This window comes from Bombina bombina, chromosome 3 (assembly GCF_027579735.1).
Source record: "Bombina bombina isolate aBomBom1 chromosome 3, aBomBom1.pri, whole genome shotgun sequence".
Lineage (NCBI taxonomy): Eukaryota > Metazoa > Chordata > Amphibia > Anura > Bombinatoridae > Bombina > Bombina bombina.
In genome coordinates, this window is record NC_069501.1 from 1,110,534,654 (window position 1) to 1,110,606,742 (window position 72,089).

Here is a 72,089-nt window from a genome sequence, read left to right on the forward strand (position 1 = left end):
AGGGTAGACGAGCTACTCGATCGTATAGCCAGGGGAAATTACCTGACCACTATTGACCTCTGCAAAGGTTACTGACAGATTCCCCTGGCCCCGGAGGCTATCCCCAAGTCGGCATTCGTCACCCCATTCGGCTTATATCAGTTTAGGGTAATGCCGTTTGGGATGAAGAATGCCCCAGCTACATTCCAGCGCTTGGTGGATAGGCTCCTGGATGGCTTCCAGAGTTTTGCTTGCGCCTACCTGGACGACATAGCGATCCACAGTGAGTCCTGGGAGGACCACTTAGCTCATGTGGGAATGGTTCTGGATCAGATCCGGGCTGCTGGCCTGACTCTGAAGCCAGAAAAATGCCACTTTGGGATGGCCGAGGTACAGTACCTGGGTCACCGGGTGGGGTGTGGAAAGCAGCGACCAGAGCCGGCCAAAATAGAAGCTGTCGCCAATTGGCCCACCCCCATCACTAAGACTCAGGTCCTAGCCTTCCTGGGCATGGCAGGGTACTATAGACGGTTCGTACCAGACTACAGCACACTTGCCAAACCCCTGACTGACTTGACCAAGAAGAACTTACCTCGACAGGTCCTGTGGTCTCCCCACTGTGAAACGGCTTTCCAGGCTCTCAAAAATGCTCTAATTAACGCTCCTGTCTTGGCGGCCCCAGCCCTTAACAAACGTTTTATCGTCCATACAGATGCTTCCATGTTCAGGCTGGGAGCTGTCCTCAGCCAAGTAGGCAAAGATGGAGGGGAGCATCCAGTTGCCTACATCAGCCGGAAGCTCCTGCCCCGCGAAGTCAGCTATGCAGCGGTCGAAAAGGAGTGTTTGGCTTTGGTGTGGGCATTAAAGAAATTGACTCCCTATTTATATGGTCAGGAGTTCACTCTGGTCACCGACCATAACCCGTTGGTGTGGCTGAACCGGGTCTCTGGAGATAACGGCAGGCTATTACGTTGGAGCTTATCGTTGCAACCCTTCAATTTCACCATTACTTACAGACCTGGGAAACAGAATGGCAACGCCGACGGGTTGTCCAGACAAACCGACCTCAGCCCCGCATAACCAGCGGTCTGGACAGCCTTAGTCTGCCCCGAAAAGGGGTCAGACCGTGTCTGCCAGAGTGTTCCACAGAAAGGGAGCACTGTTACAGAAGCATTAGTTATTTTGTTGTGAAGAGCTTATTTCCCAGCAGCAATGCCTGAACCAGCAAGCCAGCGCCTAAGAAGGGCTCCAAGAAAACCGTAACAAGTATCATTTCATAAAGAGTTAACTGTTTTTTTTCAGCTTTTAGAAACTATTGCCTAAATACACATTTGCTGGCCTCAGCTCTAAGTTTAGGGATAACCAATCCCATTGTCTAATCACCTCTGGAGCCAGACTGCTAATTGATAAGATGAACTTGTAAACTTGTTATCTTAAGTACTGTAATCCTATTGTGGCCTGTCAAAGGACAGTGCTCTCTATCTAAATGTGTGATGGGGGATTTTGTGCTTCCCCCCCTCTCCCCCTGGGAGTGCCCTGTGTGCATGTAACCTTAATAAAAAGCAGGCTAGGCATCCCAGTCCTGAGTTCTTGTTTGACCCTCAATCGCAGCGTTGACTCGTTTTTGTGGGCAGAAGGGTATCCTAGCTGTACTGCAGCTAAGGGAGATTATTCTATATTTGCGAGACTCATATAGAATACTATGGAAAGCAGCTTCTCCCCTCTTTAGCAATAGGGATCCAGGCTACTAAGCGGTCCATCTCTCAGCGAGACTAAGGGTAACCGTAACACGCACTATCTATTTTTACCTAGATATTATATGTTAATAAGGTAATTATGTATGGTAGGACATGTTAAATGCTATCTTTATGCATACTGTCTATGTTGCTTTGTCAAAGAAATACTTCAATAAAGAATATTTAAACATAACACTGCTTGCTTGCAGAGCTGGGATACTGGTGTTAGAACGTGAGCTTTAAAGTTGCTTGCTTGCAGAGCTGGGATACTGGTGTTAGAATATGAGCTTTAAAGTTGCTTGCTTGCAGAGCTGGGATACTGGTGCTTTTAACCCCTTGAGTGCTTATGACGGCTCTGAGCCGTCGCAAAGATTCCCTCTCGGGTGCTAACGACGGCTCAGAGCCATCTCTATCACTCCCCCACCTTTGTGGAGTTCTGAGGACCTCCATTCACTTCCACCCCGGTATAGTGACAGGCATCATCTGTGCTTCAAGTTTTGCACAGTGACATCACGCACAATTACGTCACTGCATAATTTTATTTAAAATTGACAATTGTCAGTTATAGGGAGATGGGGGTATGATGCTTTGATGCCTGTATCTCAGGCATCTAATCAGCTACAGATCCACCATTGAAAAGGTAATTGTCTACCCTTTCCAATGGTATAAGTTTTGGGGGTGTACAGAAAAAAGTAAAACATAAAAATATTAAAAAAGTGAAAAAAATAGGATTTAGAGGTCTCTAAAGGCACTTAAATAAAGATGAAAATTGCCTAGGGACCCCCAAAATACGTGTTCTAAAACAGGAGGCATGGCATGACAGCACAGTACAGTGTATATATATATATATATATATATACATATATATATATATATATATATATATATATATATATATATACTGTATATATATCCTGTATTAGGCTACAATGTGTGATTTTGTAAAATTTTGGGATGGTAGTGTGCCACAGGATCTTTTAATGTAAAAAAGTGTGCCACGGCAAAAAAAAGGTTGCAAATCACTGGCTTAATCATCACCGTGGTAACAGCAGTGATCACCTAGCTGAGAAATCTTGCATTCCTTTTTACAATACGAACCAATATTATATATTGTAATCCCATAATCACCTGGATAATGTGGTTACAAATTGATAAATGGTAGAGGAATGCTATTTAAAAAATATTAATAATATTTTTATAATCAGTCTTTTAGCGTGCGTGGAAGATGAGTAAAACACTCTCTTTACGCAGCTTTCTCCATATTTCAAAACTTCTGTATTTTTTTGCAAAGAAGCTTATTTTTTGCAATAAAAATAATATATTTTCTATCGACAATTCCTTTAAAAATATCTATTTATTTTGTAACGAGAATTAAAAAAAAAAAAAAAAAAAAAAAATAGTCTTTCAACTTTACCGGGTAATATCTGCAATCAGACAGCTGTAGCCACCTGGGAAATTAGGATACATTAAATAAAGTACACATTTTTGGAATGTACACCCTTTGGCGCATCAAATGGGGGGCTACGTGTATTGCTAGCACAAAAATAGAATAGAAGTTGAATATGGCTCTTTGTTTAGAATTTTTTTTTTTTTTAAGCAATGCAACATATTCCATTAATTACTGCGCACCCCAAATTGATGCTAGAAATACTTGTAGCCCCTCATTTGATGCACCAAGGCATGTACTTTCTGCAAATGTGTGCTTTGTGTACCCCATTTTAATTTATTAAGTGGCTATAACTGTTTAATTGCTGAAAACAGTACAGTAAATTCTAAAATGCAGTTTTTGATAATTTTTCAAATTGACATGCCTGCAATAAAATAGTGGAATAAACAGTGAAATGTTCTTAATTTCTGCCTATTTCAGACAGGTTACGTACTACAAATATTTATCCACAGAGGTTTTGATGATAGGGATTAGAAAAATAAAATTACATACTATTATTTATTGAGTTAGGAGTAAAAAAATACACTTTTTCACATTTTACGTGCTATTTTTTAAACCTCATGATACATACAAATATAATAATGGTACATTTTGAATATGCTGTATCTGCTGAAAATAAACAATATATAGTTTGTATAGTTTATTTGCACAAACTTTACTTCTAAAAGTGTTTAAATGTGAACTGCAACAAAAAGCTCAAAACCAGCTTAGCACACTGGTGGAGAATGGCTTAGCAGCCAAAGGTTAAAGTTGCTTGCTTGCCGAGCTGGGGTACTGGTGTTAGAATGTGAGCTTTTAAAGTTGCTTGCTTGCCGAGCTGGGGTACTGGTGTTAGAATGTGAGCTTTTAAAGTTGCTTGCATGCAGAGCTGGGGTACTGGTGTTAGAATGTGAGCTTTTAAAGTTGCTTGCTTGCCGAGCTTGGGTACTGGTGTTAGAATGTGAGCTTTTAAAGTTGCTTGCATGCAGAGCTGGGGTACTGGTGTTAGAATGTGAGCTTTTAAAGTTGCTTGCATGCCGAGCTGGGGTACTGGTGTTAGAATGTGAGCTGTTAAAGTTGCTTGCTTGCCGAGCTGGGGTACTGGTGTTAGAATGTGAGCTTTTAAAGTTGCTTGCTTGCCGAGCTGGGGTACTGGTGTTAGAATGTGAGCTTTTAAAGTTGCTTGCTTGCCGAGCTGGGGTACTGGTGTTAGAATGTGAGCTTTTAAAGTTGCTTGCATGCAGAGCTGGGGTACTGGTGTTAGAATGTGAGCTATGAGAAAGAGAATGGACGATCATAGAAAAAGTGTTTTCCCCTAAGAGGGGTGGGAACAGGGACCTCCTTTTAGCTAACCAAGAAATGTACTGGATATTTAGATTGCATACCAGATAACCTTCTGGTATGAACTCTGAATATGATTTGATTTATTATTGGAAATAAGTTTATTTGTTTATTTATGCATATTTTATTTCCCTTCTATATATTCAGTGCTATATGTTACACAGCCTGGTCAGGTGTAGAACATTTTGCAATAATGTTATACATTAGCCAGAGCACTAGATGGCAGCACTTTTTCCTGTCATGTACCTATCTAAATATTTCTTCAACAAAGACTAACATGAGAACGAGACAAATGTGATAAGAGAAGTAAATTGTAAATTGTTTTAAAATTGTATTCTCTATCTTAATAATGAAAGAAATATGTGTTTTGTAAAAAAAATAATAATTAACCCTTACACTTTACTTCAGATCTCAAGTTGCACTAATTCTCTTGTACTATTTGGGTTTTTGCTCAACTGCAACCCATAGCTTTCAACTTCGAATATTAATAGTATTAAGAGTAGTCGCAATAGCCATTAAAAGTAATAGGTGCGCTAGAGAGATGTAGGCTGCGCTAAACCTTCTCTGGTAAATCAAATTTACCATGGAATTGTAATATCAAGTTGTGAGCTAATATTAGAGTAGTCCAGAGATACTGCTTATAGCCTCTCGCGCTAGCATTGCGTGTCACTTGTAATCTGGCTCTTTATGTGGCTTTTGATTGGCATTTCAAATTTGAAGCCATTTCAAACTTAAAATATACTTTATTTTTCTCATGAATTTCAAGTGACTTTGCACCATATGAACTTACCAATAGCTTGCGTAGTGATAGTTCAACGGTGGTAATCCAGTCCATAAGAAAACACCATCAAGTACATTTCTGTAGGATATTTGGGCTCCATTTAACAATTGTCAAGCAGACATGATTAGCTGAAGAGAATCATGTCTGCTGGACATCAGTGCGGACGGACAGCATACAATGTCCTCATTTAACATTGCACAAGCATTTAATCAGAAATGTTTGTGCAATGCTGCCCCCTTTGCTCACTGGTGACCAATCTGCACCTAGCAGGGGCTGTCAATCATCCCAATGGTATTGGATCAGGATTTTTTCAATCCACCAACTTTTTAGGTGGGGAAAAGGTTAAGGAACAGCGGTCTTGTGACCTCTGAAGCAGCAAACGCTGCTTGATTAATTGACCCATTGTTTGTTTGTTTTTAAGTTAAACAGACCCAATCTTAGTCCTAGTAATTGACTTTTTTCTTTCTAATTTGGATTAGTTTAGCACATGTGTAATTTTATTTTGCAGAGGGGCAAGATGGCCTGTTGATGATAGCTAGAAAGGGAAAATACTATAGAAATGGTAATATTAAGGGATATGAAAGTCAAAGTTAAAGGGACATTAAACACTAAGGGCTAGATTACAAGTGGAGTGCTAAATATCGCTTGATTGCGTTGGTATTACAAGTAAATCATAATGCAAACGCGAGCTCGCGTTCGCATTGCTAGGAAGAATTGGGCTCACGAAGCATGCTTCCATAGGCTCCTATGGGAGCCTCATTCTGATGCCATCACAGACGGCAGCGAAGGGGGTAAGTAGCGCAGAATTTTTAAATATATATGTATATGACTATATTCATATATATATTTATGTGTTAATATGTGTATATACACATATTAACACATAAATATATATGTGTATAAGCATATAGATTTATATTTACATTGCAGTCTATGGAAACACACAGTTCCAATAGACAGCAATGTAAAGCCCTTTTAAGGGCTATTTGTAATTTAGTATAGGGTAGGGATTTTTTTTATTTTGGAGGGCTTTTTTATTTTATTAAGGGGATTAGATTAGGTGTAATTAGTTTAAAAATTTGTAATTTCTTTTTTATTTTTTGTAATTGTTTTTTTTTCGTAATTTAGTTTATTTAATTTAATTGTAATTAATTGTAGGTAGTTTAGGGAATTAATTTAATTATAGTGTAGTGTTAGGTGTAATTGTAACTTAGGTTAAGGTTTATTTTACAGGTAAATGTGTACTTATTTTAACTAGGTATCTATTAAATAGTTAACTATTTAATAACTATTGTACCTAGTTAAAATAAACACAAACCTGTAAAAAAAAAAAAAATCCTGAGATAGCTACAATGTCGATTAGTTATATTGTAGCTATCTTAGGGTTTATTTTACAGGTTAATATTTAGTTTTAAATAGGAATCATGTATTTAATAATAGTAAATTTATTTAGATTTATTTAAATTATATTTAAGTTAGGGGGGTGTTAGGGTTAGGGTTAGACTTAGGTTTAGGGGTTAATACATTTAATATAGTACCGGCGACATTGTGGGCGGCAGATTAGGGGTTAATAAATGTAGGTAGGTGTCGGCGGTGTTAGGGACGGCAGATTAGGGGTTAATAAAATTTAACTAGTGTTTGCGAGGCGGGAGTGCGGCGGTTTAGAGGTTAATATATTTATTACAGTGGCGGTGATGTCCGGTCGGCAGATTAGGGGTTAAATAATTTTATTATAGTGTTTGTGATGTGGGGGGGGGGGGCTCGGTTTAGGGGTTAATAGGTAGTTTATGGGTGTTAGTGTACTTTTTAGCACTTTAGTTAAGAGCTTTATGTTCCCGCGTTAGCCCATAAAACTCTTGACTACTGACTTTAAAATGCGTTAGGAGTCTTGCCAGGAAAGGGTGTACCGCTCACTTTTTCCAGAGATCGTATTACTGGCATTAGGAAAATCCCATTAAAAAGATAGGATACGCAATTGACGTAAAGGGATTTGCGGTATGCTAAAATCGCGGAAAAAAAGTGAGCGGTACACCTGTACCTGCCTGACTCGTAATACCAGCGGGCGTTAAAAAGCAGAGTTGGGACCTCTCAATGCTGCTTTTTAAGGCTAACGCAAGACTTGTAATCTAGGCGACAGTGTTTAATGTCCTTTAAATTTTCATGGTTCTGATCATTGAATTTTAAAAGGCTTTTGAATTTACTTATATCATCACATTTGCTTTGCTCTATTGATATAACTAGTGATGTCACGAACATAAAATTTTGCATTCGCGAATGGCGTTACGCGAACTTCCGCAAATGTTCGTGAATGGGCAAACAGGGCGACCCGCCATTGACTTCAATAGGCAGGCGAATTTTAAAACCCACAGAGACTCTTTCTGGCCACAATAGTGATGGAAAAGTTGTTTCAAGGGGACTAACACCTGGACTGTGGCATGCCGGAGGGGGATCCATGGCAAAACTCCCACGGAAAATTACATAGTTGATGCAGAGTCTGGTTTTAATCCATAAAGGGCATAAATCACCTAACATTCCTAAATTGTTTGGAATAACGTGCTTTAAAACATCAGGTATGATGTTGTATCGATCAGGTAGTGTAAGGGTTACGCCCGCTTCACAGTGACAGACCAAACTCCCCGTTTAACGCACCGCAAACAACCGCAAACAGTCCATTTGCACAACCGCAAACTCCCCATTTGCACTAGGTTGGATACCAAGCTAGCCATGTCCCGTTCCGTGTCCTCACTGATGTCATTGAAGGTCTCTTCCTCCACCCAGCCATGTACAACACCAAGGGTCCCCGAAAGGTGACAACAAGCCCCTTGGGACGCCTGCAGTGTTTGGTCTTCCATCTCCTCAAAGCCACCTTCCTCCTCTGACTCCTCTTCTTCAGACTCCTCTCTCTGCGTTGCCTCTCTCTGCGTTATTATAAGGTGTGTTAAGTAGTACTATTCCTATCAGTTTAATCTCTGTTACGTCCCCTATAAGGCATGGATTTTAGGAACTGGGAGATGGAAAAAGATGCTTGGTCGATCCTCCTACTTCAAATTTGGGGCTCTGTGCGTGCAATCTACTGTGCCACCAGATATGAGTGGTGTGTTAAATAGTACTATTCTGATCAGTTTAATCCCTGTTACGTCCCCTATCAGGGGACGTGTATATGGCATGGATTTTAGGAACCGGGAGATGGAAAAAGATGCTTGGTTGGTCCTCCTACTTCAAATTTGGAGCACTGCGCATGCAATCTACTGTGCCACCAGATATGAGTGGTGTGTTAAGTAGTACTATTCTTATCAGTTTAATCCCTGTTATGTCCCCTATCAGGGGACGTGTATATGGCATGGATTTTAGGAACCGGGAGAGGGAAAAAGATGCTTGGTCAGTCCTCCTACTTCAAATTTGGGGCACTGCGCGTGCAATCTACTGTGCCACCAAATATGAGTGGTGTGTTAAGTAGTACTATTCTTATCAGTTTAATCCCTGTTACGTCCCCTATCAGGGGACGTGTATATGGCATGGATTTTAGGAACCGGGAGATGGAAAAAGATGCTTGGTCGGTCCTCCTACTTCAAATTTGGGGCAATGCGCATGCAATCTACTGTGCCACCAGATATGAGTGGTGTGTTAAGTAGTACTATTCTGATCAGTTTAATCCCTGTTACATCCCCTATCAGGGGACGTGTATATGGCATGGATTTTAGGAACCGGGAGAGGGAAAAAGATGCTTGGTCGGTCCTCCTACTTCAAATTTGGGGCACTGCGCATGCAATCTACTGTGCCACCAGATATGAGTGTCATGTTAATTAGTACTATTCTGATCAGTTTTATCTCTGTTACGTCCCCTATCAGGGGACGTGTATATGGCATGGATTTTAGGAACCGGGAGATGGAAAAAGATGCTTGGTCGGTCCTCCTACTTCAAATTTGGGGCACTGCGCGTACAATCTACTGTGCCACCAGATAGGAGTGGTGTGTTAAGTAGTACTATTTTGATCAGTTTAATCCCTGTTACGTCCCCTATCAGGGGACGTGTATATGGCATTGATTTTAGGAACCGGGAGATGGAAAAAGATGCTTGGTCGGTCCTCCTACTTCAAATTTGGGGCACTGCACGTGCAATCTACTGTGCCACCAGATAGGAGTGGTGTGTTAAGTAGTACTATTCTGATCAGTTTAATCCCTGTTACGTCCCCTATCAGGGGACGTGTATATGGCATGGATTTTAGGAACCGGGAGATGGAAAAAGATGCTTGGTCGGTCCTCCTACTTCAAATTTGGGGCACTGCGCATGCAATCTACTGTGCCACCAGATATGAGTGTCATGTTAATTAGTACTATTCTGATCAGTTTTATCTCTGTTACGTCCCCAATCAGGGGACGTGTATATGGCATGGATTTTAGGAACCGGGAGATGGAAAAAGATGCTTGGTCGGTCCTCCTACTTCAAATTTGGGGCACTGCGCGTACAATCTACTGTGCCACCAGATAGGAGTGGTGTGTTAAGTAGTACTATTCTGATCAGTTTAATCCCTGTTACGTCCCCTATCAGGGGACATGTATATGGCATTGATTTTAGGAACCGGGAGATGGAAAAAGATGCTTGGTCGGTCCTCCTACTTCAAATTTGGGGCACTGCACGTGCAATCTACTGTGCCACCAGATAGGAGTGGTGTGTTAAGTAGTACTATTCCTATCAGTTTAATACCTGTTATGTGCCTTTTTTATTGGTTTGGTTTTTGAAGCCACAGTGCTGCACCAGAGGCCAGAAAAATTAGGCATGTACACATGCCTGAAAAATTAGGTATTGTTGCAGCCGCTGCTGTAGCAGCGGGCAGAAAAATTGATGTTTGTTTCCCAGGCAGAAAGTGCCCTAAAACATTGCGGCTTGAACCCTAGTTGGTGGCGGATAAGTCACTCAAGTCATCTGGCATTCAGAGATAAAATACAGCAGCGTGTAGACCATTTTTAGCCCAAGGCAGCTCATCTCATCAGGCCTTTTTTAGTCGAATGTATTGCCCAATGTCAGTCCCTTCGGGATCCATCCCTCATTCATCTTAATAAAGGTGAGGTAATCTAGACTTTTTTGAACTAGGAGACTTCTCTTATCAGGGACAATACCTCCTGCTGCACTGAAGGTCCTTTATGACAGGACACTTGAAGCGGGGAAGTCCAGAAGTTCTATCGCAAATTGGGATAGCTCAGGCCACAGGTCAAGCCTGCACACCCAGTAGTCAAGGGGTTCATCGCTCCTCAGAGTGTCAAGATCTGCAGTTAAGGCAAGGTAGTCTGCTACCTGTCGGTCGAGTCATTCTCTGAGGGTGGACCGCGAAGGGCTGTGGCGATGCATAGGACTTAAAAAGCTCTGCATGTCCTCCATCAACAACACATCTGTAAAGCGTCCTGTCCTTGCCGTCGTGGTCATGGGAGGAGGAGGATTACTTTCACGTCTACCCCTATTAGATTCCCATTGTGATGTGACATCACCCTTATACGCTGTGTAAAGCATACATTTTAATTTCTTTTGGAACTGCTGCATCCTTTCCGACTTGCGGTAATTCGGTAACATTTCAGGCACTTTATGCTTATACCGGGGGTCTAGTAGCGTGGACACCCAGTACAGGTCGTTCTCCTTCAGCTTTTTTATACGAGGGTCCCTCAACAGGCACGACAGCATGAAAGACCCCATTTGCACAAGGTTGGATGCCGAGCGACTCATGTCCCGTTCCTCATCCTCAGTGATCTCACTGAAGGTATCTTCTTCCCCCCAGCCATGTACAACACCACGGGTACCAGATAGATGACAACGAGCACCCTGGGATGCCTGTTGTGGTTGGTCTTGCTCCTCCTCCTCAAAGCCACATTCCTCCTCTGACTCCTCTTCCTCACAATCCTCTTCCAGCGTTGCCGCTGGTCCAGCAAGCGATGCTGATAAGGCTGTTTCTGGTGGTGATGGTGACCACAACTCTTCCTCTTCCACTTCACGCTCATCTACGGCCTGATCCAGCACTCTTCGCAGGACACGCTCCAGGAAGAAAACAAATGGTATGATGTCGCTGATGGTGCCTTCGGTGCAACTGACTAAGTTTGTCACCTCCTCAAAAGGACGCATGAGCCTACAGGCATTGCGCATGAGCGTCCAGTAACGTGGCAAAAAAATTCCCAGCTCCGCAGAGGCTGTCCTAGCACCCCGGTCATACAAATAGTCGTTAACGGCTTTTTCTTGTTTTATCAGGCGGTCAAACATTAGGAGAGTTGAATTCCAATGTCTCGGGCTGTCACAAATCAAGCACCTCACTGGCATGTTGTTTCGCCGCTGGATATTTGAAAAGTGCGCCATGGCCGTGTAGGAACACCTGAAATGGCCACACACCTTCCTGGACTGCTTCAGGACATCCTGTAAGCCTGGGTACTTATGCACAAAGCGTTGTACGATCAGATTACACTTGCTCAAATTCAATGCCGCCACCAAATTTCTACCGTTGTCAGACACCACTTTGCCAATCTCCAGTTGGTGCGGAGTCAGCCACTGATCCACCTGTGCGTTCAGGGCGGACAGGAGTGCTGGTCCGGTGTGACTCTCGGCTTTCAGGCAAGTCATCCCCAAGACGGCATGACATTGCCGTATCCGGGATGTGGAATAGTACCTGGGGAGCTGGGGGGGGTGCCGTTGATGTGGAGCAAGATGCAGCAGCAGAAGAGGACTCAGCTGAGGAGGTTATGGAAGAGGATGGAGTAGGAGTAGTAGAGGAGGTGGCAGCAGGCCTACCTACAAGTCGTGGCGGTGTCACCAACTCCTCTGCAGAGCCACGCTTTCCATGCTTGGCAGTCGTCAGGAGGTTTACCCAATGCACAGTGTAGGTGATATACCTGCCCTGACCATGCTTTGCAGACCAGGTATCAGTGGTCAGATGGACCCTTGCCCCAACAATGTGTGCCAGGCATGCCATTACTTCCTTTTGCACAATCGAGTACAGGTTGGGGATTGCCTTTTGTGCAAAGAAATTTCGGCTGGGTACCTTCCACTGCGGTGTCCCAATAGCTACAAATTTTTGGAACGCCTCAGACTCTACCAGCTTGTATGGTAAAAGCTGGTGGGCTAAGAGTTCAGACAAGCCAGCTGTCAGACACCGGGCAAGGTGGTGACTTTGTGTCACTGGCTTCTTATGCTCAAACATGTCCTTGACAGACACCTGACTGTGGGCTGGTGATGAGCAGGAACTGCTCAAGGTGAGAGACGGAATGGCGGATGGTTGAGAGGGAGCAAGGAGGATAGCAGTGGTTGATGTGGCTGAAGATGCTGGACCAGGAGGAGGATGGCGCTTTGAGTTTGTGTGCTGATTGTACTCATGTGTTGATCCCATAGGCATTTGTGATGTGCGATCATGTGCCTTCGCAAACCAGTTGTACCTAGGAGGGTGTTGGACTTCCCATGACTCAGTTTCTTTTGGAACAGGTTGCAAATGGCATCGCTGTTGTCAGAGGCAGACACACAAAAAAAATGCCACACTGCTGAGCTCTGCGATGAAGGCATTCTGGTGGTGGCAACAGCATGCATTGATTGGCATGCTATCTGGCTGACCCCGGGTGCCGATGCATGCTGTCTGACTGTGCCACTAGCTCCTTGTGACGACCTCCCCCTGCTTCTAACTCGTCTCCTCCTCCTCTCTGTCTCCCTATCTGAACTTTTCCCCTGTTCTTCTTCTCTTCTAGCGGGCACCCAATTGACATCCACGGATGCATCGTCATCATCAACTGCTTCACTTGTATCTGACAACTCAACAAAGGAAGCAGCAGCGGGTACAACATCATCATCATCACACTGTATGTCCATGTCTGTAATGCTGCCTGACTGAGACATATCACTGTTATCTACATCCTCTGTCAATGATGGTTGTGCATCACTCATTTCTTCAAACTGATGTGTAAATAACTCCTCTGACAGATCAAGTGAAGCGGCTGTGGTGCTAGTGTTGGTGGTGGTGGCAGGTGGGCGAGTGGTAACTTGAGAGGTGCCCAAAGCTAAGCTGGAGGAGGATGGTGCGTCAAGGTTCCGAGCGGAAGCTGTAGAAGATTGGGTGTCCTGTGTTAGCCAGTCAACTATGTCCTCAGAACTTTTTGAGTTCATGGTATGTGGCCTCTGAACACTGGACATTATTCTAGGGCCAAAGGGAATCACAGCACCACGACCATGACGGCACCTGCGGCGTGGCCTGCCTCTGCCTGTCATTTTTTTTTAAATGTACACTTATACTACTATTAAACAAGATATGAGTGTTGGCACTGGGCAAGTGGGCACAGTATACACTGTGAGCCTTACAAAAAAAGCAGACTGATGTTTCACAGTCAAAAAAGTTTTTTTTTTTTTAAATGTACACTTACACTACTACTAAACAAGATATGAGTGGTGGCACTGGGCAAGTGGGCACAGTATACGCTGTGAGCCTGACACAAAAAAGCAGACTGATGTTTCACAGTCCAAAAAGTTTTTTTTTTTTAAATGTACACTTACACTACTATTAAACAAGATATGAGTGGTGGCACTGGGCAAGTGGGCACAGTATACGCTGTGAGCCTGACACAAAAAAGCAGACTGATGTTTCACAGTCCAAAAAGTTTTTTTTTTTTTAAATGTACACTTACACTACTATTAAACAAGATATGAGTGGTGGCACTGGGCAAGTGGTCACAGTATACGCTGTTAACCTGACACAAAAAAGCAGACTGATGTTTCACAGTCCAAAAAGTTTTTTTGTTTTTTTAAATGTACACTTACACTACTATTAAACAAGATATGAGTGGTGGCACTGGGCAAGTGGGCACAGTATACGCTGTGAGCCTGACACAAAAAAGCAGTCCAGTAACGTGGCAAAAAAATTCCCAGCTCCGCAGAGGCTGTCCTAGCACCCCGGTCATACAAATAGTCGTTAACGGCTTTTTCTTGTTTTATCAGGCGGTCAAACATTAGGAGAGTTGAATTCCAATGTCTCGGGCTGTCACAAATCAAGCACCTCACTGGCATGTTGTTTCGCCGCTGGATATTTGAAAAGTGCGCCATGGCCGTGTAGGAACACCTGAAATGGCCACACACCTTCCTGGACTGCTTCAGGACATCCTGTAATCCTGGGTACTTATGCACAAAGCGTTGTACGATCAGATTACACACATGTGCCATGCACGGCACATGTGTCAACTTGCTCAAATTCAATGCCGCCACCAAATTTCTACCGTTGTCAGACAACACTTTGCCAATCTCCAGTTGGTGCGGAGTCAGCCACTGATCCACCTGTGCGTTCAGGGCGGACAGGAGTGCTGGTCCGGTGTGACTCTCGGCTTTCAGGCAAGTCATCCCCAAGACGGCATGACATTGCCGTATCCGGGATGTGGAATAGTACCTGGGGAGCTGGGGGGGGGGGGCCGTTGATGTGGAGCAAGATGCAGCAGCAGAAGAGGACTCAGCTGAGGAGGTTATGGAAGAGGATGGAGTAGGAGTAGTAGAGGAGGTGGCAGCAGGCCTGCCTGCAAGTCGTGGCGGTGTCACCAACTCCTCTGCAGAGCCACGCTTTCCATGCTTGGCAGTCGTCAGGAGGTTTACCCAATGCACAGTGTAGGTGATATACCTGCCCTGACCATGCTTTGCAGACCAGGTATCAGTGGTCAGATGGACCCTTGCCCCAACAATGTGTGCCAGGCATGCCATTACTTCCTTTTGCACAATCGAGTACAGGTTGGGGATTGTCTTTTGTGCAAAGAAATTTTGGCTGGTTCCTTCCACTGCGGTGTCCCAATAGCTACAAATTTTTGGAACGCCTCAGACTCTACCAGCTTGTATGGTAAAAGCTGGTGGGCTAAGAGTTCAGACAAGCCAGCTGTCAGACACCGGGCAAGGGGGTGACTTTGTGTCACTGGCTTCTTATGCTCAAACATGTCCTTGACAGACACCTGACTGTGGGCTGGTGATGAGCAGGAACTGCTCAAGGCGAGAGACGGAATGGCGGATGGTTGAGAGGGGGCAAGGAGGACAGCAGTGGTTGATGTGGCTGAAGATGCTGGACCAGGAGGAGGATGGCGCTTTGAGTTTGTGTGCTGATTGTACTCATGTGTTGATCCCATAGGCATTTGTGATGTGCGATCATGTGCCTTCGCAAACCAGTTGTACATAGGAGGGTGTTGGACTTCCCATGACTCAGTTTCTTTTGGAACAGGTTGCAAATGGCATCGCTGTTGTCAGAGGCAGACACACAAAAAAAATGCCACACTGCTGAGCTCTGCGATGAAGGCATTCTGGTGGTGGCAACAGCATGCATTGATTGGCGTGCTATCTGGCTGACCCCGGGTGCCGATGCATGCTGTCTGACTGTGCCACTAGCTCCTTGTGACGACCTCCCCCTGCTTCTAACTCGTCTCCTCCTCCTCTCTGTCTCCCTATCTGAACTTTTCCCCTGTTCTTCTTCTCTTCTAGCGGGCACCCAATTGACATCCACGGATGCATCGTCATCATCAACTGCTTCACTTGTATCTGACAACTCAACAAAGGAAGCAGCAGCGGGTACAACATCATCATCATCACACTGTATGTCCATGTCTGTAATGCTGCCTGACTGAGACATATCACTGTTATCTACATCCTCTGTCAATGATGGTTGCGCATCACTCATTTCTTCAAACTGATGTGTAAATAACTCCTCTGACAGATCAAGTGAAGCGGCTGTGGTGCTAGTGTTGGTGGTGGTGGCAGGTGGGCGAGTGGTAACTTGAGAGGTGCCCAAAGCTAAGCTGGAGGAGGATGGTGCGTGAAGGTTCCGAGCGGAAGCTGTAGAAGATTGGGTGTCCTGTGTTAGCCAGTCAACTATGTCCTCAGAACTTTTTGAGTTCATGGTATGTGGCCTCTGAACACTGGACATTATTCTAGGGCCAAAGGGAATCACAGCACCACGACCATGACGGCACCTGCGGCGTGGCCTGCCTCTGCCTGTCATTTTTTTTTAAATGTACACTTATACTACTATTAAACAAGATATGAGTGTTGGCACTGGGCAAGTGGGCACAGTATACACTGTGAGCCTTACAAAAAAAGCAGACTGATGTTTCACAGTCAAAAAAGTTTTTTTTTTTTAAATGTACACTTACACTACTATTAAACAAGATATGAGTGGTGGCACTGGGCAAGTGGGCACAGTATACGCTGTGAGCCTGACACAAAAAAGCAGACTGATGTTTCACAGTCCAAAAAGTTTTTTTTTTTTTTAAATGTACACTTACACTACTATTAAACAAGATATGAGTGGTGGCACTGGGCAAGTGGGCACAGTATACGCTGTGAGCCTGACACAAAAAAGCAGACTGATGTTTCACGGTCAAAAAAGTTTTTTTTTTTTTAAATGTACACTTATACTACTAATAAACAAGATATAAGTGGTGGCACTGGGCAAGTGGGCACAGTATACGCTGTGAGCCTGACACAAAAAAGCAGACTGATGTTTCACGGTCAAAAAAGTTTTTTTTTTTTAAATGTACACTTATACTACTATTAAACAAGATATGAGTGGTGGCACTGGGCAAGTGGGCACAGTATAGGCTGTGAGCCTGACACAAAACAGTAGACTGATGTTTCACAGTCAAAATAGTTTAGATTTTTTTAAATGTACACTTACAGTTCTATTAAACAAGATATGAGTGGTGGCACTGGGCAAGTGGGCACAGTATACGCTGTGAGCCTGACACAAAAAAGCAGACTGATGTTTCACAGTCAAAAAAGTTTTTTTTTTAAATGTACACTTACACTACTATTAAACAAGATATGAGTGGTGGCACTGGGCAAATGGGCACAGTATACACTGTGAGCCTGACACAAAAAGCAGACTGATGTTTCACAGTCCAAAAAGATTTTTTTTTTTTTTAAATGTACACTTACACTACTATTAAACAAGATATGAGTGGGGGCACTGGGCAAGTGGGCACAGTATACGCTGTTAACCTGACACAAAAAAAGCAGACTGATGTTTCACGGTCAAAAAAGTTTTTTTTTTTTAAATGTACACTTATACTACTATTAAACAAGATATAAGTGGTGGCACTGGGCAAGTGGGCACAGTATACGCTGTAAGCCTGACAAAAAAGCAGACTGATGTTTCACAGTCAAAAAAGTTTTTTTTTTTTAAATGTACACTTACACTACTATTAAACAAGATATGAGTGGTGGCACTGGGCAAGTGGGCACAGTATAGGCTGTGAGCCTGACACAAAAAAGTAGACTGATGTTTCACAGTCAAAAAAGTTTTGATTTTTTTAAATGTACACTTACAGTACTATTAAACAAGATATGAGTGGTGGCACTGGGCAAGTGGGCACAGTATACGCTGTGAGCCTGACACAAAAAAGCAGACTGATGTTTCACAGTCAAAAAAGTTTTTTTTTTAAATGTACACTTACACTACTATTAAACAAGATATGAGTGGTGGCACTGGGCAAGTGGGCACAGTATACACTGTGAGCCTGACACAAAAAGCAGACTGATGTTTCACAGTCCAAAAAGATTTTTTTTTTTTTAAATGTACACTTACACTACTATTAAACAAGATATGAGTGGTGGCACTGGGCAAGTGGTCACAGTATACGCTGTTAACCTGACACAAAAAAGCAGACTGATGTTTCACAGTCCAAAAAGTTTTTTTGTTTTTTTAAATGTACACTTACACTACTATTAAACAAGATATGAGTGGTGGCACTGGGCAAGTGGGCACAGTATACGCTGTGAGCCTGACACAAAAAAGCAGACTGATGTTTCACATTCAAAAAAGTTTTTTTTTTAAATGTACACTTACACTACTATTAAACAAGATATGAGTGGTGGCACTGGGCAAGTGGGCACAGTATACGCTGTGACCCTGACACAAAAAAGCAGAGTGATGTTTCACAGTCCAAAAAGTTTTTTTTTTTTTTAAATGTACACTTACACTACTATTAAACAAGATATGAGTGGTGCCACTGGGCAAGTGGGCACAGTATACGCTGTGAGCCTGACACAAAAAAGCAGACTGATGTTTCACAGTCAAAAAAGTTTTTTTTTTAAATGTACACTACTATTAAACAAGATATGAGTGGTGGCACTGGGCAAGTGGGCACAGTATATGCTGTGAGCCTGACACACACGCTGGCAGGCAGGCAGGCAGGCAGGCAGGCAACTGCAATTAGATTACACAAGCAGACTGATGTTTCTTAGTCAAAAAAGTTTTTTTTTGTTTTAAATTTACACTACTGTTACACCAGATATGAGTGGTGGCACTGGGCACAGTATATGCTGTGAGCCTTGCACACACGCTGGCAGGCAGGCAACTGCAATTAGATTACACAAGCAGACTGATGTTTCACAGTCAAAAAAGTTTTTTTTAAAAAATTTACACTACTGTTACACCAGATATGAGTTGTGGCACTTGGCAAGTGGACACAGCATACGCTGTAAGCCTGACACACACGCTGGCAGGCAGGCAACTGCAATTAGATTACACAAGCAGACTGATGTTTCACAGTAAAAAGTTTTTTTTTTTTAAATTTACACTACTGTTACACCAGATATGAGTGGTGGCAGAGGGCAAGTGGGCACAGTATACGCTGTGAGCCTGGCACACACGCTGGCAGGCAGGCAACTGCAATTAGATTACACAGGAAAAAAAGCAGCCCTAAAAAGGGCTTTTTGGGGTGCTGTCCTTACAGCAAAGATCAGGGTGTCGATCCAATAAAAATCGTCGCCCGCAAAAGCTGATGACGCCAATATTTGCGCGGGTTATTTCTGCCGTCGCCCATAGTTTTTTGGGCCATAGGCAGGTATACCAAACCCGCGCAGTTTGGTATCCAATATACAGCGTAAGGACTTACGTGGCGAAAATGGAGAAATCTTACTCCATTTTCACCTCGCCACAAAAAGCAGCCGTAAGAAGCCTTACGCTGAGTATTGGAGCCCCGTAACTCTCTAAACTAGCTGCTAAATAAAACCTAACACCTAACGCATGCGCAATGTCTATCTAACTGTCAACCGCGATCTGCTAAATAAAACCTAACACCTAACGCATGCGCAATGTCTATCTACCTTTCAACCGCGATCCCCCGCCTCAATCCCTAATAAAGTATTTAACCCCTAAACCGCCGCCATCTACATAAACTAAAGCCCTACTGTGAGCCCCTAAAACCGCCACCATCTAACTGATCTATCCCCTACTGTGAGCCCCTAAAACTGCCACCATCTAACTGATTTATCTCCTACTGTGAGCCCCTAAAACCGCCACCATCTAACTGATCTATCTCCTAATCTGACCCCTTACACCGCCGCCAGCTATATTAATATTATTAACCCCTAATCTAATATCCATAAAGTCATAAACTCTATTACCAGCCCTTAAAAGGGCCTTTTGCGGGGCTTTGCCCCAAAGTTAACAGCTCTTTTGCCCTATAACCTGCCCTCCCTACACCGCGGCCACCTATATTAATGGTATTAACCCCTAATGTAAGCCCCTTACACCGCCGCCATCTATATTAAAATTATTAACCCCTAATTTAATCTACCTACCCCGCCGCCAGCTATATTATCTATATTAACCCTAAGTATATTATAGTTAATATTGTTATTACATTATATATATTAACTATATTAACCCTAATTATATTAGGGTTAATATAGTTGATATAGTTACTATAGTATTTATATTAACTATATTAACTCTATCTAACCCTAACACCCCTAACTAAATTCTTATTAAATAAATCTAATTTATATTATAAACTAAAATATTCCTATTTAAATCTAAATACTTACCTATAAAATAAACCCTAAGATAGCTACAATATAATTAATAATTACATTGTAGCTATGTTAGGGTTTATATTTATTTTACAGGTAAATTGTTAATTATTTTAACTAGGTATAATAGCTATTAAATAGTTATGAACTATTTAATAGCTACCTAGTTAAAATAATTACCCAATTACCTGTAAAATAAATCCTAACCGAAGTTACAAATACACCTACACTATCAATAAATTAAATAAACTACAAATATCTATCTAAAAATACAATTAAATAAACTAAACTAAATTAAAAAAAAAAACAAAACACTAAATTACAAAAAATAAAAAAAAGATTACAAGATTTTTAAGCTAATTACACCTATTCTAAGCCCCCTAATAAAATAATAAAGCCCCCCAAAATAAAAAAAATTCCCTACCCTATTCTAAATTAAAAAAAGTTCAAAGCTCTTTTACCTTACCAGCCCTTAAAAGGGCCTTTTGTGGGGGCATGCCCCAAAGAATTCAGCTCTTTTGCCTGTAAAAGAAAAATACAACTCCCCCAACATTAAAACCCACCACCCACATACCCCTAATCTAACCCAAACCCCCCTTAAATAAACCTAACACTACCCCCCTGAAGATCTCCCTACCTTGTCTTCACCACACCGGGCCGAACTCCTCATCTGATCCGGGCGATGTCTTTATCCAAGCGGCAGCAAACTCTTCTTCTATCCGGCAGCATCTTCCATCAAACGGCATCTTCAATCTTCATTCGTCGCTCCTCCGACGCGGAGCATCCATCCCGGCTGACGACTGAACGACGAATGAGGTACCGTTAAATGACGTCATCCAAGATGGCGTCCGTCGAATTCCGATTGGCTGATAGGATTCTATCAGCCAATCGGAATTAAGGTAGAAAAATCTGATTAGCTGATTGAATCAGCCAATCAGATTCAAGTTCAATCTGATTGGCTGAACCAATCAGCCAATCAGATTGAACTTTTCCATACCGCAGATCCCCTTACGTCAATCTTTTCAATGGGATCTCCGGTATTTAGAGTTGTGCCTGAAGTGAGCGTTAGAAATCTAACGACAAAACTCCAGCCGCAGAAAAAAATCAGTAGTTAAGAGCTTTCTGGGCTAACGCCGGTTTATAAAGCTCTTAACTACTGTGCTCTAAAGTACACTAACACCCATAAACTACCTATGCACCCCTAAACCGAGGCCCCCCCACATCGCCGACACTCGATAAAAAATTTTTAACCCCTAATCTGCCGACCGCCACCTACGTTTTCCTTATGTACCCCTAATCTGCTGCCCCTAACACCGTCGACCCCTATATTATATTTATTAACCCCTAACCTGCCCTCCACAACGTCGCCCCCAGCTACCTACAATAATTAACCCCTAATCTGCCAACCGCCACCTACGTTATACTTATGTACCCCTAATCTGCTGCCCCTAACACCGCCGACCCCTATATTATATTTATTAACCCCTAATCTGCCCCCCACAACGTCGCCTCCACCTGCCTACACTTATTAGCCCCTAATCTGCCGAGCGGACCGCACCGCTATTATAATAAAGTTATTAACCCCTAATCCGCCTCACTAACCCTATAATAAATAGTATTAACCCCTTATCTGCCCTCCCTAACATCAGCGACACCTAACTTGAATCATTAACCCCTAATCTGCCGACTGGAGCTCACCGCTATTCTAATAAATTTATTAACCCCTAAAGCTAAGTCTAACCCTAACACTAACACCCCCCTAAGTTAAATATAATTTAAATATTACAAAATACATTAACTCTTATTAAATAAATTATTCCTATTTAAAGCTAAATACTTACCTGTAAAATAAATCCTAATATAGCTACAATATAAATTATATTTATATTATAGCTATTTTAAGATTTATATTTATTTTACAGGTAACTTTTTATTTATTTTCACCAGGTACAATAGCTAAAATAGTTAAAATAATTACAAAATTACCTGTAAAATAAATCCTAACCTAAGGGCCCTGTTCAGGGCTGGTAAGGTAAAAGAGCTTTGAACTTTAGTAATTTAGAATAGGGTAGGACATTTTTTTATTTTGGGGGTATTTGTTATTTTATTAGGGAGCTTAGAGTAGGTGTAATTAGTTTAAAATAAAAATTAAACCTAACACTACACTATCAATAAATTAATTAAATAAAATACCTACAATTACCTACAATTAAACCTAACACTACACTATCAATACATTAATTAAATACAATATCTACACATAAATACAATGAAATAAACTAACTAAAGTACAAAAAATAAAAAAGAACTAAGTTATAAAAAATAAAAAAATATTTACAAACATCAGAAAAATATTACAACAATTTTAAACTAATTACACCTACTCTAAGCCCCCTAATAAAATAACAAAGACCCCCAAAATAAAAAAATGTCCTACCCTATTCTAAATTACTAAAGTTCAAAGCTCTTTTACCTTACCAGCCCTGAACAGGGCCCTTAGGTTAGGATTTATTTTACAGGTAATTTTGTAATTATTTTAACTATTTTAACTATTAAATAGTTCTTAACTATTTAATAGCTATTGTACCTGGTTAAAATAAATACAAAGTTACCTGTAAAATAAATATAAATCCTAAAATAGCTATAATATAATTATAATTTATATTGTAGCTATATTAGGATTTATTTTACAGGTAAGTATTTAGCTTTAAATAGGAATAATTTATTTAATAAGAGTTAATTTATTTCGTTAGATTAAAAGGGGGGTGTTAGTGTTAGGTTTAGACTTAGCTTTAGGGGTTAATACATTTATTAGAATAGCGGTGAGCTCCAGTCGGCAGATTAGGGGTTAATGTTTGAAGTTAGGTGTCGGCGATGTTAGGGAGGGCAGATTAGGGGTTAATACTATTTATTATAGGGTTAGTGAGGCGGATTAGGGGTTAATAACTTTATTATAATAGCGGTGCGGTCCGCTCGGCAGATTAGGGGTTAATAAGTGTAGGCAGGTGGAGGCGACGTTGTGGGGGGCAGATTAGGGGTTAATAAATATAATATAGGGGTCGGCGGTGTTAGGGACAGCAGATTAGGTGTACATAGGGATAATGTAAGTAGCGGCGGTTTACGGAGCGGCAGATTAGGGGTTAATAATAATATGCAGGGGTCAGAAATAGCGGGGGCAGCAGATTAGGGGTTAATAAGTGTAAGGTTAGGGGTGTTTAGACTAGGGGTACATGTTAGAGTGTTAGGTGCAGACATAGGAAGTGTTTCCCCATAGCAAACAATGAAGCTGCGTTAGGAGCTGAACGCGGCTTTTTTGCAGGTGTTAGGTTTTTTTTCAGCTCAAACAGCCCCATTGTTTCCTATGGGGGAATCGTGCACAAGCACGTTTTTGAGGCTGGCCGCGTCCGTAAGCAACTCTGATATCGAGAGTTGAAGTTGCGTTAAATATGCTCTACGCTGCTTTTTTGGAGCCTAACGCAGCCATTCTGTGGACTCTCAATACCAGAGTTATTTTAAAGGTGCGGCCAGAAAAAAGCCAGCGTTAGCTACGCGGGTCGTTACCGACAAAACTCTAAATCTAGCCGTTAGGGTTTATTTTATAGGTAAGTATTTAGATTTAAATAGGAATATTTTAATTAATAATATTAATATTAGATTTATTTTAATAAGAGTTTAGTTAGGATGTTAGAGTTAGATAGGGTTATTATACTTAATATATATATATATATATATATATATATAATATAATAACGATATTAACTATATTAACCCTAATATAATTAGGGTTAATATAGTTAATATATATAATATAATAACTATATTAACCCTAATATAATTAGGGTTAATATAGTTAATATAGCTGGCGGCGGTGTAGGGGGATTAGATTAGGGGTTAATACATTTATTATAGATGGCGGCGGTGTAGGGGGATGTAGATTGTAGGCAAAAGAGCAGTTTACTTTGTGACAAAGCCCTGCCAAAAGCCCTTTTAAGGGCTGGCAAAAGAGCTGAATTCTTTGGGGCATGCCCCGCAAAAAGCCCTTTTAAGGGCTGGCAAAAGAGCTGTTACTTTGGGGCAATGTCACGCAAAAAGCCCTTTTCAGGGCTATTTGTAGGGTTAGACTTAGGTTTAGTGGTAGGGATAGTTTAGTATTTTAGGGGTTAAATAATTTAATATAGATGGCGGCGGGGTAGGGGGATTAGATTAGGGGTTAATAATTTTAAAATAGATAGCGGCGGGGTAGGGGCTCACTTTAGGGGGTAGGTAAGGTAGATGGCGGCGGTGTTAGGGGCTCACTTTAGGGGGTTATAGATTTAATATAGCTGGCGGCGGTTTAGGGGTTAATAACTTTATTAGGTAGCGGATAGAGGGTTAGACGTGTCGGGCTATGTTAGGGAGGCGTGTTAGACAGTGTGGGTGATTTAGACTTTTGGTCAGGTTTTGTAGATTTCTGGACATCGCTGGTTTATCAGACTTACGGCACGTTAGCATCTGACGGCGCCGTATATGGGATAGCTCGAGTTGCGAGCTGAAACTGCGGGCGACGCGGGTTCCCTCGCTTGCGCTGCAAACTACGCCGTTTATCGGATCGCGCCCCAGATGAGTCCTTAAGGCCTGTAGTGGACACTGAATACACTAGCCTAGCTATAGATTTCGCAACTAAATCAGCAGCAGCTACACTGTCCCTCCTCTCACTAACAATGCAGCTTCCGAATGAATCTAAAATGGATGCTGTCCAGGAGGTTGGAGGGTCTGGGAGGGAGGGTCTGCTGCTGATTGGCTGGAATGTGTCTGCTGTCTGTGAGGTACAGGGTCAAAGTATTACTCAATGATGATGAATAGGGGCGGATCGAACATTGCATATGTTCGCCCGCTGCGGCGAACGCGAACATGCTATGTTCGCTGGGAACTATTCGCTGGCAAACAATTTGCAAGATCACTAGATATAACAAATATACATAAGAACATCAATGCACTACTAGGAGTTATCTGATAATTGATGGCTTCACAGACAGGCCTCTTCTTCTTCAATCAGCCAATCAGATTGAGCTTGCACTCTATTGGCTGATCGGAACAGCCAATAGAATGCAAGCTCAATCTGATTGGCTGATTGAATCAGCCAATCGGATTGAACTTAAATCTGATTGGCTGATTCAATCAGCCAATCAGATTTTTCCCACCTTAATTCTGATTGGCTGATAGAATCCTATCAGCCAATCGGAATTTGAGGGACGCCATCTTGGATGATAAAGGAACCTTCATTCGAACTTAGGACGTCGTTAGAAGAGGATGGATCCGCATCGGCTGCTTCAAGATGGTCCCGCTCCGCGCCGGATGGAAGAAGATAGAAGATGCCACCTGGATGAATATGTCTACCGTTCCGGATGCCCTCTTCTTGCCGGATAGGATGAAGACTTCGGACCCTCTTCTGGACCTCTTCTTGCCGGAGAGGATGAAGACTTCGGACTCTCTTCTGGACGGATCGGTGATACCCGGCGTGGTGAAGATAAGGTAGGAAGATCTTCAGGGGCTTAGTGTTAGGTTTTTTAAGGGGGGTTTGGGTTAGATTAGGAGTATGTGGGTGGTGGGTTGTAATGTTGGGGGGGTATTGTATGTTTTTTTTAAAGGCAAAAGAGCAGAATTCTTTGGGGCATGCCCCACAAAAGGCCCTTTTAAGGGCTGGTAAGGTAAAAGAGCTGTAAACTTTTTATTTTAGATTAGGGTAGGGCATTTTTTTATTTTGGGGGGCTTTGTTATTTTTTTAGGGGGCTTAGAGTAGGTGTAATTAGTTTAAAATTCTTGTAATCTTTTTTTATTTTTTGTAATTTAGTGTTTGTTTTTTTTGTAATTTAGTGGGGGTTTTTTGTAATTTAGTTTAGTTGATTTAATTGTAGATAATTGTAGATAGTTTATTTAATTAATTTATTGATAGTGTAGTGTTAGGTTTAATTGTAACTTAGGTTAGGATTTATTTTACAGGTAATTTTGTAATTATTTTAACTAGGTAACTATTAAATAGTTATTAACTATTTAATAGCTATTGTACCTGGTTAAAATAAATACAAAGTTGCCTGTAAAATAAATATTAATCATAAAATAGCTACAATATAATTATTATTTATATTGTAGCTATATTAGGGTTTATTTTACAGGTAAGTATTTAGCTTTAAATAGGAATAATTTATTTAATAAGATTTATTTTATTTTGTTAGATTTAAATTATATTTAACTTAGGGGGGTGTTAGTGTTAGGGTTAGACTTAGCTTTAGGGGTTAATACATTTATTATAGTAGCGGCGAGGTCCGGTCGGCAGATTAGGGGTTAATACTTGAAGTTAGGTGTCGGCGATGTTAGGGAGGGCAGATTAGGGGTTAATACTATTTATTATAGGGTTTTTGAGGCGGGAGTGAGGCGGATTAGGGGTTAATACATTTATTATAGTAGCGGTGAGGTCCGGTCGGCAGATTAGGGGTAATAATTGTAGGTAGGTAGCGGCGACGTTGGGGGGGGGCAGATTAGGGGGTAAGAAATATAATATAGGGGTCGGCAATGTTAGGGGCAGCAGATTAGGGGTACATAGGGATAATGTAGGTTGCGGCGGTGTGCGGTCGGCAGATTAGGGGTTAAAACATTTTAATAGAGTGGCGACGATGTGGGGGGGCCTCGGTTTAGGGGTACATAGGTAGTTTATGGGTGTTAGTGTACTTTAGAGCACAGTAGTTAAGAGCTTTATGAACCAGCGTTAGCCCAGAAAGCTCTTAACTCCTGGCTTTTTTCTGCGGCTGGAGTCTTGTCGTTAGATTTCTAATGCTCTCTTCAGCCAAGACTCTAAATACCGGCGTTAGAAAGATCCCATTGAAAAGATAGGATACGCATTTGATGTAAGGGGATCTGCGGTATTGAAAAGTCGCGGCTGGAAAGTGAGTGTTAGACCCTCTCCTGACTGACTCTAAATACCAGCGGGCGGCCAAAACCAGCGTTAGGACCCCCTAACGCTGGTTTTGACAGCTAACGCAGAACTCTAAATCTATTGCACTATTACTTGCCTTTAACACATTAGAGCATTTTCTTTATGCACCTATGACCCACTAATGTGTTCTTTTTCAGTTTTGAAATTGGTGTTTATTTGCTATTGGCGAAGTAATCATTCATGTAAGAGGGGATTGTAAAAGGAAGTTATGTATATAAAAGAAAAGCAAAATCACAATTTTTATTTGCTCATTAAAAAAAAAATTGGGGGTGGAGCTGGCCGGCAACCGAGATGGCCGCACTCTATCGGCTAGATTTGGAGTTTTGTCGGTAACGACCCGAAAAACTAACGCCGGATTTTTTCTGGCCGCACCATAAAAATAACTCTGGTATTGAGAGTCCACATAAAGGCTGCGTTAGGCTCCAAAAAAGGAGCGTAGAGCATTTTTAACTCAGCTTCAACTCTCAATACCAGAGTTGCTTACGCAAGCGGCCAGCCTCAAAAACGTGCTCGTGCACGATTCCCCCATAGGAAACAATGGGGCTGTTTGAGCTGAAAAAAAACCTAACACCTGCAAAAAAGCCGCGTTCAGCTCTTAACGCAGCCCCATTGTTTGCTATGGGGAAACACTTCCTACGTCTGCACCTAACACTCTAACATGTACCCCGAGTCTAAACACCCCTAACCTTACACTTATTAACCCCTAATCTGCCGCCCCCGCTATCGCTGACACCTGCATTTTATTTTTAACCCCTAATCTGCCGCTCCGTAAACCGCCGCTACTTACATTATCCCTATGTACCCCTAATCTGCTGCCCCTAACACCGCCGACCCCTATATTATATTTATTAACCCCTAATCTGCCCCCCTCAACGTCGCCTCCACCTGCCTACACTTATTAACCCCTAATCTGCCAAGCGGACCGCACCGCTATTATAATAAAGTTATTAACCCCTAATACGCGTCACTAACCCTATAATAAATAGTATTAACCCCTAATCTGCCCTCCCTAACATCGCCGACACCTAACTTCAATTATTAACCCCTAATCTGCCGACCGGAGCTCACCGCTATTCTAATAAATGGATTAACCCCTAAAGCTAAGTCTAACCCTAACACTAACACCCCCCTAAATTAAATATAATTTTAATCTAACGAAATTAATTAACTCTTATTAAAGGACTCTTATTAGGATTAGGGGGTAATAACTTTATTATAGTAGCGCTCAGGTCCGGTCGGCAGATTAGGGGTTAATAAGTGTAGGCAGGTGGAGGCGACGTTGAGGGGGGCAGATTAGGGGTTAATAAATATAATATAGGGGTCGGCTGTGTTAGGGGCAGCAGATTTGGGGTACATAAGGATAACGTAGGTGGCGGGGCTTTGCGGTCGGCAGATTAGGGGTTAATAAGTGTAGGCAGGTGGAGGTGACGTTGAGGGGGGCAGATTAGGGGTTAATAAATATAATACAGGGGTCGGCGGTGTTAGGGGCAGCAGATTAGGGGTACATAAGTATAACGTAGGTGGCGGTCGGCAGATTAGGGGTTAAAAAAATTTAATCGAGTGGCGGCGATGTGGGGGGACCTCTGTTTAGGGCTATATAGGTAGTTTATGGGTGTTAGTGTACTTTAGAGTACAGTAGTTAAGAGCTTTATAAACCGGCGTTAGCCCAGAAAGCTCTTAACTACTGACTTTTTTCTGCGGCTGGAGTTTTGTCGTTAGATGTCTAACGCTCACTTCAGAAACGACTCGAAATACCGGAGTTAGAAAAATCCCATTGAAAAGATAGGATACGCAATTTACGTAAGGGGATCTGCGGTATGGAAAAGTCGCGGCTGAAAAGTGAGCGTTAGACCCTATTTTGAGTGACTCCAAATACCGGAGGTAGCCTAAAACCAGCGTTAGGAGCCTCTAACGCTGGTTTTCACGGCTAACGCCAAACTCCAAATCTAGGTCTAAGTGTGCTCTGTAAGCCCAGTCCTTATTAAAGGCATTCTATCATACACCTGTGCAGTATGTATTCCAATTGATGCTGCATTGACCCTACTAAACATCAGAGGTGCTTTTGATAGAACCTGATCTACACTTTAAGAAGCTGGGAGTGGGGGTACCCACCATGGCGCCCAGCAAAAGAACCGCCATTTCCTGATTAGGCCCTATTGTGGACTACACGCACGATTGCCAGCGCCACTGAATGAGTGATCCGCAGATTAACATGGTTTAGAGGTCGCATTATTTCCACACTAAAACGCTGAGGAGTTCTGTTTCATAAACGCAACGGATGGGACATACATGCGGCAGAGCCTTACTTGAAACAATAACAGCCGATGCCACAAGATACTGGAGGGCCGAGTTTCACTCCTGTGTATTAATTGCAGCGCTGACAACTCAGAAGCCACACAGAACAAGATCGCTCACTAGCACAAGAGGACTATAGACATCATCTCACAACCTAACGCCGTAGCATGTTGGCTCATAGTAAGCACGCTAGTGTCTCACAGACAGTTTGTGGGCCTCATTAATAGTGGTAAGTGTGCTAATACATGCTGCAGACACCCATGAAAGATTACCAAACCTCACATTAATTGGTTGGAATAGTGCTGCCTCATAAATATCCTCGCCTCCAGTATCATATATACCTTGGGACTGAGTTAGGTTTACTCAAACAGTATACTAGAAAATATCTAATATAAATAGAGGCCTATACTCTCCCCAGAAGATCTGTGTATAAATGAAGGATTAAGCAACTCATATTAGCTTTAACAACTACTACTAACTAAAGGATATGCGTAACTAGATGACTTGGAGACCTAACTATCCTTGACAACAAATCCAGGAGACGCTAATACATGAAATATACCATGGCACCTAGCACTAGAGACTTGCTGCTCGCACTGACAGAGCTGCTGGATTATCATGCGGCAGCTCTTACAGCAGAAATTAAGATGGCATTCTCGCCTACTTCTCCAAAGGAGCCCTGCGCAGAATAATCTGTTCCGGACGATACCCAGAAATGTTTAATCCAGGGGTCTACAAAATTTCCAGTGGCAACGGAGCCCAGCTTTCTTCCCTTGCCGCCCCAGAATATGGCTTCCATGTCACGCAACAACAAGTTACATATTAGAGATACTCCTGCAGAGCACCCCACCTCGACCTCTACATTGAGGGAAGGGGACAAAAGCATGGGATACCTTAGCAAACAGCTTAAGCAAAGTTCTTACCTGCAGGACACTCTCTTACGCTATCAGGACTCTCGACAACACAGCGGCTAGGAAATACCTACAAGGTATCTGGCTGTCAAATGGCAAAGCTCATATTACTCAGGGTCGATAAGTGCATTGATGTGGGACCCAGGGGGAGATTTAAATCACTTTAAAAGACTATGGCTAAGGTATTGGCTAAATCTCTGCTGGAGGTGTGATCCCTTATCTACCAGGTTGGATGATGGACGCTGTGATGGTCACCCCTATGAAGTTGAATCTAGCATGGGGCCCACATACTACATTATCTTACTGTTACTATATAGTTAAACTTACCTTTCTTCCTACTCTAGCATGTTTTGGGGTGTGTTTGTTTGGCAAAGTTACGATTTTGTAGGTTTCTACTAATGTAACATGTAGTTAATATGTCCTGCTGTCTATCAATAATATAGTTAATATAGTTTGCTACTTAAATGTGATATGCTCTGACTTAGAGACATTATACCAGAAGCTGAGAGGGTTTTATTCTATTGTCCCTAACCAGGGGCATACTTTCATAGCATTGTGTATTGGGGTAGTTCTCATGATTCTGATTTATTGGAACATAGTTCACATTATTAACAATTTTTACTCTAGCCTTGCCTAATATCTTAATGTGCTGTCAGCGGCCGAGGCACTGCAGTCCATTCTATTTAATGTTGCAGATGGGTGAATTGGTGAGAATAGAGTGGCTTTCAGTTTTTGTAACAAATCAGTGAGTCAAACTACCTAAATGCGTACACTGCTACAAACTACGGCCTAGATTTGGAGTTTGGCGGTAGCCGTGAAAACCAGCGTTAGAGGCTCCTAACGCTGGTTTTAGGCTACCGCCGGTATTTGGAGTCAGTCAGGAAAGGGTCTAACGCTCACTTTTCAGCCGCGACTTTTCCATACCGCAGATCCCCTTACATCAATTGCGTATCCTATCTTTTCAATGGGATCTTCCTAACTCCGGTATTTAGAGTCGTGTCTGAAGTGAGCGTTAGAAATCTAACGACAAAACTCCAGCCGCAGAAAAAAGTCAGTAGTTAAGAGCTTTCTGGGCTAACGCCGGTTCATACAACTCTTAACTACTGTGCTCTAAAGTACACTAACACCCATAAACTACCTATGTACCCCTAAACCGAGCCCCCCCCACATCGCCGACACTTGATTAAATTTTTTTAACCCCTAATCTGCCGACCGCCACCTACGTTATCCTTAAGTACCCCTAATCTGCTGCCCCTAACACCGCCGACCCCTATATTATATTTATTAACCCCTAATCTGCCCCCCACAACGTCGCCGCCAGCTACCTACACTTATTAACTCATAATCTGCCGAGCGGATCTCACCGCTACTATAATAAAGTTATTAACCCCTAATCCGCCTCACTCCCGCCTCAATAACCCTATAATAAATAGTATTAACCCCTAATCTTCCCTCCCTAACATCGCCGACACCTAACTTCAAGTATTAACCCCTAATCTGCCGATCGGAGCTCACTGCTACTCTAATAAATTTTTTAACCCTTAAAGCTAATTTTAACCCTAACCCTAACACCCCCCTAAGTTAAATATAATTTTATTCTAACGAAATAAATTAACTCTTATTAAATAAATTATTCCTATTTAAAGCTAAATACAGGGAGTGCAGAATTATTAGGCAACTTGTATTTTTGAGGATTAATTTTATTATTGAACAACAACCATGTTCTCAATGAACCCAAAAAACTCATTAATATCAAAGGTGAATAGTGTAGTTTTTAGTTTGTTTTTAGTTATAGCTATTTTAGGGGGATATCTGTATGTGCAGGTGACTATTACTGTGCATAATTATTAGGCAACTTAACAAAAAACAAATATATACCCATTTCAATTATTTATTTTTACCAGTGAAACCAATATAACATCTCAACATTCACAAATATACATTTCTGATATTCAAAAACAAAACAAAAACAAATCAGTGACCAATATAGCCACCTTTCTTTGCAAGGACAATCAAAAGCCTGCCATCCATGGATTCTGTCAGTGTTTTGATCTGTTCACCATCAACATTGCGTGCAGCAGCAACCACAGCCTCCCAGACACTGTTCAGAGAGGTGTACTGTTTTCCCTCCTTGTAAATCTCACATTTGATGATGGACCACAGGTTCTCAATGGGGTTCAGATCAGGTGAACAAGGAGGCCATGTCATTAGATTTTCTTCTTTTATACCCTTTCTTGCTAGCCACGCTGTGGAGTACTTGGACGCGTGTGATGGAGCATTGTCCTGCATGAAAATCATGTTTTTCTTGAAGGATGCAGACTTCTTCCTGTACCACTGCTTGAAGAAGTTGTCTTCCAGAAACTGGCAGTAGGACTGGGAGTTGAGCTTGACTCCATCCTCAACCCGAAAAAGCCTCACAAGCTTATCTTTGATGATACCAGCCCAAACCAGTACTCCACCTCCACCTTGCTGGCGTCTGAGTCGGACTGGAGCTCTCTGCCCTTTACCAATCCAGCCACGGGCCCATCCATCTGGCCCATCAAGACTCACTCTCATTTCATCAGTCCATAAAACCTTAGAAAAATCAGTCTTGAGATATTTCTTGGCCCAGTCTTGACGTTTCAGCTTGTGTGTCTTTTTCAGTGGTGGTCGTCTTTCAGCCTTTCTTACCTTGGCCATGTCTCTGAGTATTGCACACCTTGTGCTTTTGGGCACTCCAGTGATGTTGCAGCTCTGAAATATGGCCAAACTGGTGGCAAGTGGCATCTTGGCAGCTGCACGCTTGACTTTTCTCAGTTTATGGGCAGTTATTTTGCGCTTTGGTTTTTCCACACGCTTCTTGCGACCCTGTTGACTATTTTGAATGAAACGCTTGATTGTTCGATGATCACGCTTCAGAAGCTTTGCAATTTTAAGAGTGCTGCATCCCTCTGCAAGATATCTCACTATTTTTTTACTTTTCTGAGCCTGTCAAGTCCTTCTTTTGACCCATTTTGCCAAAGGAAAGGAAGTTGCCTAATAATTATGCACACCTGATATAGGGTGTTGATGTCATTAGACCACACCCCTTCTCATTACAGAGATGCACATCACCTAATATGCTTAATTTGTAGTAGGCTTTCAAGACTATACAGCTTGGAGTAAGACAACATGCATAAAGAGGATGATGTGGTCAAAATACTCATTTGCCTAATAATTCTGCACACAGTGTACTTACCTGTAAAATAAACCCTAATATAGCTACAACATAAATTATAATTATATTATAGCTATTTTAGGATTAATATTTATTTTACAGGCAACTTTGTATTTATTTTAACCAGGTACAATAGCTATTAAATAGTTAAGAACTATTTAATAGATAAAATAGTTAAAATAATTACAAAATTACCTGTAAAATAAATCCTAACCTAAGTTACAATTAAACCTAACACTACACTATCAATAAATTAATTAAATAAATTAACTACAATTATCTACAATTAAACCTAACACTACACTATCAATAAATTAATTAAATAAAATACCTACAATTACCTACAATTAAACCTAACACTACACTATCAATACATTAATTAAATACAATATCTACAAATAAATACAATGAAATAAACTAACTAAAGTACAAAAAATAAAAAAGAACTAAGTTACAAAAAATAAAAAAATATTTACAAACATCAGAAAAATATTACAACAATTTTAAACTAATTACACCTACTCTAAGCCCCCTAATAAAATAACAAAGACCCCCAAAATAAAAAAATGCCCTACCCTATTCTAAATTACTAAAGTTCAAAGCTCTTTTACCTTACCAGCCCTGAACAGGGCCCTTTGCGGGGCATGCCCCAAAGAATTCAGCTCTTTTGCCTGTAAAAAAAACACATACAATACCCCCCCCAACATTACAACCCACCACCCACATACCCCTAATCTAACCCAAACCCCCCTTAAATAAACCTAACACTAAGCCCCTGAAGATCTTCCTACCTTATCTTCACCATACCAGGTTCACCGATCGATCCAGAAGAGCTCCTCCGATGTCCTGATCCAAGCCCAAGCGGGGGTCTGAAGAGGTCCATGATCCGGCTGAAGTCATCATCCAAGCGGGAGCTGAAGAGGTCCATGATCCGGCTGAAGTCTTCATCCAAGCGGGAGCTGAAGAGGTCCATGATCCGGCTGAAGTCTTCTATCAACGGCATCTTCAATCTTCTTTCTTCGGGAGCCATCATCTTCCAGCCGACGCGGAACATCCTCTTCTACCGACGCCTACTCGCCGAATGACGGTTTCTTTAAATGACGTCATCCAAGATGGCGTCCCTCGAATTCCGATTGGCTGATAGAATTCTATCAGCCAATCGGAATTAAGGTAGGAATATTCTAATTGGCTGATGGAATCAGCCAATCAGAATCAAGTTCAATCCGATTGGCTGATCCAATCAGCCAATCAGATTGAGCTCGCATTCTATTGGCTGATCGGAACATTCTATTGGCTGATAAGGTTAGGGGTGTTTAGACTCGGGGTACATGTTAGAGTGTTAGGTGCAGACGTAAGAAGTGTTTCCCCATAGACAACAATGGGGCTGCGTTAGGAGCTGAATGCTGCTTTTTTGCAGGTGTTAGGTTTTTTTTCAGCTCAAACAGCCCCATTGTTTCCTATGGGGGAATCGTGCACGAGCACGTTATTGAGGCTGGCCGCGTCCGTAAGCAACTCTGGTATCGAGAGTTGCAGTGGCGTTAAATATGCCTGTACGCTCCCTTTTTGGAGCCTAACGCAGCCATTCTGTGGACTCTCAATACCAGAGTTATTTTAAAGGTGCGGCCAGAAAAAAGCCATCGTTAGCTATGCGGGTCGTTACCGACAAAACTCTAAATCTAGCCGTACGGAAATAAAGTTATAACACATTAAGAGACAGCTTACTCTAAGGTAGAATAAGCCCCATAAGATGCTTAAATACACAAAACCTTGCATTAAGCTGATGAACTTTTGCAGTCACTGCCTGACTTGATCTCACTTGAGAACAACTCTAACCCCTGTTCTGTAATGGTTCCCTGGCGATTCCCCATTGTCCAAGGTGTACAAAGGTTTTTGCACGTTCAGTTCAACCCCACCCTTCACAACAGATAGACTATCTCAAGTAACATTTCTCACCTACCAAATTAACTATTTGCCTCTGAATATACTTCTAAGTAACCTATATAAATAAGTTGCATTCCTATCATAACTCCACCACAGTTCATTTATCTAGCAGACATCAGAGCTTTTGGTTATCTGTATAATTTACATTTGTCTACACCTGCTATAGTTTCCTCATTAAGCTCACATGTATACTTCTTTAATTCAAGCAGTGTTTTTCAGCTATCAAGCTATATTGGATCTAAAGTTTACATTTAATTTTTATTATTATGATTTTGCTTTATTTCTTTTGTAGTTTTGAAATGTATATACCTACTTAGCATCAAAACAGTCTACGTTGATCCGTCCCCGATGAACACTCTGTGTTTGGGTCATATCCAAGAATTACTTTTGTATATGCACAATGTCAAACACTAGTAGCCTGACTCTCAAGGTTTCAAAAGACAACTACATACCTAGCTAAATTTGTCCTACTCAATAGATGTAGGTAGGATCAATCCACTATTTCCACACCCCAAGCAAACAATGCTCAGCTCACAACCTATCCTCCACATTAGTTGTTACCTGGAAAAAATAACAATCCCCACATACTAAGCAAACCTTGCTCAGCTTAGCACATACATAGAATATCTCTCCCTAATGAGCTGCACTCCTATTATAAAATCAGCACAGTAAATATATCTAACAGACTTTTAATTTTCTCCACACTCCACAAACTACTAACCCTGTTACAGCTCTCTATTTAAATGTTAAGGTTCATACTGTTTCAAAGTTTTTGTAAACTATATAACGCCGCCACCGCCCTCCCCCCAAATACATATATTAAGCAGTGTCTATCTGCTGAGAATTTAATTAGCACCCAACATAAGTTTCTATTTTACCATTATGACTATGATCTTGCTTTATTTTGACATGTATCTTGATATTTTTTTACGTTTAGGCAATGTCATTAAAGGGACAGTCAATCATAGAATTGTTATTGTTTTAAAAGATAGATAATCCCTTTATTACTCATTCCCCAGTTTTGCATAACCAACACAGTTATTTTAATGTACTTTTTACCTTTGTGATTACCTTGTGTCTAGGAACCTTCTGCCAGCCCCCTGATCACATGACTGTGACTGTTTATTATCTATTGTCTTGCAGTTAGCATTGTGTTGTGCTAGATCTTAAATAACCCCCTGTGCCTGAACACAGTGTTATCTATATAGCCCACGTGTACTTTCTGTCTCTTTGTGTTGAAAAGAGATTTAAAAAGAATGTGATAAGAGGCAGCCCTCAAAGGCTTAGAAATTAGCATATGAGCCTACCTATGTTTAGTTTAAACTAAGAATACCAAGAGAAAAAAGCAAATTTGATGATAAAAGTAAATTGGAAAGTCGATTAAAATTAAAAGTCCTATCTGAATAATGAAAGTTTAATTTATACTTGACTGTCCCTTTAAGCCTCCATTGGGTCCTTAAAGGAACATTAAACCCAAAAAATGTATTTTATGATTCAGATAGAGAATACAATTTTAAACAACATTCCAATTTACTTCTATTACCTAATTTGCGGCAATCTTTAGATATCCTTTGTTAAAGAAATACCAATGTACATTGGTGAGCCAATCACATGAGTCATCTATGTGCAGCCACCTATCTGAAGCTACTGAGCCTATCTAGATATGCTTTTCAGGAAAGATTATCAAGAGGATGAAGCAAATTAGATAACATATGAATTAGAAAGTTGTTTAAAATGGTATTCTCTAACTGAATCATGAAATAAAAAAATTGGGTTTAATGTCCCTTTAACGTAGCTATCCTACTCCATACCTTTCCTTAATCACATGAAAAAGTTAGTCAAGTGAACAGCCTTAGCTGGGGCCCATATGAGGCAGGGGGATAGGAAAAGAAGGGGGGCCCAGATGAGGCCGGGGTGGGTAGCACTATCATTTATAATGGCGGGGCTGAGTAGGGAGGCCCATATAAGGCCTGCAGTTGGAGATGGAAAGGGTAAGGGGGGCCTATACGAAGCAGGGGCACAGTAGACAGGGCTTAGGTAGGTGCAGCAGGGTTCCCCCAGATAGGCCCCGGAGGGGTGGGGGTGGGTTACCACCAGGTGGCCTCAGGGAGCTTAGCTGGGTGGGAAGTCATATTTTTCCAGTGTGGGCCAAGTGTCGGTGGGGTGGCCCCATCCTTTTGTGGCATAGTACAAATTCCGGTTTCTTGCCCCCCTTTTTTACCTCCATCATCCCCTCCCCCTGTGTTTGGAGTCTCTTTAACTGCCCCCCTTTCTTCTGTGCTAGTGCTGCTGGCTTCCACCCCAGAGGGTTGTCGGAGGGAAGAGCTTGGTGGGACTCGGGAGAGGGACGGGGATTCCCTCGTCATAGAGTGAAGGCTTCAGGAGTGTCAGGGTTTTTCCCTGTTGTTATGAAAGAAATAATTCCCTTTGTTAAGGGGAATTAGTAGTGGGAACAGATCTTGGGATTTCAAAGAGAGTTTCCCTACAGGATAAGCCTGTGTATCTTAGTAGGGCAGTGCCTGATACTGGTATATATATGATAATATTAAATTAGGAAAAAAGAGGTATCATATGGCACACTTATTTTGAGAGCCTAAATTGCTATATCATAGGTTAGCATGAAGGGTAATAAGTGATTAAAATATAACTTTTATTATTAACAGAACTAAAAGATAAAAACAAAGGAATTGTCCTTAAAATTAGAGCATAAATGTAGCTAGAAAAATATGAGGATGACCATTGATAATAAGTGTATTTTCCCTATACAATCATAACATAGTATTAAAGTTTAGAAACACCTTGTGTCTTAATACATTTATAACAAATCTTTATTAGGGTAATTGCACTTTGACACCTTGTTAAGGTGACACCATTGAGCCTTTAAGGTTAGGAGCTACATTTAATACAGAATAAATGCGATGTATACAGAGTGATATATCCAGTTAAAAACGAGGGTTAGTTTCAGAGGGAACTACCCTGTAGTGGAAATTATTTTTTTTTTTTCATATATTTATTTTATATCCAACATAGTGTACAATCAAATAGATCCAGCCTTTTATGCCACACAGGGCAAGGTAAAGCATGTTATAAAGCAAAAACATAACAAATTAGAGCAACATATATACTTTCTCACAGTTGATTAATCATCTCCTTGTGTGCAATATTTGTGCACTGAGCTGGGTTTTTTCTGTTTTAAGTACACCAAAAAACAATAAAACACTCACATCGGCAAAAAACAAATAACAAGAGAATAGAAAAAAAGAGGAAAAGAAAAAAGAAGGGAGAGAGAGAGAAAATAAAAAAATAAAAAAAATAAAGGAAGGGAATCCCCTCACTCAGCCCCCTTATCCTAACTAAAATTGATATTAAATTTCTGTACCATTAGATATCCATGAATGTGGGAAAAGATCTAATATGACCATTTCAGCAAAGCTTACTGAGGATGTGAAGGGCGCTAAAATCTGTTTTTGTATAGGCACACAATAAGAGTTAATAATGGGATACCAGCCAAATAGGAACTTTTTAATTCTAGGTTCTGAGGCATCCTGTAAATGGTATGATTCAAAGATAATTTGATCTTGGATAGCATACAAGATCTCATATAATGCAGGCCCTTTTTTTGCTTTCCATTTTTTAAGAATAGTCTGTCTTACGGCTAATATTGAAGTGTTTAAAGAGCGGATTCAATGCCTGTCTGAACTGCTCGAGGATTGAATCAATAGGATAATATCCCGGAACGTGAGGGAGACAGACACACCATGTATATTATTAAACCAATATATAAATTTCAACCAGAGCTGGTTTATCTTAGGACATGTCCAGAACATATGCGATAAGTCCGCTTCCTTATATGCACACCTAGGGCAATGAGCTGACCTAGATGGATAAAATCGCGCCAATTTAACTGGATGGAGATAAAAATTGTTTATTACTTTCATATGCGATTCCTTCCATATTGAGGGGACTTTACAATTTTCTAGAGACTTGAAACTTTGTGTAATTCTATCGGGATCTATATCCCGGATTGACCTACACCATTGACCGCAGATCTTACTAAGGAAGCCTTGCGTTTGTTTAGAAAGCATAATGTCATAAATTAGTGAGATCGAGGTGACACCCGCAACAAATTTCTGTATTAAAACTCTGATATCAGACCATGCAACCGATAAGGGAAACTTCCAATCCTGTGTCACAATAAAATGACGTACCTGAAAAAACGCAAATAAATCTGATCTTGGTAACTGAAAAAGGGAAAACAAAGTTTCACCTTCTAACACTACCTCATCTGTGCCGATTAATTGAGAGATTCTATTTAACCCCTTTTCGGCCCAATTCTTAAAAGTATTTTGGCGTAAACCAGGGGAAAAAAGCGGGTTACCCCGAATGGGGAGAAATTCTGACACGGAAAAATCTATTTCCAGCAAATTACATAGTTTATGCCACGCCAAAACTATATTTTTAATTGTAATTAGTGAGGAAACATTAGAAGGTAATTGACAAGGCTTACAGTGCAAAATCGCAGGTAATGCGAAAGGGTATATCAGGAAAGATTCCTGTACCAAAGAGGAAAATGTAGCTGTGTTTGCCAACCAATCAATAGCAATTTTTGTCATCGCTGCAATATTATATAGATTAATATCGGGCAATGATAAGCCACCAGCCCATGATTTCTGCATTAGCCTAGCTAGTGCAATGCGTGGTTTTTTATTTTGCCAGATAAATTTAGAAAAAGAACAGAACAAACTTCTACGGTCCCGGCTAGTTATAAACAAGGGCAAATTTTGCATTGGATAGAGAAGGCGTGGAAATATAATGGTTTTAATCAGATTTACTCTTGAGTGGAAATTATTTTAGACTGACTTCTTTTGTGCAGAAAAAAATTGGGGGATGGGAGTAGTGTTTCCCACAATTAGAAATTGTATTGGTCACAATTATATATAAGGTATCCCTGGTGTGCAACAGGATTTGTATCAGAATAATATGAATACTAGTATCAATGTGATGTTGAGCCCTAATTGTGATTTAACAATGCTTTAGCCAGAAAAATGGCAACTCTATTACCAAGACACTAGTATATATTGCTATGATAGTGCCACCGGGTTTATATAGTTGTTGTTAAATACAATTGGTACCAGGTACAGGATATATATTGGTTCAGATAATGTGTTTTTTAGCCATACCTTAAGTTGTTAGTAATATACAGTAGTGCCTAGAGCACGTAATACAGCTATTATTGCCAAACCATTAAAGTTACTTCCTATTATATGCTAAATATAGCAGTGTGTAAAGCACATAACATTCTATTCTTAAGCCAAACCACAAAAGTTGTAGCTACCAAATTACAAGTGCAGCAGTGCAAGAGCATGTAACGCTGCTAATTTCGGCCAAACCACAAAGATGTTAGCCATCGAAAATTAAGTACCCCTGGTTATTCTATCAATTTTAACAACAAAGCAAAAAGCCTTTAAAGGCCAACAGATTTTAAATTTTACCCATAAGTTTTCTATTATATAAATGTCACAAAAGAAGCAGTGTGAACGCCTGATGCGCTTTTCGCCAACTGCTTTGTCAAAGGCGCCAATGATCTTCTGTGCTGCCTATTTGTATTGAAGCCAGTCAATCCGGGGAGGGGTGTGTACCGATCACATGATGCGCGCATCCAATCGCGAGGCATCAGTGACGTCACAAGTCTTATGTGTATTTGTTTGGTTTCTATAGACACAAAGAAATAAGGGCGGTGTGTCTTGTATCCGATTGTAATACCGTAACGAGTGAAAGAGTTCATAATCAGATAATCTTTGTGAAAGGAAATATAATCTGTCACAATTAGTAACGTTTAAGATGGAAAAAGGGGGGGAACGTTAAACCCATCTCATATAGTGTGAACGTCAGATCAAATTCTGAGAGACCGTGCCAGATCTTCTGTCAGAATACAATCACCATACTCACAGAGGGATACAAAGATGTGTGTCTAAGGAAGGAATCATAGCATAAATTTAAGCATAGATGTGAACAGATTATTAATGAAAGGGTGCTTCCTGTTCATGTATTCGTTTGTAGCTGAGTGCTATCATAAAGATACACAGTGAGTTTTAGATCAAAAGGGAGATCCCTCTGTACACAATATTTTAGACAGATTAGCATGGTTATATGATCATAAATAGTAGTGTATACGATCATTCTCTAAAGGAAGAAAAGAACAAGTGATTGTACCATAGGCATATTAGTAAACAATAGTGACCTACAGTTGAAATATCTATTAGTTCCTTATATTCAATAATTATAAAGATAGTTCAGATATTGATGTTATGAATAAATCATCCATGCTCTAACAAACACAAAATTCCAGATTTTAAACATACATAAAGTAATACCCATTAAAACAAATGGGCATATATACATATATATGATGATATAATAAATATGATTTAGAAAGTTTTTTATCAGCATGAGTGTATCTCTTATAATTTGACACTTCATTTGGGTTCTCAAATGTTAGACACATATTGGATATTGTGTACTTGGAATTAATTAAAAAAACACTTCAGTAAGAAGATAAAAGAAGGTGCTCCTTTGTTGAAAGTTGAGTCATTATAAGAATGGACTAAAAGTCTGAAGATCCATTTGGTTTCTTCTTTAAGCAAGGTTGTTTCAGTATTTCCTCCCATAATGCCTGATCTTATCATTTGTAGGATCCAGCATTTAAGGACAGGTTTCTCTTCATGTTTCTCCAAAAAGTGTCTTGCCACCGACGTAATTTTATTTCCTCTTTGCAGATCATTTTTAGCATTGCGAATGTTACTCAGGTGCTCCCAGAGTCTCATTCTCAGTTCTCGAGTGGACATTCCTACATACTTTTTTTCCATGTTGTGTTTGCCATGTGCTGCTGGCAGCTATTTTACTCACCTCTCTTCCTGACTATGGTGCATTGCGGGGGATGCTGCTCATTACCTGCACTTCCTTTTATGGCCAGACTGGTGTGCATCATCCATGTGAGACAGGATGCAGTCTCAGAATTGTGATGTCATCACTTATTATTTAAAGGGCCTCTGTTCAGAATGCTTTGCCTTTGCGTTGTCTCAGACCTGTTTGTGAGAGTTCCTGTGTATTACCTGACTGCCTGACATCCTTCCTGGTTCCTGATCCCTGGCTTGTTCCTGACTCTGCTGTTTTCCTTGTTCTTGATTCCGGCTCATCTGACTATTCGATTTGGCTCCTGACTCGGCTCGTCTGACTACCAGCTCTGGTTTTGACTCCTGGCTTGTTATTTGACTTGTGGACTTTTATTATTTTTTGCTATTAATAAAGGTGTGATTATTTTTGCACTTCTCATCTCAGTCTGATTCCTGGCACCCTGACATTATGCAAAGGCCATGAATCCTGATGCTGCTAATAATCCGAAGAGAGAGAGAGGCCGAAACGATCGTCTGGGGTTGTTGTTTCTCTTGTTCAGAGAAAAATTGCCTGGTATTTCGGCGCTGGACTGTCATTGGGCAGGGTCAGACTGATATGCTACAGGATATTTTTTCTCTGTGAAGGGGCATAGTGTGCTAAAAGAGTATGCACCCTGAGTGGCACACTATAATAAAATGAACAGGCACGGAAGTTTTTCCAGCTTTTGTTCTGTCTCAGCTGAGTGCATCTCTCTCTCTCTCTTTTTATTTATGCTAATTGCTCTTGGGTCTCCCTAAGAGTAAAAGGGGAAACCAGACGTGGACTCCTTGCACACATGCCCTTAGAGAGATGCGACTGCACCTCACTGACGAGGCCCACAGAAGGCCGAAACGATCGTCTGGGGTTGTTGTTTCTCTTGTTCAGAGAAGAATTGCCTGGTATTTCGGCGCTGGACTGTCATTGGGCAGGGTCAGACTGATATGCTACAGGATATTTTTTCTCTGTGAAGGGGCATAGTGTGCTAAAAGAGTATGCACCCTGAGTGGCACACTATAATAAAATGAACAGGCACGGAAGTTTTTCCAGCTTTTGTTCTGTCTCAGCTGAGTGCATCTCTCTCTCTCTTTTTATTTATGCTAATTGCTCTTGGGTCTCCCTAAGAGTAAAAGGGGAAACCAGACGTGGACTCCTTGCACACATGCCCTTAGAGAGATGCGACTGCACCTCACTGACGAGGCCCACAGAAGGCCGAAACGATCATCTGGGGTTGTTGTTTCTCTTGTTCAGAGAAGAATTGCCTGGTATTTCGGCGCTGGACTGTCATTGGGCAGGGTCAGACTGATATGCTACAGGATATTTTTTCTCTGTGAAGGGGCATAGTGTGCTAAAAGAGTATGCACCCTGAGTGGCACACTATAATAAAATGAACAGGCACGGAAGTTTTTCCAGCTTTTGTTCTGTCTCAGCTGAGTGCATCTCTCTCTCTCTTTTTATTTATGCTAATTGCTCTTGGGTCTCCCTAAGAGTAAAAGGGGAAACCAGACGTGGACTCCTTGCACACATGCCCTTAGAGAGATGCGACTGCACCTCACTGACGAGGCCCACAGAAGGCCGAAATGATCGTCTGGGGTTGTTGTTTCTCTTGTTCAGAGAAGAATTGCCTGGTATTTCGGCGCTGGACTGTCATTGGGCAGGGTCAGACTGATATGCTACAGGATATTTTTTCTCTATGAAGGGGCATAGTGTGCTAAAAGAGTATGCACCCTGAGTGGCACACTATAATAAAATGAACAGGCACGGAAGTTTTTCCAGCTTTTGTTCTGTCTCAGCTGAGTGCATCTCTCTCTCTCTTTTTATTTATGCTAATTGCTCTTGGGTCTCCCTAAGAGTAAAAGGGGAAACCAGACGTGGACTCCTTGCACACATGCCCTTAGAGAGATGCGACTGCACCTCACTGACGAGGCCCACAGAAGGCCGAAACGATCGTCTGGGGTTGTTGTTTCTCTTGTTCAGAGAAGAATTGCCTGGTATTTCGGCGCTGGACTGTCATTGGGCAGGGTCAGACTGATATGCTACAGGATATTTTTTCTCTGTGAAGGGGCATAGTGTGCTAAAAGAGTATGCACCCTGAGTGGCACACTATAATAAAATGAACAGGCACGGAAGTTTTTCCAGCTTTTGTTCTGTCTCAGCTGAGTGCATCTCTCTCTCTCTTTTTATTTATGCTAATTGCTCTTGGGTCTCCCTAAGAGTAAAAGGGAAAACCAGACGTGGACTCCTTGCACACATGCCCTTAGAGAGATGCGACTGCACCTCACTGACGAGGCCCACAGAAGGCCGAAACGATCGTCTGGGGTTGTTGTTTCTCTTGTTAAGAGAAGAATTGCCTGGTATTTCGGCGCTGGACTGTCATTGGGCAGGGTCAGACTGATATGCTACAGGATATTTTTTCTCTGTGAAGGGGCATAGTGTGCTAAAAGAGTATGCACCCTGAGTGGCACACTATAATAAAATGAACAGGCACGGAAGTTTTTCCAGCTTTTGTTCTGTCTCAGCTGAGTGCATCTCTCTCTCTCTTTTTATTTATGCTAATTGCTCTTGGGTCTCCCTAAGAGTAAAAGGGGAAACCAGACGTGGACTCCTTGCACACATGCCCTTAGAGAGATGCGACTGCACCTCACTGACGAGGCCCACAGAAGGCCGAAACGATCGTCTGGGGTTGTTGTTTCTCTTGTTCAGAGAAGAATTGCCTGGTATTTCGGCGCTGGACTGTCATTGGGCAGGGTCAGACTGATATGCTACAGGATATTTTTTCTCTGTGAAGGGGCATAGTGTGCTAAAATAGTATGCACCCTGAGTGGCACACTATAATAAAATGAACAGGCACGGAAGTTTTTCCAGCTTTTGTTCTGTCTCAGCTGAGTGCATCTCTCTCTCTCTCTTTTTATTGCTGCTAATAATCCACCTTTACCTGCCATCATTTCCAGTATGGATGTACAGGATCACCGCTTGGATCAATTGCAGTAGCCCTGCAAACCCTGCTGACTCGCACTGCACATTTGGACCAAAGTGTCCCACAAGTTATGGCTGCTCCTGTTTCCGCTGCTGCACCTATGCCTACCAGGAGCATGTCCAGTTCTGCACCTCTACCTCAGCGATATGGAGGCGATCCTATTCAGTGCAGAGGGTTTTTGAACCAGGTGGGCATTTAATTTGAGATGTTACCTCAGGCGTTTCCCTCTGACAGAGCTAAGGTGGGATTTCTCATCTTGTTACTCTCTGACACAGCTCTTGCCTGGGCTAATCCCTTGTGGGAGACTAAAAAACCTGTGAATTCAAATTACCCTGAATTTCTGGCCTCCTTTCGAAGGGTATTTGATGTTCCGGCTCGCTCCTCCTCTGCTGCTAAACGACTCATGTTCATTTAACAAGGTACAAGATCTGTTGCTCAGTATGCTATTGAGTTCTGTACGCTTGCTGCAGAGGTAGGTTGGAACAATGAAGCCCTTGTTGCCGCCTTCTTTCATGGGCTCTCTGATGCGATTAAAGACGAAGTTGCTGTCAGAGATTTACCAGAGGATCTCGAGGCATTGGTCTTTTTTGATCCTAATTGACATCAGACTCAGAGAGAGGCCCTCTTTCAAGGAGCACTTGCAGAAGCCTCTTGTTCCGTTGTCTCTTACATGTTCGTTCCCACCCATGCCTCCCTCTCCTCCCATGCCTCCTGGTCCCAAGTCACCAGGTACTGCTGAGCCGATGCAGTTGGGATTCACTCTCCGTGGCGGAGAGGGCCTTTAGGAGGAGGGAGGGGCTCTGCCTCTATTGTGGGTTACAGAGCCACCTGAAGTCTTGTCCTACACGGCCGGGAAACGCTCACACCTGTCGGGGGAAGACCTTGGGTGGTTTATCCTCATCCCCGAAACCGCTTAAAGGGACACTCAATCAAAATTAAACTTTCATTATTCAGATAGAGCATGACATTTTAAACAAATTTCTTATTTACTTCCATTAACAAAATATGCACAGTCTTTTTATATTTAAACTTTTTGAGTCACCAGCTCCTACTGAGCATGTGCAAGAATAAGTGTGTATGCATTTGTGATTGGCTGATGGCTGTCACATGGTACGTGTATGCATTTGTGATTGGCTGATGGCTGTCACATGGTACAGGGGAGTGGAAAAAGACATAACTTTTAAAATTGTCAGAAAAAAAATCTACTACTCATTTGAAGTTCAGACTAAGTGCTATTGCATTTTCTTGTTATCTTGCATTTGTTGATTATGCAAATCTGCTGTGTTGACTGGTCCTTTCAGGAGAAACCTTTGGTCACGGTTGTCCTTTCCTTGGTGGACTCCTCCATAGTCAATCAAGCTCTTGTTGACTCCGGTGCTGCGGGCTATTTCATTGACAGTGCTTTTGTATCAAAGCACTCAATTCCTGTTTTGCCTCGGTCCGTTCCGCTTGCTATTGAGGCCATTGATGGCAGGCCCCTTCAGCCCACACTCGTTACTTACGAAACTGCTCCGTTGTCCATGGCTGTTGGGGCTCTCCATTTTGAAACCCTCCAGTTCCAGGTGATAAACTCTCCACATTTTCCAGTTGTTCTGGGTTATCCCTGGCTCCAAAAGCACAATCCCAGTCTCGACTGGCGCAGGTCTGAAATTTTGTCGTGGTCCCTGCAATGTATTTCCACTTGTCTTCGGAAACCAGTTAAAGTCTTCTGCACTTCTTCGGTATCTCAATTGCCAGAGGAGTAAAGAGAGTTCCTAGACGTGTTTGACAAGGTGCGTGCCAGTACGTTGCCTCCTCACCGGTCTTACGATTGTGCCATAGACCTGCAACCCAGAGCCATTCCTCCTCGGGGCCAGGTGTACCCTCTGTCTGTTGCAGAGAATTGTGCTATGGAGGAGTATGTTGCCGATGCTCTATGTTGCGGGGGATCATCTGCAAATCCTGCTCTCCTGCAGGGGCTGGCTTCTTCTTTGTGAAGAAAAAGGGTGGCCAGTTAAGACCATGTATCGATTATTGGGGTCTTAATCGTCTTACCATTGAGAATGCTTACCCTATTCCGCTCATTAAGGAAATCTTTGACTGCCTCAAGGGAGCTATGGTCTTTACTAAACTTGATTTGAGAGGAGCATACAATCTCGTTAGGATTAAGGAGGGCCACAAATGGAAAACAGCATTTAACACCATGAGCGGGCATTATGAGTATCTTGTAATGGCCTTTGGTCTATGTAATGCTCCTGCTGTTTTTCAGGAATTTATTAATGATGTCTTACGAGATATGTTGCAACAGTGTGTTGTGGTGTACTTAGACGACATCCTCATATACTCACCCACACTTGAGGCTCATCGTTCTGATGTTACACGGGTACTTCAGAGACTACGTGAGAACGGCCTGTTTTGTAAACTCGAGAAATGTGAGCTCCATCAGACTCAAGTAACCTTCCTAGGTTATGTTATCTCTGTTGCAGGGTTCTCCATGGATCCTGACAAGTTAGCTGCAGTTCTGCAGTGGCCTCGCCCGGTTGGTCTTCGGTCTATTCAACGTTTTTTGGGGTTCGCCAATTACTATAGAAAGTTTATTAAAAACTTTTCTTCCGGGGCGGAGCCGGCCGGGAAAGAACATGGCCGCAACTAACTGAAGCTCCGGCTACATCCACTTGATATAAGCATAGCTAAGGGGGCTAAAGCAAAGTAAACGGGCATGCAATAACGTGCCATAATCCCTGAATTAGGGGGCTAGGTGTGGAGACCGAAAACAGGCATATAAACGGCGGAGAAACCCAGGCTACAGCGGTCATTAGCAGAGGCCTCTCGGAATCACCCACGTGGCGAGCAGCGTCTCGCGGTTAGAGAAGGACCGACAACTTGGGACATACAGAGCAGTGCACTTACAAAGGTATCCTCAGACACCGGCTTCCAAGACACCGATTGCCACCTCCGGCCAGACGCTACAGAACCCGATACAGGGAACGAGCCTCTTGGAACCACAGACACAGAATCAACCCTATAACAAACAGGAGAGAGCAGCAGCATCACCAAACATTAAGTAAGTCGCACATCCCAACGTTATAACAGTTTATTAACCACATATATGAAGAGAGAGGCCCTGCACACTGAACGATATACCAGCTAAAGGGACACAAACCAAAACCACATAACACAGACGGAGCAGGTTGCCACGCACATAAGAAACCAGGCCCTGGGGACATAACTCCGCAGAGACACATCACTACTTTATTCTGGGGGAAATACAGAGGAAAAGAACCCCCGATAGGGCCATCATTATTGTTACCACTCTATGTTAATACTGCCATATGGCTACCAGAAAACAGAAACCTGACAAGCAACAGAAAACTACAACCCCAGGTGGGGGGAAATTAAATGCATTCTTTAAGCCATTTGACAATGTAAATGCGCTTTCTGTGGAAACTGCACAATTAGAAATGTCGGATCTCACGGATCATGCATCTGATCACACACCTATAACGCGAGCAGACCTTAACCTGCTACCCACTAAAGATGACCTGAGCACATTTATGACCCATGTCAGCAAGGCAATAAAAGACGGTTTAGCTGAAGTTAAGAGAGATGTTAATGCACTGGGTCACAGAGTACTGCATTTGGAGGAACAAGCAGAGGAATACACCAGAACCACAGATGACATGACTATAACATTACAGCAACAGAACACGACAATATTGCAACTGCAATCCCAAGTCGAAGACCTTGATAATAGAGGCAGACGTCAAAACCTGAGAATCAGGGGGGTGCCAGAGGAAATTACACCACCACAAATTCCATCATACTTACAAAACCTATTCAAATTTTTACTAGGTCTTGGCAAAGACGACAGGATATCTTTAGACAGAGCACACCGTGCCCTTAGACCCAAACCATCGCCATCGGCACCCCCTAGAGATATTATATTATGTTGCCACAAGTTTGCAGATAAGGAGAGAATCATGCTGGCGGCAAGAAAAAGTTCCCCACTTAGATTCGGGGAGGACTCTCTACAGATCTTCTCAGACCTGAGCCCACTAACATTAGCAAAGAGGAAGGAGGCGAGATACCTTACATTGCATTTAACAGACTTAAATATACCCTACAGATGGGGTTTTCCCTTTGCTATAAAAGTCATTAAGGACAATAAAACATACACATATAAAGACCCCGAAGACATAGAAACATTCTGTCAACAGCTTGACATCCCACAACCCAAGTTGCCTTCAATAAAAGATCTCATCACAGATAAACCTTCACAAAAGAAAACTCCGAAAACGAATCAACAATCAAACTGGTCAACAGTACCGAAGAAAAGAAGAAACAACTCCACAACTTCACAGGCCCAATCGGAAGCGGACTCTGAACCACCATGAAGGGAGTACTTTATTTCCTTTTATATTTGTTCTGCACTTACTATAACTCCCTAAGAGAGTTCTGAACAAAGACTATTGCGGGAATGTCCGCCCAAATGGAAAGACTCTAGTATATAGTACAAAGCTATAATAGATTCCTCAGGGACCTACGGAAATTCCCCCCCCTCCACCCTCTCCACCCCATACCCCTTTAACTTAAAAGCTAGCCCCCACGACCACAACAAATATCTTGACATAATATCAAGAATGGATAGGCACAAAAGATGCCTTTTTCCCCCTACCACTCTTGCCTACCATCCCCTCTCAACGGAAGCAAGAAAAGTCATTTCCCCAATTCCCCATTACCTTGCCCCCCCCCCTAACTGTACGATGATAGTACATCGTACTCTACGACAAATGGAATGTTATTGTTATTGTTGTTTGATACTTATACCATTTTTATTTTACTTACATGTTTTGCTTATTTATTTCAGTATTGGAACCACCATCCATCCTTTCTCCTTTTTCTGTGTAATTTCCGGAGAACTGATTACAGCCCTCTTATCTACAACTCTCTTCCACTCTTACCTAAGCTGTACCAGTAAAGTATTACAAACCAAGCTACAGATGATCCTCCTGAGGGTAAGACCACATTGCTCGCTAACACACACACCCCAACATGGCTAACCCAGCAGTAAACATTATATCCCAGAATGTGAAGGGCCTCAACTCCCCTACGAAGAGAGCGATTGCACTGCGCAGCTTAGCTAAGCATAAAAATGCAATAATATTCCTACAGGAGACACATTTCATAAGGGAGTCAGAACCTAATTTTCACTCAAAAGAATTCACAACAAGTTATTACAGCTCAGACAGAGTTAAAAAGAACGGGGTATGCACTTTAATACATAAAAACATACAATTCCAACTTAACAAACAGATTGTTGATACGGAAGGCAGAATACTGATCCTAACAGGTTTACTGTTCCACCAACCTGTGACGTTAGTAAATGCATATGCCCCCAACGGTAAGAAAGCCCAATTTTTCCAGACACTACAGAACCTAGTAGTAGAAAATAAAATTGGTACTCTCATTTTAGGAGGGGATTTAAACGTCGCTCTAAACCCAACACTGGACGCTTCCTCTCACAGACCAACAGCTCAGACACGACCTCCTAACATAGTATACAAATTCCTAACACATTTAGGCTTACTTGATACATGGAGACTAAAACATCCGTTACAGCGCAATTACACCTTTTTCTCCTTCCCCTGGTCAGTGTACACTAGAATCGACTATATCTTCATAGACAGAAACCACCTCTCTTTACTTAAAGACGCAGACATCCAGCCAACACCATGGTCAGACCACTCTCAAGTATGTGCCCAACTACTATGGCCCGACCACCCAACGACCCCCTATATTTGGAGAATGGACGACTCGTTATTACATCAACCAGACACAACTGACGCCTTGGCAACTTCACTAAAGGAATACTTTAGCATTAACGCTACTCCAGACACCTCTCCACACATGTTATGGGAGGCTCACAAAGCGGTACTCAGAGGCCACTGCATTAAACACACTTCATATAGGAAGAAAAGGTATAATCAGACAATAGACGCCCTGACCGCTCAATTAGCCGTCTTGGAACTCTCCCACAAAAATTCTCCGAAAGACAATACATTACTTAAAAGGGTGACAGACACCAGACAAGAACTTAATAAAATACTCTTGAAAGAAGCCCAGAGACGTGCATTAAATCTTAAAAAAATCTACTTTTTCGAGGGCAACAGAGCAGGTTCGCTCCTAGCTAGAGCCCTAAAAACCCAGACACTAAAAGCACAGATACATAAATTAACAACCCCTGACAAACGGGATATACTAGACAGTGAAGGTATTGCTAACCACTTTAAAGAATATTACGCCAAGTTATATAACCTTAGCAAAGACGACACACCAGAACACCTAACGCAGATGCGGGCATACATTAACGACGCAGACCTACCCTCTTTGCAACCAGAGCAACGCACTACACTAGAAAACCCAATAAGCTTGTTAGAGGTCTTGTCTGCAATAAAAGATTTACCCACAGGTAAAAGTCCGGGTCCAGACGGCTTCTCAAACACATACTATAAGACTTATAAACATATCCTAGCCCCACACCTACTTAAATTATTCCAAACATTGGAGAACGAGGGCTCTTTCTCGCAAGACATGCTGTCGGCACATATTTCTGTAATACCCAAACCCCAGAAAAGCCCAACAGACCCCAGTAGTTATAGGCCGATATCCCTCCTAAACACGGATATAAAAATTTTAGGCAAAATCTTAGCAAAAAGAATCAACGTAGTACTGCAGTCCCTAATACATACGGATCAAGTGGGATTTGTCCCGGGGCGGGAGGCAAGGGACAATACAATAAGAGCCCTGACTTTAATATCATACGCTAAACATAACAAAATTCCATCAGCCCTCTTGGCGGTAGACGCCGAGAAGGCGTTCGATCGCATAAATTGGAGATTTCTTGAAGAGACACTAAAGGCGATGGGATTTGGACCACGCATGATCTCACGCATACTTAGCCTATACACCAGTCCCACAGCTAAAGTTAAGGCAAATGGAATGCTATCAAACCCCTTCCAAATCCAAAACGGCACACGACAGGGTTGCCCCTTGTCGCCCATATTATTTATTCTAACGATGGAAGTCTTTGCTACACATATTAGAAATAACAATGAGATACATGGTATAAAGATAGGTCCTCACGATTTTAAAATTGCATTATATGCCGACGACGTACTATTCACAATAACTGATCCACTCCGCACAGTTCCTATAATCTTAAAAGAAATTAACACCTTCGGCCGGTTCTCGGGTTTCTCGATAAACCCGCAGAAATCGGAGATTCTAAATATTTCCATGGCCCAGACTGATTTTCTTAATGTTTCAAACACCTGCCCAATGACTGTCCGAGACAGGTCCATAAAATACTTAGGGATACATATCTCCCCTAACCACACACAACTATTTAAAGAAAATTACACCAAACTTTTATTAACAACGCAACAAGATCTTCGCACTTGGTCTTTAAAACCAATTTCATGGTGGGGACGCACACAATGCATTAAAATGACCACTTTGCCCAGGGTATTGTACCTACTTCAAGCGGTACCCATAACTCTTCCCAAATGGTACCTAGCTCAACTCCAAAGACATATAAATGCTTTTATTTGGGGAAAAGGAAAACCTAGGATTAACAAATCCAACATGTACAGAGCCACAATAAATGGAGGACTGGGGTTACCAGACTTAACAGTATATTATAACGCAGTCACCTTACAAAGAATTCTAGACTGGCATAGAGCAGGTGACTCGAAAGCCTGGGTATCCTTAGACTCTAACATCCTTAGAGTTCCTTCAGTGGGAGCTCTATGCTGGGTACCAAAATCTTTACGGCCCCCACAGTGTTATGATCTAATGATTCATAAACATGTTTTTGACTCCTGGGATAATATTAATCTCCACCAGACGCATCTCACTGGAGCTCGCTCCCCTCTTTTTCCCATACCACTGAACGCTGAGATGATAGGAGGGTTGGATAAAGGACAACAGAGACTAACTGAATGGGGATACACAGTGCCACTAAAAGAATTTACGCTTCATGGGAAGTTAGCAGGGAGAGAAAGTCTAAGTGCAGTGGCGGGAGGACGATACTCTAACTGGTTAAAATATTCTCAACTACACCATTTCATATACACTTCACCACACCAAAAAGACTTCCTTAGGGAACTGACACCGTTCGAATCTCTTTGCATAAATACAACTCCTCTGCGGCACTCACTGTCATTGACACGCAAACTTATACAAACAGAACACACACACACGCTCCCCTCATACACGACCAAATGGCACGAGGAGCTGGGACACGATATAAATGGGAAGGATTGGAAGAAAATCTTTCAAAACACAAAAAAGTCGTCTAGCTCACCCCAAATGTTAGAACTTAATTTTAAAGTGCTACTGAGATGGTACTTAACACCTTCACGCATCCACTCCATCTACCCGGAGGCAAGCAGTAACTGCTGGAGAGGTTGCCCTACTAGAGGCCAATACCTACATATGTGGTGGGAATGTGATGTAATCAAACCACTCTGGTGCGAAATAGAAACTTTTTATAGGCAAATACTGACTGAGGAATTTGAGCTGACACCCAGACTAGCGTTATTAAATGACCTCCCCCCGTTCCCTTGCAAACTGAGACTTAGACTTTTACAAATAGGCATCACAAGCGCCAAATCTCTAATAGCGTTTCATTGGAAAACACAACACAAGCCAACACTATTAGAATGGATCAATAAGGTCACGGACATGCTAGCACTCGAGGAATATAGTTACTACAAAAGAAAACAGATCGGCACTTTTGCAGATATTAAATTTCTCTGGGAAGAACTATCTACACGACAGGTCCCTTTACGTAGGCCAATAACATAAAGTCCCTTCTCTCCCTATTTACCTGTCTCTCTCTTCGTTTCCTCTTATATCTCTTGTTGACGCTGATCTCGGGGCCCCCCCCCCCCTTGGAAGGAATGGTGGTTCCAAAGTTTATAGTTAAGTTTATCGTTACAAAGTTATGAGAATAATTTCACCAAGGAGCAATGAAACTACACACCTATGTGTTAACATCATCCAAATCGTTACATTGGGAGAAGACTGTAAAAGACTATATTTATGTAATTGATGTCTCTTAATTTTCTATTTCTCTTCCATGCTCTGTACATTATTTTATTTTTGTGGATGACAATAAAGCTCTTTGAAAAAAAAAAAAAAACTTTTCTTCCTTGGTCAAACCTATCACAGACATGACCCGTAAAGAGAATGATCCACTCCATTGGTCACCTACTGCCATTAAGGCCTTTGATAGTCTTAAGACTGCCTTTGCTGCCGCTCCAGTTCTGGCTCATCCTAACCCTGTCCTGCCTTTCGTTCTTGAGGTAGATGCGTCTGAGACTGGAGTAGGTGCCCTCTTGTCTCAACGTCCTACACCTGATGGTTCCTTGCATCCATGTGGTTTCTTCTCTAAGAAATTGTCTCCAGCGGAGTGCAATTATGAAATTGGCGACAGGGAATTACTATTTGCTATTAATAAAGGTGTGATTATTTGTGCACTTCTCGTCTCAGTCTGATTCCTGGCACCCTGACAAGGAGGTAGATGAAGGGCTTCAGAAGGCAGATGTCCCGGAGCAGTTTACAGCTGCCCAGGTGTGGGAACTTGATGACTTGGTGCAGCTATTGGGGTCTATCTCCCCTCTGAGGGGTTTCAGGGATATGGGGAGGGGCAGGCGCAACGCCAAAATGGTTGGGAAAGGGTGGGAAGAGGGGCTTTGGATGATGTTTTCGGTATGCCTTTGCTGGTGGGGAGTGACCAGAGGCGAGAACGGTCCCCTAGCTGATGCCGGGAGGCAAGTTGGAGGCGGGGGAGGTCCCGTTCACCTATTAGGAGCAGACCCAGCAGGGACAGAAGGATTTCGCCCACCTGGGCGTGCCTTGAGCAGACGGACAGAGGTCGGAGTGGTGATAGAAGGAGAGAGCCCAGATCCAGGAGGAGATCCCCAGAAAGGCGACATGAGTCGCTGACGTGGGAAGGAAGGTGGTCGGGCAGGGCCCGAGCTTCAAGGGATTCGGGAGCAGAGACGGCACACAGGACTTCAGCAGAGGCGCCTGGAGGTACAGGTTTACCTATTACACAGAGGGGGAGTGTGAGTGTGATGCAGAATGAGTTGCTGAAAGGTCTGAGGGAGTTGATTATGAGGATGGAGCAGTCTTGTGTCAATGAGGGTCAGGAGAGCCCCGCAGGGGCATGGGGAGCTAGTGCCCCAGACGCAGGTGTTCTGGGAGTTAGGGACGCAGTGACAGCGATACCTGGGCCGGGTCCAGTTGGGACCCCAGTAACAGGAGCTAGGCAGGGGCCCGGAGGAGCACCATTCGGGGATGTGGCTGTTAGGGTAGCGGGAGCGGGTGTTGCAAGAGGAAGTTCCGGGTGGTGACGCTCAGAGTGTCTAACTAAGCCCTGCGTAGGCCATGATTATTCTCTATAGGCCCCTTAGGGTTGCATTTGGTGGTGGAGGTTAAGGAGAAGATATGGAAGAGGGAGTTCCTTGAGTTATTTTCCTCCTCCCCCTGGACCAATTTGTTGAACTTTAAGAGGACCCAAAAGGGGAACAGGGGAAGAAGGAGGAGGAAGAGAGGAAGATACGATATCAGAAGATTTCAAAAACCTTCGCTAATTGGTCTAGGGCCTTTTTGGCTAGTGTGATTTCTTAGAAGTTCCCCAATCAGGGTTCTGCCCTGTTTTGTTATTTCGATGAGGTCTCTTCGGCCTACTGTACATACGGGGGGGATGGCATGGTGGAGATATGACGAGCAGTTTCGTCAAAGGATAGCAGTCCATCCTGACATGAGGTGGGACGACAGAGACATGGGGATTTGGCTGAAGATAATGACTCCATTACGTGGGGGTCAGTCCTTTCAGGCATGGGGGAGCAGCCACCCAGGAGTGGCCGGTAATGTTGCAGCAGTGGCCCTCCGAAAAAGGCCTATGCTTCCAGTTTAACGACGGTCAATGTCATTTCAGGGCATCGTGCAAGTACAAGCACGAATGTTCAGGATTTGGGGGAGTCCATCCTTATGCCAAATGCCTCCAAAAAGGAAAGACCAGGAATAGACCAGGGGAGGTGGGTCTTCAGGGCTCAGATGCCGGTGGACATCAGAAAGATGGTCCCATGGCTAAAGCGGTACTCTAAGGTTAAGGGTAAACGGAGTGACACCGAGCTGCTTTTAACAGGTTTTAGCTTGGGTTTCCCATCCCCTTTCAGGATGTGAAAGGGGGCGGGGGGTCAGGGAACTTGAAGTCCACCAGGGAATTTTTGGGTGTGCTCCGGGAAAAATTGGTGAAGGAGGTTGCCTTGGGGTGAATAGCAGGTCCCTTTTCGGCTTGTCTATTGTCTATCTTGAGGCTGTCTCCCTTGGGGGTAGTACCAAAGAAGGTGCTGGGTCAGTTTCGCATGATCCATCACCTGTCATACCCGAAGGGTTCTTCGATGAACGATGGGATTGACCCCGGCCTGGCCGTGGTTTTGTTATACATCATTTGACGATGCAGTGGCTTTGGTCAAGCAGGCGGGCCTGGGGGCCCTCCTGGCGAAGGTTGACGTTGAGGTGGCTTTCGGGTTATTGCCGGTCCACCCAGCATGCCACCATCTGTTGGGATGTTCGTTTGAAGTTTTTTATTGATTTATGCTTATCTCAGGCTCCTATTTTGAGAAATGTACCTGTTTTGTGGAATGAGTTGTTAAGCCTGTTATTATTTGGACGTCCATTATTTGGACAACATCCTGTTTGTGGGCCCTTCTGGCAGTGGTTCATGCCAGCTGTTGATAGACGCTTTGAAGCAATAGTGAGGGAATTCGGTATCCCAGTTGCGGGGGACAAATCTGAGGGCCTTAGTGTTGCACTGAGTTTCTTAGGAATACACATTGATTCGGTTAAATGAGTGTAGTTTGCCTAATGACAAGGTGGCTGACTTGTGTGGTGTATTACGGCAAGCTTTAGGACGGACGAAGTTGACTCTGAGAGAGATGCAGTCTTTGTTGGGGAAGCTAAATTTTGCGTGCAGGATCATTCCGGTGGGGAGGGTGTTCTGCCGGAGGTTATCCTTGGCTACGCTTGGGGTGTGAAGGATCCTTTCCACCATGTCCGCTTGACAAAAGTGCTGAAGGAGGATCTGATGATCTGGCTGAGATTCCTAAAGTAATTTAATGGGAGGTCCTTAATCCAGCAGGAGGGGTGGGAGGACCCAGATGTTCACCTGTTTACAGATGCTTCAGGGGCTCATGGTTTTGGAGCATATCTTGGGGGTAAATGGTGCTTGGATTCATGGCCGCAGGGGTGGCAGGTGGGAGGCCTGACTAAGAATTTGGTGTTCTTAGAATTGTTCCCATTACTGGTGGCCTTGACTATTTGGCCGGGGTTACTGTGGGACAGGAAGCTTCTGTTTCATTCAGATAATATGTGAGTTGTGTCGGCGGTTAACTCCTTGTCGGCATCCTCCCCCCTGGTGGTGGTTCTCCTCCATTTGTTTGTGCTGGAGTGCCTGAGATGTAATGTGCTTTTCAAGGCTGTGCATGTGCCTGGTAAGTCCAATGGGATAGCTAACTCTCTTTCCTGTTTCCAGTGGGACAGGTTCCGGGAGCTGGCTCCGTTGGCAGAGGAGGAGGGGACACAGTGCCTGGGGGACTTGTGGAAGGTGGACTTCTTGGCTTGTTGAAGATGGTACGAGGAGCCATGGCAGGGTCCACATGGAGGGACTACTCACAGGTATGGAGAGAATGGTGTGTGGTGGTAAAAGGGGCTGGGGGGGCCCTCACGGCCTAGAGCTGGTTGATGGTACTATTGGGATGGATGGCTGATTAGGGAAGATATAAGGTGTCGAGGGCCATGGTAAAAAGAGGGCTGGCGGCAATCGCCTTTCTATGCCAATGTTTGGGTTGGGAGGATGCTACTAAATCTTTTGTTGTACGGATGGCGGCCAGGGGTTTGTGTAAGGGAGGAAGTGTGCCAGACTCAAGGAGACTGGTCATTTTTGCGTTGTTACAAAGGGTAGTGGGGGTACTGGCCGCGGTATGCTCAAACAGATACAAGGTTGTGCTTTTCCGGGCTGCATATGTGATAGCCTTTTTTGCCGCCTTTCGAGTGTCGGAGCTGGTGGGAATGACTAAGAGAGATGGGGGGGGGTATCCAGCGTGGTGACGTGTGGATCCAAGGTCTGGAAATTTACATATGGCTGCAGTGGTCTAAGACCGACCAGGTTGGGCAAGGGAGAGCTATTAGCCTTAGGGCAATAGGGGAGGCATGTTGCCCGGTTGAGGCGGTGGCTGCTTTTCTGTAGGTGCGGCCAGGGGGCAATGGTCCATTACTTGTTCATATGAATGGGGACACATTGTGCTTCCAGTTTATATTGGTTTTTAGGAAGGTGCAAGGGCTCCTGGGACTTCCACAACTTGACTTTGGGTCCCACTCTTTCCGAATTGGGGCCGCAACAGAGGAAAAAATGTTGGGTATGTCAGACACAAGGATAAAAAGGATTGGGAGATGGGCTTCTAGCAGTTTTAAATCCTATGTTCGAAGTGAGCTGGTACTGTAGTATTTCTTTTCTGTCCCCAGGGGTATGTGTCACAGAATGTTGGATTATTGGCCATTCCTACATCTACTGGGCGAGGCGAGCGGCAATGATGAAAGAAGGGGGGAGCCAGCTGGGTTTTGATGGCGAGTCAGTCCGAATACGGTGGTTTGGGTTTCAGGGGTTAAGGTGGGACCAGGTGATTGTTAAGGTGGTGGAATTTGCTAGCTTGTACAGTCCCCTGGGTCTGTTGGTGATCCATGCTGGTGGGAACAATTTGGGCTTCATCTCTCAAAAAGATTTGATGGCAGGTGTTAAAAGGGATTTGCTCCGGTTATGGGATTTGTTCCCTGAGTTAATTGTGGTGTGGTCAGAGATAGAACCTAGGCTGAGGTGGTGAGTAGCCTGGGACGTACAAAGGCTGGAAACTTCCAGGAGAAAAGTCAATAGAATATTGAGTAAGTTTGTGAAGAGGAATGGGGGGTGTCTATACGGCACGTGGAATTTTAAGGAGAGTCAGGGGAATGCTTCTTTTTGAGAGATGGGGTCCATTTAAATGAGGTTGGGCTCCATTTGTTTAATTTTAATTTAAGGGAAGGGGTTGAAACGGCCTTGGGTGGTGGCGGGGTACGACTGTAAGCTGTCCTGGTGGTGGGTGGCTTGCCTTTGGTGGTTTATGGAGTTCTGCTGGGGTACCTCCTGCTATGAGGTCTATTACGGTTCCTGAGGGGACCTTTGGAATGGAGGTACAATGGGTTACTGTAAGGGTTTTTCCCTGTTGTGTTTGCCATGTGCTGCTGGCAGCCATTTTACTCACCTCTCTTCCTGACTATGGTGCATTGTGGGGGATGCTGCTCATTGCCTGCACTTCCTTTTATGGCCAGACTGTTGTGCATCATCCATGTGAGACAGGATGCAGTTTCAGAATTGTGATGTCATCACTTATTATTTAAAGGGCCTCTGTTCAGTATGCTTTGCTTTTGCGTTGTCTCAGACCTGTTTGTGAGAGTTCCTGTGTATTACCTGGCTGCCTGACGTCCTTCCTGGTTCCTGATCCCTGGCTTGTTCCTGACTCTGCTGTTTTCCTTTGTCCTGATTCCGGCTCGTCTGACTATTCGCTTTGGCTCCTAACTCGGCTCGTCTGACTACCAGCTCTGGTTTTGACTCCTGGCTTGTTATTTGACTTGTGGTCTTTTTATTTGTTACGGTTACCCTTAGTCTCGCTGAGAGATGGACCGCTTAGTAGCCTGGATCCCTATTGCTAAAGAGGGGAGAAGCTGCTTTCCATAGTATTCTATATGAGTCTCGCAAATATAGAATAATCTCCCTTAGCTGCAGTACAGCTAGGATACCCTTCTGCCCACAAAAACGAGTCAACGCTGCGATTGAGGGTCAAACAAGAACTCAGGACTGGGATGCCCAGCCTGCTTTTTATTAAGGTTACATGCACACAGGGCACTCCCAGGGGGGGGGGGGGGGAGCACAAAATCCCCCATCACACATTTAGATAGAGAGCACTGTCCTTTGACAGGCCACAATAGGATTACAGTACTTAAGATAACAAGTTTACAAGTTCATCTTATCAATTAGCAGTCTGGCTCCAGAGGTGATTAGACAATAGTTTCTAAAAGCTGAAAAAAAGTTAACTCTTTATGAAATGATACTTGTTACGGTTTTCTTGGAGCCCTTCTTAGGCGCTGGCTTGGCTGGTTCAGGCATTGCTGCTGGGAAATAAGCTCTTCACAACAAAATAACTAATGCTTCTGTAACAGTGCTCCCTTTCTGTGGAACACTCTGGCAGACACGGTCTGACCCCTTTTCGGGGCAGACTAAGGCTGTCCAGACCACTGGTTATGCGGGGCTGAGGTCGGTTTGTCTGGACAACCCGTCGGCGTTGCCATTCTGTTTCCCAGGTCTGTAAGTAATGGTGAAATTGAAGGGTTGCAACGATAAGCTCCAACGTAATAGCCTGCCGTTATCTCCAGAGACCCGGTTCAGCCACACCAACGGGTTATGGTCAGTGACCAGAGTGAACTCCTGACCATATAAATAGGGAGTCAATTTCTTTAATGCCCACACCAAAGCCAAACACTCCTTTTCGACCGCTGCATAGCTGACTTCGCGGGGCAGGAGCTTCCGGCTGATGTAGGCAACTGGATGCTCCCCTCCATCTTCACCTACTTGGCTGAGGACGGCTCCCAGCCCAAACATGGAAGCATCTGTATGGACGATAAAACGTTTGTTAAGGGCTGGGGCCGCCAAGACAGGAGCGTTAATTAGAGCATTTTTGAGAGCCTGGAAAGCCGTTTCACAGTGGGGAGACCACAGGACCTGTCGAGGTAAGTTCTTCTTGGTCAAGTCAGTCAGGGGTTTGGCAAGTGTGCTGTAGTCTGGTACGAACCGTCTATAGTACCCTGCCGTGCCCAGGAAGGCTAGGACCTGAGTCTTAGTGATGGGGGTGGGCCAATTGGCGACAGCTTCTATCTTGGCCGGCTCTGGTCGCTGCTTTCCACACCCCACCCGGTGACCCAGGTACTGTACCTCGGCCATCCCAAAGTGGCATTTTTCTGGCTTCAGAGTCAGGCCAGCAGCCCGGATCTGATCCAGAACCATTCCTACATGAGCTAAGTGGTCCTCCCAGGACTCACTGTGGATCGCTATGTCGTCCAGGTAGGCGCAAGCAAAACTCTGGAAGCCATCCAGGAGCCTATCCACCAAGCGCTGGAATGTAGCTGGGGCATTCTTCATCCCAAACGGCATTACCCTAAACTGATATAAGCCGAATGGGGTGACGAATGCCGACTTGGGGATAGCCTCCGGGGCCAGGGGAATCTGCCAGTAACCTTTGCAGAGGTCAATAGTGGTCAGGTAATTTCCCCTGGCTATACGATCGAGTAGCTCATCTACCCTGGGCATAGGGTAAGCGTCCGTCACGGTTTTTTCATTGAGCCTCCGATAGTCTACGCAGAACCGGGTGGTCCCATCTTTCTTGGGCACCAAGACAACTGGGGAGGCCCAGGGACTATCGGAGGGCTCAATTACCCTGAGCTGGAGCATCTCATCGATCTCCTTCTTCATTCCTGTCCTAACTGCTTCGGGGATTCTGTACGGAGCCTGGCGCAAGGGAGCTTGTCCCGGAGTATCTACCTGGTGGGTGGTTAAAGTAGTGTACCCTGGCTTCGGGGAGAAGGTGAGGTGTTTGGACTGGAGGAGTTGGCTGAGCTGCTCCCTTTCAGTGGGGCTAAGTCGGTCTCCTATCTGAACCTGAGCCACTATACCTGTGGGGAGACTCTTTTCTAATAGGTCTGGAATGGGTAGACTGTCAGGGTCTTCCTGAGGGGAACAACATACGGCCGTCACGTTCTCTGATCGCTCAAAATATTCCTTGAGCATGTTTACATGGAATGTCTTTCTAAGATTGTTGTCATGGCAGCTAGCTATCACATAAGTGGTGTCTCCCCTTTTCTCTACGATCTGGTAGGGACCCTGCCAGGACGCCTGCAATTTGTCTGTCTTCACCGGCTTAAGTACTAACACCTTTTGTCCTATGGTGAAGATTCTCTTTCGGGCCCCCCGATCGTACCATACTTTCTGTCTTCTCTGGGCCAACTGGAGATTAGCCCGCACGGATTTGGCTAATTGCTCCATTCGGTCCCTGAGTTCCAGCACGTATGGCACAATGGGGACACCGTCAGCCTCCATCTCTCCCTCCCAGTGCTCCCGGATCAGGTTTAGGGGAGTGCTCCCGGATCAGGTTTAGGGGTCCCCGTACCTTTCTTCCGTAGAGCAACTCGAAGGGAGAGAACCCTGTCGTTTCCTGGGGCACCTCCCGATAAGCAAATAGGAGGTGCGGCAGGAAGCGTTCCCAGTCTCGGTATTCCTGAGTGAACGTCTTGAGCATTTGCTTGAGGGTCCCATTGAACCTCTCACACAGCCCGTTCGTCTGGGGGTGGTATGGGGAGCTCAGGAGGGACTTAATTTTGCAAACCTGCCAGAGTTGTTGGGTCAATTCAGCCGTAAATTGGGTGCCTCGGTCGGATAGGATTTCTTTTGGAAATCCTACCCGGGAGAACACCTGTACTAGTGCATTCGCTACCGTATCCGCTTGTATGTTGGATAGGGCGACAGCCTCTGGGTACCTGGTAGCGTAGTCCACTACGGTAAGAATGTAGCGCTTACCGGAGGGACTAGGGGTAGCCAGTGGTCCCACTAGGTCAATAGCAACCCGGCTGAAGGGTTCCTCTACAATGGGCATATTTACTAGATGGGCTTTAGGGTGATCGCCTCGCCTTCCTACTCGTTGACACACATCGCAGGTGTTACAGTAAGTTCTAACGTCAGCGTGCACCCCTGGCCAAAAGAACGTGTGAGTAATGCGGTGTAGGGTACGGGTTACGGCTAGGTGGCCTGCTAAGGGGATGTCGTGGCCTATCTTGAGGATTTCTTGACGGTATTTGTGGGGCACTACCAGCTGTCGCCTACGCTGTCCCCTTTTCTCTGTCCAGCGGTATATTTTCCCTTTTTCCCATAAGAATGTTTCGTTATCTGCCCCGCCCCCTCCGGTCTCTGCTCGTTCCCGGTACTTTTGTAAAGTCGGGTCAGTCTTAGACTCTGTCTCGAAAGCATCTGGGGTGTCCCAGGGTATGGGGCCTAACATGTCAGGCAAGGTCGGGGTAGGTCTTACCTGTGTCTCCCGCACTGGTGAGAGCTCTCGCTCCATCCGGGCTTGGGCCCGTGTAGTCACTGGGTCCGCCTCGTTGTTGCATACTGGAGCATAGGCAGAAGTCATGGGGCCCAAATCGTTGCCCAGTAGTACTTCGGCAGGTAAATTATCCATTATGCCCACGTTCACAGCCCCCTTTCCCGCTCCCCAATCAAGATGCACTTGAGCTGTTGGAATTTTGTACACATCCCCCCCCGCCACTCTAACGGCCACAGTCTGTCCGGATCGCTTGTGCTCTGGCACCAAATGACTCTGTACCAGCGTGATAGTAGCCCCTGTGTCTCTCAATCCCTCTGTAGATCGCCCCTCGAGCCATACCTTCTGCCGATGGTGCTGGCGGTTATCTGAGGCAGCATATACAGGGTCCACCTCGTGAAGCGGCCCCACATATCCCTCCATAGGGGCCTCTTGGTTAACACAGAGGGCCCGGGCCGGACGATAGGACCCAGAGGGGTAATTGTAATTCCTGGGTGTCTGGTGCGTATTAAGGGGGCAGCTAGCCATGAAATGCCCTGGTTGCTTGCATCGGTGGCAAGTCGGTCTGGGACGCTCAGAGCTGTTATTGTGTGGTCCTGAGTGTCGGACGGGCCCTGTGGGCACCAGGGCTCGGAATTCAGCACGAGGGGGTGCACGGTAAACCTCTCTAGGTTCGACCCGTGCTGGAGCTCGGTAGTTCATGGGTTCGTGAAGACGGGAGTCATAATGTTCATCGGCCAATTTGGCTGCTTCTTCTAAGGTAGAAGGCCGCCTGTCTCGCAGCCATTCCTTCCCTTGCTGTTCCATGCCATTATAAAAATGTTCTAAGAGAAACAATTGTAAAATTTCCTCCCCAGTCACCGCTTTACTTCCGCTCAGCCAGTGATTTGCCGCTCTCCGCATTCGGTGCGCCCATTCCATATGGGTATCGTTAGGCTTCTTTTCCGTGCCCCGAAACTGTCGGCGATACGTGTCCGGAGTTACAGCGTACCGTCGCAACAGTGTCTCCTTAACTAGCTCATACTGTGTCACTTCCTCAGCACCCAGAGTACGAAAGGCTTCCAGGGCTCGCCCGGATAGTTTCCCAGACAATATCGTGGGCCACTCTCTGTTGGGAATCTGGTGCAGGGCACATTGCCTTTCGAAGTCCGCCAAATATTCATCAATCCCTGTCTCGCTCTCTAGGAAGGGTCGAAATGCCGCATAGGGTATCTTGGGCCTCCCAGCATTTTCGACAGGGATGATTACCTGCGGGGCTTCAGCATTGCGGTGTGCGTTCGCTAGGTTGAGTTCGTGGGCTCGAGTCTCTCGTATATCCTCGTCCGCCTCCGCCATCAACTGCTGTACCAATTCCATGGAGGGGTTCGGCCCGTATAATGAGAGCCTTTCCCGAACAATCCTGGTTTTTTCGTCACTAATCGTGGTCGGTGTTTCCGCCATTGTGAAGCTCTGATCCAGTTCGGTCAATTCTGCGATCAGCTCTCTCCTCGGCCGGTTGCTGGCATACCCCCCTCTGCTTTCAAGTAAATCCTTTAGGGTTGTACGCTTCAATTTTTCGTAAGCGCTCTCCATCCGTTCTGTACCTCTCCTAGGAAATCCAGGAAAATCCCGCCGCTGCCGCCAAATGTTACGGTTACCCTTAGTCTCGCTGAGAGATGGACCGCTTAGTAGCCTGGATCCCTATTGCTAAAGAGGGGAGAAGCTGCTTTCCATAGTATTCTATATGAGTCTCGCAAATATAGAATAATCTCCCTTAGCTGCAGTACAGCTAGGATACCCTTCTGCCCACAAAAACGAGTCAACGCTGCGATTGAGGGTCAAACAAGAACTCAGGACTGGGATGCCCAGCCTGCTTTTTATTAAGGTTACATGCACACAGGGCACTCCCAGGGGGGGGGGGGGGGTGCACAAAATCCCCCATCACACATTTAGATAGAGAGCACTGTCCTTTGACAGGCCACAATAGGATTACAGTACTTAAGATAACAAGTTTACAAGTTCATCTTATCAATTAGCAGTCTGGCTCCAGAGGTGATTAGACAATAGTTTCTAAAAGCTGAAAAAAAGTTAACTCTTTATGAAATGATACTTGTTACGGTTTTCTTGGAGCCCTTCTTAGGCGCTGGCTTGGCTGGTTCAGGCATTGCTGCTGGGAAATAAGCTCTTCACAACAAAATAACTAATGCTTCTGTAACATTATTATTTTTTGCTATTAATAAAGGTGTGATTATTATTGCACTTCTCGTCTCAGTCTGATTCCTGGCACCCTGACATTACGCAAAGGCCATGAATCCTGATGGTGCTAATAATCCACCTTTACCTGACATCATTTCCAGGATGGATGAACAGGATCACTGCTTGGATCAATTTGCACTAGAACTGCAAATCCTGCTGACTCGCACTGCACATTTGGACCAAAGTGTCCCACAAGTTATGGCTGCTCCTGTTTCTGCTGCTGCACCTATGCCTATCAGGAGCATGTCCGGTTCTGCACCTCTACCTCAGCGATATAGAGGCGATCCTATTCAGTGCAGAGGGTTTTTGAACCAGGTGGGCATTTACTTTGAGGTGTTACCTCAGGCGTTTCCCTCTGACAAAGCTAAGGTGGGATTTCTCATCTCGTTACTCTCTGACACAGCTCTTGCCTGGGCTAATCCCTTGTGGGAGACTAATAAACCTGTGATTTCAAATTACCCTGAATTTGTGGCCTCCTTTCGAAGGGAATTTGATATTCCGGCTCGCTCCTACTCTGCTGCTAAACGACTCATGTCCATTCAGCAAGGTACAAGATCTGTTGCTCAGTATGCTATTGAGTTCCGTACGCTTGCCGCAGAGGTAGGTTGGAACAATGAAGCCCTGTTGCCGCCTTCTTTCATGGGCTCTCTGATGCGATCAAAGATGAAGTTGCTGCCAGAGATTTACCAGAGGATCTCGAGGCATTGGTGTCTTTTTTGATCCTAATTGACATCAGACTCAGAGAGAGGCCTTCTTCCAAGGAGCGCTTGCCGAAGCCTCCTGTTCCATTGTCTCCTACTTGTTCGTTCCCACCCATGCCTCCCTCTCCTCTCATGCCTCCTGGTCCCGAGTCACCAGGTACTGCTGAGCCGATGCAGCTGGGATTCACGTGTCTCTCCGCGGCAGAGAGGGCCTTTAGGAGGAGGGAGGGGCTCTGTCTCTATTGTGGGTTACAGGGCTACCTTTTGAAGTCTTGTCCTACACGGCCGGGAAACGATCACACCTTGGGTGGTTTACCCTCATCCCCGAAACCACTTAAGGAGAAACCTTTGGTCACGATTGTCCTTTCCTGGGTGGACACTTCCATAGTCACTCAGGCTCTTGTTGACTCTGGTGCTTCGGGCTATTTCATTGAGAGTGCTGTTTTGCCTCGGTCCGTTTCGCTTGCTATTGAGGCCATTGATGGCAGGCCCCTTCAGCCCCCACTCGTTACTCACGAAACTGCTCCATTGTCCATGGCTGTTGGGGCTCTCGATTTTGAAACCCTCCAGTTCCAGGTGATAAACTCTCCGCATTTTTTGGTTGTTCTGGGTTATCCCTGGCTCCAAAAGCACAATCCCAGTCTCAACTGGTGCAGGTCCGAAATATTGTCGTGGTCCCTGCAATGTATTTCCACTTGTCTTCGGAAACCAGTTAAAGTCTTGTGCACTTCTTCGGTATCTCAATTGCCAGAGGAGTACCGAGAGTTCCTAGACTTGTTTGACAAGATGCGTGCTGGTATGTTGCCTCCTCACCGGTCTAATGATTGTGCCATCGACCTGCAACCCGGAGCCATTCCTCCTCGGGGCCGGGTGTACCCTCTGTCTGTTGCAGAGAATTGTGCTATGGAGGAGTATGTTGCCGATGCTCTGTCGCGGGGGATCATCCGCAAATCCTGCTCTCCTGCAGGGTCTGGCTTCTTCTTTGTGAAGAAAAAAGGTGGCAAGTTAAGACCATGTATTGATTATAGGGGTCTTAATCGTCTTACCATTAAGAATGCTTACCCTATACTGCTCATTACGGAACTCTTTGACCACCTCAAGGGAGCTACGGTCTTTACTAAACTTGATTTGAGAGGAGCGTACAATCTCGTTAGGATTAAGGAGGGCCACGAATGGAAAACAGCATTTAACACCAGGAGCGGGCATTATGAGTATCTTGTAATGCCCTTTGGCCTATGTAATGCTCCTGTTGTTTTCGAGGAATTTATTAATGATGTCCTACAAGATATGTTGCAACAGTGTGTTGTGGTGTACTTAGACGACATCCTCATACACTCACCCACACTTGAGGCTCATCGTTCTGATGTTACACGGGTACTTCAGAGACTATGTGAGAATGGCCTGTTTTGTAAACTCGAGAAATGTGAGTTCCATCAGACTCAAGTAACCTTCCTAGGTTATGTTATCTCCATTTCAGGGTTCTCCATGGATCCTGACAAGTTATCTGCAGTTCTGCAGTAGCCTCACCCAGTTGGTCTTCGGTCTATTCAATGTTTTTTGGGGTTCGCCAATTACTATAGAAAGTTTATTAAAAAATTTTCTTCCTTGGTCAAACCTATCACAGACATGACCCGTAAAGAGAATGATCCACTCCATTGGTCACCTACTGCAATTAAGGCCTTTGATAGTCTTAAGACTGCCTTTGCTGCCACTCCAGTTCTGGCTATCCTAACCCTGTCCTGCCTTTCATTCTTGAGGTCGATGCGTCTGAGACTGGAGTAGGTGCCCTCTTGTCTCAACGTCCTACGCCTGACAGTTCTTTGCATTTGTGCTGTTTCTTCTCTAGGAAATTGTCTCCAGCGGAGTGCAATTAAGAAATTGGCGACAGGGAATTACTGGCTATAATTTTGGCACTTAAGGAATTTAGGCATGTTCTCGATGGTACTAGCGTGCCAGTGCTCATTCTTACTGACCACAAGAATTTAACTTATCTATCTGAAGCAAAATGTTTGTCGCCCCAACAGGCCAGATGGGCGCTATTTTTGTCTTGGTTTAATTATGTGGTCTCCTACCTGCCTGGTAGTAAGAATGTTAGGGCTGATGCCTTCTCTCGACAATTTTCACCTCTGTCCAAGGAGGAGTCTGTACCTAATCCTGTTATACCTCCTGACCATATTTTGGCTACCATACATACTAATTTGACTTCTCCCTTGGGGGAGGAGATCCTGGCTGCACAAACCAATTCACCTCCTGAGAAACCTAGTGGTAAGTGTTTTGTTCCTGAGAATCTTCGAACAAAACTTTTGCATACTTACCACTATCCTAAAGCCGCAGGTCACCCAGGCAAGAACCAAATTATTTGGTCTGTCACTCAACAATTCTGGTGGCCAGGTCTTCGTTCTGATTTTGCTGCGTATGCTGCCTCCTGCTCAGTTTGTGCACAGAATAAGACTTCTCGACGTCTTCCTGTGGGTCTTCTTCAACCTATTGCTAATGGTGAGTGTCCTTGGACACATCTTTTCATGGACTTCATTGTTGAGCTCCCTGTTTCCAATGGCAATACTGTTATCCTTATGGTGGTTGACCGTTTTTCTAAAATGTCACATTGCATTCCCTTGGTGAAGCTGCCTACCGCTCAGGAGCTTGCTTCAATTTTTGCCTGGGAGGTCTTCCATTTACATGGGTTACCCAAGGAGATAGTGTCAGAATGGGGTAGCCAGTTTGTCTCCATATTTTGGCATTCCTTTTGTGCTCAAATGGGGATCCAGCTTTCCTTCTCCTCAGCATATCACCCTCAATCCAATGGGGCTGCGGAACGGTCTAATCAAGCTCTGGAACTGTTCCTCCATTGCTATGTCTCAGATCACCACAATAATTGGTCTGAACTGTTACCTTGGGCAGAGTTTGCTCGTAATAGTGCTATTAATGCTTCCTCCAAGTTATCCCTGTTCATGGCGAATTATGGGTTTCAACCATCCTTGTTGCCCGATTCATTCATGTCTCAGGGTATTCCAGCTTTGGAGGAGCATCTCTGGCAACTCCGTTCCACGTGGGTGCAGATTAAGGATTGCCTTCATCGTTCTATGCAGCGCCAAAAGTTCCAGGCTGATTGTAGGAGTCTCCCCGCACCTTCCTACCAGGTTGGTGAGAGAGTTTGTCTGTCCTCCCACAACCTGAACCTTCGTGTGCCTTCCAATAAATTGGCTCCCTGTTATGTTGGTCCTTTTTGAATACTCCGACGGGTTAATCCTGTGGCCTACGCTCTTGACCTTCCTCCTGCTTTGCACATCTCCAATGTTTTTCATGTCTCCCTCTTGAAACCATTGGTTTGTAATTGGTGTACCACTGTGTTGCCTCGTCCCCATCCTATCCTTGTTGACAACCATGAGGAGTATGAGGTCAGCAGCATTATTGACTCTCGTATGCCCTGGGCCGTGTACAGTATTTGGTTCACTGGAGGGGCTACGGTCCAGAGGAGCGTTCTTGGGTTCCCTCCTCTGACGTTCATGCTCCTGCCCTCCTCCGTGCCTTCCATGCCCGTTTCCCCAATAAGCCTTTTGTCCTCCTGCGGGGGAGGGGTCATTGAGGGGAGGGTACTGTCAGGGTCTTTTCCCTGTTTTGTTTGCCATGTGCTGCTGGCAGCCATTTTACTCACCTCTCTTCCTGACTTGGTGCATTGTGTGGGATGCTGCTCATTGCCTGCACTTCCTTTTATGGCCAGACTGTTGTGCATCATCTATGTGAGACAGGATGCAGTCTCAGAATTGTCTTATTATTTAAAGGGCCTCTGTTCAGTATGCTTTGCCTTTGCGTTGTCTCAGACCTGTTTGTGAGAGCTCCTGTGTTTTACCTGGTTGCCTGACTTCCTTCCTGGTTCCTGATCCCTGGCTTGTTCCTGACTCTGCTGTTTTCCTTTGTCCTGATTCCGGCTCGTCTGACTATTCGCTTTGACTCCTGACTTGGGTCGTCTGACTACCAGCTCTGGTTTTGACTCCTGGCTTGTTATTTGACTTGTGGTCTTTTTATTATTTTTTGCTATTAATAAAGGTGTGATTATTTTTGCACTTTTCGTCTCAGTCTGATTCCTGGCACCCTGACAGTTAATTGGCAAGCCCTGTGGGTTGTTAATGTTAATTCTATTGTTGGGGATATGTATCTGTTTTATTTATATGTTAAAGGGACACTCAATCAAAATTAATCTTTCATTATTCAGATAGAGCATGCCATTTTAAACAACTTTCCAATTTACTTCCATTAACTACATGTGCAAAGTCTTTTTATATTTAAACTTTTTGAGTCACCAGCTCCTACTGAGCATGTGCAAGAATAAGTGTGTATGCATTTGTGAATGGCTGATGGCTGTCACATGGTACGTGTATGCATTTGTGATTGGCTGATGGCTGTCACATGGTACAGGGGGAGTGGAAAAAGACATAACTTTTAAAATTGTCAGAAAAAAATCTACTACTCATTTGAAGTTCAGACTAAGTGCTATTACATTGTCTTGTTATCTTGCATTTGTTGATTATGCAAATATAATGTGTTGACTGGTCCTTTAAGTTATGTTGTTAATAAAACAAGCTGCAGCCTTTTTACCCCAACAGATGGTGTGTTTCTATTATTTGGGAATAACGTAGTCCCTAATTAGGGGGTGATGCCAGCCCTGGAGAAATGCCTATTTTGGAAGGGCATTTGACCCCAGAGCAGGGCAAGTGTGAAGAAGATGGGGTGAGAGAGAGGTTAAGGGTTGGGCCCATAGGGGAGTACTTAAGAGACAGTGAGCAGGAAGTAGGCTCATCTTCTATCCGGACCTGATGGTGAGAAGAAGCTCCATCCCTCCCTCCCTGGAATTACAGCTGTGGAGATGTACTATTACTGTCGCAGCTTTTCGGGGGGGGGGGGGGGGGGGGGCTTGCCTTTGGTGGTTTGTGGAGTTCTGCTTGGGGAACCTCCTTCTATGCAGGAGAGGTCTATTACGGTTCCTGAGGGGACCTTTGGAAGAGAGGTACAATGGGTTACTTGGCAAGCCCAGTGGGTTGTTAATGTTAATTCTATTATTGGGGATATGTATCTGTTTTATTTATATGTTAAGTTATGTTGTTAATAAAACAAGCTGCAGCCTTTTTATCCCAACAGATGGTGTGTGTCTATTATTTGGGAATAACATAGTCCCTAATTAGGGGGTCATGTCCTTTTAAAGCACAGACATATTTTTCAAAAAACACTAATTCATTCAAAAATGCACTATATAGATGCAACTAAGAAATCTCCTGGTTTTCATATCCCTTTGTCTATTGACAGAGAAAGCATGTCTCTTTATGTAGGCAAGCACATGGGTATTTTCACATTTAAATTTTTTTCAATGCATATTCCTAACTGAACTACGTTTGCCTGCATCAAGATCATTGAGTACTTGAAGATAAAAAAGATTAAATCTTTTTTACTGAGATATAACTATGTCTACAAATCTATGTAAATGTGTATTATTTCATGAATATAATGAGAAGAGTATGTTATTTTAATTCTACAAAAAATGATCTCTGCATAGCTTATAAAGAATAAATACTATTTAATTATAATTTGAGGATATGGGGACATCATGATTATCTAACTTTTTCCAGATCAGATATAAAAAAACAAAAACAATGA

The 72,089-nt window shown here is 43.6% G+C and overlaps 1 protein-coding gene across 1 annotated transcript; it reads right to left on the reverse strand.

Annotated features, from left to right (window-relative positions):
* Positions 1 to 3,869: 3,869 nt before the first annotated feature.
* Positions 3,870 to 37,733, reverse strand: LOC128652633 (putative protein TPRXL). The gene is made up of 2 exons (XM_053705566.1): positions 37,459 to 37,733; positions 3,870 to 4,413 (listed from the first exon to the last, which is right to left on the reverse strand). The coding sequence occupies exons 1-2, from the start codon at positions 37,731 to 37,733 to the stop codon at positions 3,870 to 3,872; spliced, it is 819 nt and encodes a 272-aa protein (XP_053561541.1).
* Between the last annotated feature and the right edge of the window lie 34,356 nt (positions 37,734 to 72,089).

Bases quoted from the DNA above. Each gene is read 5' to 3' on its own strand.
- LOC128652633 (XM_053705566.1), bottom strand. From the start codon at position 37,733: ATGACGAGGGAATCCCCGTCCCTCTCCCGAGTCCCACCAAGCTCTTCC. The intron at 4,414-37,458 runs GTAACCCACCCC...TCTTTCTCATAG, and splicing joins CTCCCTGAGGCCACCTGGTG to CTCACATTCTAACACCAGTA.